Genomic DNA, 58454 nt, shown 5'->3' on the forward strand with positions numbered 1-58454 from the left:
TTTTTTTTATTTGTCTTTACATCAATCCACCTTTGCCCTTTTAAAATTTTTTATTTACTTTTTATCAACTCATTTTCTTTTTTTGTACAGTATTGAAAAACAAAAAACAAATGTGGCGCATTCACATTTTTCCCCCCAAAGGAATTCTCTTCCGAGGTCGAGCTCTACGAGGGTAAAACGGCGAAGAGCTTGCAGCCGGATCCATCCGTGTCAAAATTCGCACAGGGAGTAGTAAAGGCCTGATTTTAAATAATCTAGAACACTTAGTGGATTTTTTTTATTTTTCCTTTTATATTTATTGATTTTTTTTTTTTTTTTTTGCTCTTAGTGGAGGAAAAGTCATCCCAGTATTTATATTTAAAAGGAACTTCCCAGTCCATGCGCAGAACAGTCCAAGAGATTCTTTTTCCTCTCCCTCCCACTTGAACGCACACATTTAGGCTACGTAAGTGTACACTTTGCGATCCTCGGGCGTTCGTGCCAAGTATTCTCTCTCAATGAGTCCTTCAATGCGCTTTTTAATAACCACAGGACTGGGTAGAAACCGCGCCCTCAGCTGCTGGGTTACCTGGGAGACAAAAGGAAAAAAAAATGCATTACTTTAAGCCTAACATGTTTAAAGAGGACAGTCTTTACAACGCTATACCAGCATCGGATGAGCGGCGCAATCAATTACATTTCACGGAGCAACTCTTTCGATCCACCCATCAATCAATCCATCACGCAATCACCTTGTCTGTCATACATAGTTGTAGTGACTGCTGCTCTAACACTGTCAACTGCTGACACAAAAACTCTGCTCACCACTAAGGTCAGTCTTAAAGAGGGAAACATACCAAGAGTCACACTGTAGCTAAATATGACACTGGAAAAATACTCTACAAGAACACTTGCATCACACAAGGCTTGGGTTTGGGGTTGTTTACGGCTGAGGGAGGGTAAGGCTAAGTTTATTACTGTGTATGTCAATGCTGAATTACTTCATTCCCATACACTCCAGCTATGGGAACGGTATGCTTGAGTATAAGTAACAGAATAGTCATTGATTTCCTGGATCAGGTGATGATCACATGGTTCACTTCAGGGGTCATTCAGGGGTAATAATATTACTATCTCCCTGGGTGTAGCTCACTGCCCGCGGAGCTCACCTCTGCTACTAGAACGTTGTGCTGCATCTTCTTCCTGGACTTCATGATGCGGACGATGGCCGCCTCGATCTCGTGCTTCCGGTCATCGTCCACCTTCTGCCGCGTCTCCTTCCGCTCCGGGTCCGACTCCCCCTGTTTAGCAGCGACTGTGGGAGGCGGGTGCAGGGATTAGTGACCAAACGTGGCAGCGACTGACAAATCAAGTCACTGAAGAACCAGACAGCCCCAAACTTTAACGTGCGAGAGAGACTCGTGGGCGCACCGGTTTGAATCTTGACTCTGTGCAGTTTGGAGGTGAACTGGTCGTTGACTGTAAAGACGTGGCCGTTCTCGATCTCCTTGGACTTGGGCTCCTTGGTGAGGACGCGCTGCGTGGTCTTCCCGCAGGCCAGCGACTGCAGGGCTCGCACCAGCTCCCGCTCCGGGATGTCCGTCTCCTGCTGGATCTCCTGCGAGAGGGAGCGGGTCAGAGAGGGGGGGGTCAGGGACAGGGAGTCACAGAGAGGAGGAGTCACGGTAAGAAGGAGGGGGAGTCATAGAGAAAGCCAAAAGAAAGTCAGAGAAAGGGAGAGTCAGACAGATAAGGAGACTGGAAGAAACAGCATTTCAGGTCTGTTCTCCTTCAAACATTTCGTAACATTTCATTAAGAAATAAGATCGCAAATTCTTATGTCCCTGTCTTGGGACCTTAAAAGGGGAAGACTCCACAAGGTTTTTCCTCACTGTGCCTGAGATCTATTTAATTCTAAAACAGGAAGAAAGGTGCCTGTCAGGAGGATACTGCAGATCCCCCTAAATCAGATGTGACGCTAAAAAGCCGCTGGCTAAAACAGTCAGGCGTAGTATCAGGTCCATGCCTTTAGGTGGGGACATACCTCAAAGGTACACTTCTCTCTGTTGTTGAAGAGCATCAGGATTGTCATCTGGAAGGTGGAGACCTGCAGTATGTGCTTCCTAGTATTGGATCCAGTCACCTGGGCACCACCTACACCAACTTCTGAACCATCCTCCTGAAAAAAAGAAAGACAGAGGAGAGAAAGGGAGGAAAACGGAGAGAAAGGAGAAGGAAGAGAGAGACAGGGAGCTGAAACGTAAAATGCCGGTGGCTCAATGTCAAACTGACGTGTAACTGGGACAGACATTCCTCTCTATGGGAAAGAAAGAGTGGAAACTATCCGCAGGCAGACCTCTTCTGCAGCACAGTATTGCCGTCCTGCCTTCCGTGACGGAGCAGAGCTGGTTCTTACCTTTTTGATGGGCCCGTAGAATGTGGCGTTCAGGTCCGCAGAGCCCATGTGGTGCTGGAGCGTCAGCTGTCTGCCGCTGTGTTTGGCCAAGTAGAACCTGGGACGCAGAGACAGAACAGGAGCTCAACCGAAACGCTTCCTCACCACCACGACTGCCATCATATGCACCCAACTACAGAAGACACAACTGCAGCTTTTCCAGGTGAATCTAATGTCAAAATATCCCGCTGTTCTCGGTCTGGCTGTACCTTCGGAAGACCTCGAAAGCGTGCCTAGGGGACGGGGGGATGTTGCATTTGGGCGTGGCCGACTGGGTGGGCCAGTAGCCTGTCGTAAGCACTCTTACTGTGAGGTCAACACCACCTAGAGACAACTGGGAGAGACGGACACAACACTGATGCTTGTACAGAGGACATCAGTACCAGCTGAAACACATCATTATTATTATTGCCAAACTTATGGTAGAAGTAGATTCAACCAACTTTAACGGACTTCAGCTGAACAAGGCACAGATTTTATATAACCATCAGTCTGTCTCATATTTAAACATAACATATGAATGGATAGACGACGTGTAGATGATATTTCTTCCAGCCTCCCCTCCTCTGACATTAGAAAGCTGACAGTTTTTGTGATGGACTGCAATGTTGCTGTCCGAGGTCTCTGAGCGCTTGTGCTTGTGCTTCTTACCCCTGTGGACTGCAGGTGCTGCCGGAACTCGTCCATGGTAGTGTTGGAGATGCTCATGTCCCGGAACATTCCTTCCAGTTTAGAGGTGAACTGACAGCCGCACTCCGTCTGTCCGAAAAATGAGGGAGAGGTATGTTGAAAAGAGCTCCCACATCTTGCTACAGACACACACACAACACATACAGCCCTTCTCCTATACATCATACAGGAAATTAGTGTGGGTATTTTTTTTGAAGATCCTGAGGCACAGTGGGATGGGACATTTAGCTGCTTATTTTATATAGTGGTCTAACGCGCAGCTGGACAACAGAACTAACGAACACGTTTCTAAATTTCTAATTGGCGGATTGCGTGCAAACTCCCCTACCTTCAGCTTTGAGATCATGTTCTTCTCGGAGTCGTCGGACACGCTCTTGTTGGTGAGAAGCCTCCTGGCCAGGTGCTGTTTGTAGTATCTCTCAAACACATCCTTCTCCTGCATGAACCGGAACAGCACCATGGCCTTGTCCAGGATTGACTCCACCTCCTGCTCCGTCAGCTGTTAATGAAAAACACACACACACACACTTCAAATCTGGCTACCTTCAAAATGTTCAAGTTCTACTTGTAACACCCACGATTTTATTGTTATCAAATATCAGTGAAATGTAAGCAAAAAACAAAAGCAAGATATTGAAAGAATGTTCCCACGGTGTCTGTACTCTCCCACTCCCTATTCTCAGAAGCTGTAAAAAATACATCAACGAGCTTCTGTGCATCATGTGCAACTGTGACAAACATTGTGCTTCCCCAAATCAAGGGAGAGGACAGCGAGCCGACTCACTCCTTTCACTCCTTTCTTGAGCTTGTCGTCAATGAAAAGGGAGAGGTACTCCGGCGAGCGCGAGTTGAGGTTGAGGAAGTACTCAAAGTCCCCGGCGATGGTCTGCTTGAAGAGCCGGTCGTTGTTGAAGGAATCCTGCAGGAACCGGTCGAATCTAGTCTTCAGGTCCAGCAAACCCTGAGCGAGAGGAAGGGGAAACGAAGAGCAGAGGCCATTTTTAGTGGAAGTTGTATCAGTCACTTCGAAGGGTCACACAAGAGGGGATCTTTTCATGACATCACTCAGCCAATCACACAACAAATACAGACGAGGAGCACTCAGATAAATACAATAACCCCTCCCTCATTTTCCATGGTAAAGTAAACACACATTCTTCATACACAGTCCAGACAGACAAGCTCAGTATGTGTCACATTGAGAAGTGTTCTGATTTGCCCGCTTGTTATGAACATTCTTGAAGCAGCGTGGTATAAAGCGGAGCATCCATAGTCAACACAGGAATGCAAACGGCTCCGAACCCTCCCAGCTGGAGGACTGAGTGAAGGCTGAAGCTGAACATCCAGCCATAGCAGGACATCTGTGATAAGCTTATATGGTAAGCTGGCCTTCCTCCTTCTGATCCTGTTTGTGACGTCACTTCCTCTTCCCTGTAGAGTGAGTTATCTAAATGCTTGGTACCCTGATTGCTACTTGACTGAGCCATTCACAAGAGTATTAGCCTATCATAATAAACAGCCTACATCCAAGATCCAAGGCCTGTATTAGTACTGGGCCACCGTCCTCTCCGTCAGCCAACCCCAGACTGTGGCATCATGTCCTGTCCCTGTTACCTGTATGTAGTCCACAGGGTTCTTGCCCTCGCCCTCTTCGGACACCAGCGCCTTGCCCTGCTCCCGCAGGTAGGAGCTCATGCACTCGCACATCGTCTTCAGGCCGTTCGGCACCCGGCTGAAGAGCTTGTACATGCAGGCCAGGTCTGGGCACACACGAGGAGGGAGACGCACAAGATCCATGTGAAACGGACACGTATGAAAGCATCCACAGAAATGCCAGCAAACGTCTGTGACCACAGCTGCCAGCAGCGGGCAGAGAGAGAGAGACATCTAACGAAGCTGCGTGAAACAAAATTAATTAATTAAGTTTGCCTAAGTAGCTTGGCTTGCAAGTAAAAAGTGTGAAGTCCACTTCCCAGGCTGGTACCGTTATTCCACCCATGACCAAAGCATGGTCCCTGGTTAAGAGTGGTAAGGAGCAGGGCTCGTAACCAAAAAGCTGCTGGTTCAATTCCCTGCTGAGGCACCACTGCCATACCCTTGGGCAAGGTACTTAACCCAGAATTGCCTCAGTAAATATCCAGCTGTATAAATGGATGACATGTAAAAATAGTAACCTATGTAAGTCACTTTGGATAAGAGCATCTGCTAAATGCCAATAATGTAATGTAATGTAATGTATAATAAATAATGTAGAAGGAAACTAAATTTAAATTAGTCTATTAGCCTCCACCTGGTGCTTTGTACGCAACACATATAAAGAACTAGATAAGTCTGCATATAAAGTGCACACCAGCCTCATGGAGTTGCTTTATGTTCAGCTGATTAAATAATTAGGATGTTGAAAGACTTGACATTAGTGCGTTTGTGGGGGGAAAATAAAAGAATCACTACCTTCTGTCTTTCCGTTCTTCAGCATGTGTACGAGGCCGGAGTTCTCCATCTCCACTATTGTTTTCATGTGCTTGGAGATGAGCTCCCTCTCTACCACTTTAACGATGGGCTCCTCTGTCGATTTGTCCAAGCAATGCATCACTCGCTCAATCTCTTCATTTATTCTGGCCTCTACTTTTTTAATGTACACACTGGCACTGTTTTCCGCCAAGAACTTCTGGCTTTCCATCTGAAATTAAACAAGATTGATGCTACCACGTAAAATTTACAGCCGTTATACAATAGCCTTGTATATAGTTACAATATGTAATACCTTTATTTAACTGCATGACATTACAATACATCACAGCTGGATAAGCAGCGTCAAGTGAAAACAGCTTGTTTTAAACAAACCTGGAAAAATTCTGCAGACATTTCTAAGAAAGGGGCCTCAAAGTCCTCTTCATAAACTGACCTCCCTTCGAGACCCAAAATCATCAACATCTGGCATGCATTCCGAATAGCGCCCCTGAAAGGAAGACGGGGGAATTAGGAGAATTTTTCCTTCTCTTATGAGTCATTCATGTCCATAAAAACTGTAGAGCTATAATGGAGCTGACCCTGTAGCTGAGTGTTGAAACTAATGTACTTCATTCTGTTGCTCCAGTGAAAGCAGCAGTGGTATCTTATATGTTGTCTGTCCTTTCGAAAATAAGATAAGTGTAGCCATTGAAAAATGATTCACAGTCCTTTGCCTAGAACGCAGTACTCCAGTCCAGGTTCTCTGGCTCTTTTGGAAACTTGGAGTAGTGGTTATGCAAGTTCAATTAGGGCATCACTTCAATGCATCAATCGATCACTTTGTCGAATAAAGAACATAAAAATGACTAATCAGCACTGAGGAAGTGAATATGAACTAGAAATCCCTACCACTGCCCTAAATTTAAACACCTGACAGATAAAAAAAGTAAAAGACAATGTGATGAGCTGGCCCATCAGTTTAAAATACGGAAATACTATATTGTAATATATAAAATACAACCTATTTTATATATTACAATATTCAGTACTAACTAGGTAAGAAATGTTGCTCAATTACTTTACAAAGCCAAATATATTCATGATGACCCTATGGCTAAATATTTTTTTGAAAGGTATTAACAGCTTCAGAAATGAGACGTACATAGTACAGTGATGTAATGTAAACTTGTAACATACTTTATAGAATCACTTCACTGCAAAATCAATACAAAGATGAATTCTGAGAGCAGATGAATACGGTCAAAGGCCACAGGCCAATCCCGCCCATGCTGAGACATTCCAGCACAGGAGCGTCAGCTTTCAATGAAGGGGGCTATTATGACTATATGCAACTTTGGTTATGATTCAAACTGACATGCTGCATCTTTGAAATTGTCAGACCACTTAGAATTGAAGCACTGGCAAAACTGGAATCTTAAGGAAGCTGTGCTAATTAGAGCTCATTTAATACCACCACCGATGAGAAAGGACTCCCAAGCAGAGACGGGGGGGGAAAGAGGAGCTATGCTTCTTTTCTCCTACCTGTCCACCACCTCGCCCTTCCTCTCCCGGGCGATCATGTCCAGGAGTGTCTGCCGCAGGTGGTCCCGGATGCAGCCGTAGCGCACCACCTGGTCTCTGAAGATGATGAGGCCCAGGTTGTACACGTTCTCCACGTTGTTCTGCTGCACATACACCCGGTCCTGAGGCCAGCCAGATGGGAGGAAGATGAAGATGAGGATCGGACACGCTCCACAGGATCAGATTATGACACCAAGGCCGTTCTTGTGAAGACCAATTGAAAGTGAAATATTTCATGCTGCAGTGTGCACATACTTGACACCGCAAGCCAAAAAAGGAAGGATTTCTAATCACAGATTGAAGGTGCTGCGCGGGCACACACATACACACACACACACAGCTTAGAGACTGCGAGGTAGGCAGCCCGCAGCAAACACACCAGGGCGGTTATAGACGCAGCCTCAATAGCAGCAGTGTCATTGTTTGGCTGTCAGCCCCTCAGCCTGGGGCCTAATTGAGAGCGTGGGGTTTATTGCTACAGTGAAGCGAGTGGAACGGCCAGTGGCGAACTGAAATGAACAAATGAACAGCAGCTCTTTGTCTGGCTGCCAGCAGGCCCTGCATCTCTGCTGTCAGCCTGCAGTGTGTGTGAACGGAGCTGGAGAAGGTCAGGTCCCTTGCCGCCGAGATCCGCACTGAACCCTGCCTGCCCTCGGCAACACTGACGGCATGACGAGCCTTTCCAGCGTTTCCAAAGCTGGTAAACGTTTTCTTTGATGCTGCTACTACTTTGCGATGCAAAGCCAGAAATTAAGTGCAGTTGAGCAAGAAGCACCGTCCAGGAACTGCTGTCGTTTGTGGTTTATTAACATCACTGAGAATTACATATCCCAAATGTGGTTATGACTAAGCTTATTTATTTTCCGTTGGTGCAGCGAGTGTAAAATCAGATCACAAAGTCACATTAGCACTTATGACCATTTTTTTATGTCATGCTGATGCAACTGGCTTCTAAAGATGAAGTTTATTTGCTGCAGTAAGTCTACAGATAAGGGAAATTTATCTCTGCAGGATATAAAACGAAGGCAAAATTCACACACGCAAGTGACTGAGTGGGGCATGAGTACCATGTTTCTCCAAGACGGCCAATGCAACACAATCTTCACAATCTTCTGGCTGCTAGTGCTAACAGCCAGCCTTATTTAATACTGTACATTATGACATCATCATATCATTTTGAACATGTTTGGGAAAGCTGATCTGCCACATTGTACACTGGACACGGCTAGCATGTGAGTCAAACGCTACATTTACAGTCACCAATGTAATCACGAGGGTTGAAAAACAGCTAAAAACATTACGTATTCACATACCATGTACATCAGGATGTCTCTGATCATGACCATGGCGGTCTGGTGGTCGTTCCAGGCTTGATTCAAGGTTTGTAGAAAGTTATTATTTAAGGAATTGAGGACATCTTCCCGTACCTGTGGGGAGAGCGACAGCAGGGTGATGTCATTGTGCTAGTGCATTAAGGGCCCCACCCACCAGCCAGTCAGAGAACAGCACAACTCTCACCAGGTGGTGCTGCACACACAGTGCTGTTCATTCCAAATCATCCTCTGTTCCTGCACCATATATTCCTTTCAGCACCAGACACATCTACTAACAGCTATTTCATCTGAATAGACATGAGCTGGCCACAGAAGTGAATCATGGGAAATCCACAAGCAGCCACAAAGTAGCACACATGTGAGCTGAACTTTTCTGAGCATTCATGTTCACTGGAATGCTTTGTAGAAACTTCTGATTCAGCTTGTTGATTCCCCACTTAGGGTTTGTAGTACATTAAAGATACTCATTAAAAACAGACCATGTGGGTCTGTTTCGGATCAGAATGATCTGTGCCTGAACCACTTAATTTCAGCCACAAATTCCTCCTCGCAACAGTAAATTGCTTAAATATGACAGCCTAATCATGCTTGCAAAAACAAGGCTATGGATGGATAGTAATCAATCGTTAGACCTTTTCTATTTTATTTGTCCAAATGGTGCGATATGTCACAGAATGAAAAATGTGTTTTGACTTTGCGTTTTGGCAGAGAAGCAGAATGCATTATGAAAGGCTTACATACTTTGTTTATGAGGTGTTCGGTGACGACTTCCCGCAAGCCTGTGTACAGCTTTTCCCCGTGCTTGTGTAGGACCATGGTGTAGGCATTTCTGTAGAGCTCCTCGAAGCTAAGCCCGCTGTTGTTCTTGCGTTGGATCTCCTGGATGGCGTTTTTCAGGAGGTCCCAAATGTTGTTGACATATTTTTCGTCCATCGTCATCTACAAAAGGGGAAGAGACAGCGAATATGAGTTCAACGTAAAGTCCGGTTCTAAAGGCACTGCCAAGCTTTCTGTGTTCAAGCCATCTTGTTCATCTATGCAAGCTTTACTGCTAACAACACAGATAATCCATACACATAAAGCTTTCTGTCTTAGATTCTCATGACACTTTTCAGACTTTCTTCCAATGTCAACAATAAGTGAACAGAACCTCAGGCTTGAGGTTCATAATTCTGACACATCACTGCTGTAAAACACAGTATGCAATATTTCATATCAACAATGCATGCATAACTAAAGTTTTTTTGCAATGTTGTTCACATACATTGGTTATTACAGGATGCATTAAATTTTTAAAAAAATTTTCACCTGTGTAAGCATACTCCCAAATTGTTTATTCCAAGCATTCAAAAAGTCAGCCATGTTTCTTAACTGTTGGTCCTCAGACAGGTGCCGGTTACCGGAAATAGCTTCAGTGGAAAGGAGCCCTCCTCACGAAATATTTTATCTATGGCTATCTGTGTAACTTGCTATTTTGGCAATTAAAGTTACAAAAAAACGCTACTTCAATCCGCCTTGAAGCACGGTCTCATGAAACGGCCGCAAGCTAGCTCGACAGTGGTCGTCATGGCGATGAGAGTGAAATAAGCGGCTGGTAGGTTAGATCAAGAAAATCATAACCTACCTCGTTAATTAGCTTAACCAGTAGCTATGCTTTCATCAATAATACGATTTCGTGTTTTTGGCGAACTGTCATAATTTTCTTTCAAAGAACGCGCGCGAATAGGTAAACATCATTTATGCCAAAATCATCCCAAAATATGACCCAGAACGAAACAAGTAACGTTAAGGTATCGTGTCAAAAGAATTAAAGTCAACCCTTTTCTTGGTCTCTGTGTTCAGTGTATAATAAACCCCAGCGAATGCTTAACCATTCCACGAAAAAACGTCCAGCAATGGAGGGAAAGCTTTCAACTGTTTAAACGAAAACAAGACCGAGGATGATTAGTGAAATAAAACACGCATGCCGCCGTCACGGCAGGGTTTGCTGACATTCTAAAAAGTTTGCTAAAATATTTTAACTTTCTCATCGCCTTTGCTGTGTCACTGTGAATTTACTGCAACATTTAATAAAAGTCTACTCTGACTGTTCAACGGTTCAGGCTAACGTTAGTTATCTGGTTTAGTAACAGTTAGCCAACGTAGCGAGGCAGTGAACCCGTGTCAGCAAAGTACACCCAGTCCACTAATTCTGGCCACTTCTTGTAACGGTGCATTTTTTTATTACTCTTTCGGGACTGATTTAAGTGTGAATATATCATAAAAAATAAGTTGCCATAATTAATATTAATATTCTTTTATAATACTAAACTACACACTTGTTACACGGATATATTTTCGTAGATAAGCGAACATTTTACTAAAAATGTGATTGAATGTCGACATGCCATTATTCCGTCAAAAACTGAGATCACGACCAAAACGACACAGTTGTATTCGTTGACATTACTGAGGTAAACTTATGTTACCATGAAAAGATGGGGAAGACGGGGCCGGCTTGCTTTTTTTCTTTTTTTTTTTTTTGAACGAAAAAATGCCAGATCAGATCCTTATCAAATCCCAGTCACGCTGAGTGATACTTTCACCCCTCCCTCTATCATGAGCTTAAATGAGGTCATCAAGGCCAACGACGCCTGGGTAAAAGGTGTTCAGCAAATGCATTTATGAGTCAACCTCCCCTTAACCATTACAATACATGGTTTATAGGTTTAAATGCTCAATAAACAAATTATCTCTTTGTAACACATCTACAGACTCTCCCATCATTACACAGCATGCAGGCCGGCATAACATTCAATTAGCATTAGCAGGGGCGACGCGTTCTGTGGTAGCTGTGCTGTTATATACAGATTAAAAGAACTGCACTTCCCATAATGCAAGGGGAATTTGGGTGGAACGGACGGGAATCTAAGAGACAAAGGGTTCGAGTAAAGGTACACACAAAAACCCACGCAGACTTGTGAAAGTGTGTCATTTAGAATGCACTACACGGCATAACAGTAGCTTCGGCACAAACGTCGGAAATTTGAGTGGTCTTCATGGCTAAAGTAATCTAAAGAACAAAAACAAAGTGAACACGTATATCCACTGCTGTAGGCTGAAGCTGCTGATAGCATTTGGAAAAATGGGACAGTAGTAGACAGTGGCTGCAGTAGAAACAGCAACACACACCACGGATACATCTGACATACACCGATTCCAGCCCTGTCAACAGAATAAAAATAACAGACATCTGGGTGGTCAGGAAATTGCACAACTTAATAATTATTTTATACAATGTGAGGCAGTGTCATAAAAATATCCAAAAACTGGTAGTACCTAATTGGGGTACACTAGCTGGCTACCTAACTAGAAACTAAATGCCTTGGTAGAGAAGATAACAGCCCGGCTAGGTAGCAACACATTTACTTTATGTATTGATGCACAATGTGCTGAAGTAATGTGAAGCTGGGAGATATAAATCAGACAGACACGCTGCTGTACTCCTTGTGTTTTTCTGTTTGTCTATTTTTCTTCCCCAATTAGACATTTTTCTAGGAAATGTTTGGAGAGACATCGACATGATAGGGAGCTGTTCCCAGGTGTGACAAGGTTGAAGACAGACTGTTATAGGCTGATGCAATATGAAAAAACAACCTTTACAACTTGATGGAACTTGAAGCATATACAAAATTCACAGCTGTCAGGTTGCTGCAGCCTCACCTACACCTTATTAAATCATACTGATAGAGGGAATATTGCCAAAATGAAAAACAAACAAACCATCTATCACTGAAACAAAAAAGACAATCAGGTTACACATTGTTTATGGGCAATGTGGGCTGCATGGGAATGTATCTGGCCAGCTGGAACACAGTCAGTCCTCCTTAAAAATGTGTCCAGAATGACTCAGCAAGTTTAAGTGACAACACATTCAGCACTGTCTCCGTAAATGAGGGTCTAGTGAGTTCACAGCCATTTGAAAGATAACCCTGGTAAGAGGAAAAAAAATCTCGACAAGTATCCTTTTCACATAAACTTTGTGAATTATACTAAAATGTTATATTGACAGCAGTAGGTAATCAAATTTACTTATTCAATTAGGTATGTGTGATATGCTATGTGATTAACACTCATTCTGGTATGTTTGAGATTGCAGGGGCTTGGGGTACTGGTATGTAAAATTCCAGGACTGAGCAGAGGAAAAGAGAGTGTAGGGAAAGGGAAAAAAGCACTTGGAGGTTATACCTACAAAGAGGGCTTGACTCTCACATTATATTAGACAAGTGAAGGTGCAGTGACGTATCTCTGAAGTGGATTAATAACACCAGGGCTAATGCCATTATACTCTGTCAGTAACAAAACGTTCTCAGCTGCAACGGGGGGGGACTAAGCACCACTAACCACCCCTAAGAACCATCTCCCAACAAAAACTCTCACACACCTACACAACACGCACTCAACTCTGAGATGGATTTAACCCTCCTACCCCTACTAGTATGACTGCCCTCGACCACCATTTGCTATCCTCTGATTTTTTTTTATTAAAAATCATATTCTACAATCACAAAGACTGCACTTTCTACAGAGACTCCTCGCTGCCTACGTACGTAGACTCATCCCCTGAACACACCCCATTCTGTCATATAATTAGACAAGGAGGAGGAGGGAAGGGCTGTGTAAACCACATGACACCTTGGCGTGTCCAAAGGAAAGCCATTTCTATTGCCATGCTGCATGGGGGACAGACAATTTCTAAAACCACACTTTTTATATTCAGTCACTTAAAAACAAACCGGAACTGCCATTTTCAAAAGACTTCTATTCAGAACATTGATTGGGGATTTCATAAATAAAGCTGTATAAAAAGGCAATCAATGTAAAATGGAGCTGCATGACTCAGAGGAGGCTCTAACCTTTCAACCTTCATTTCAAGTCTTCATTGATGAATATGGGCCAAGTAACCACAGGGCTATAGGTTTTACAATAAGCTGACCACTGACCACCGCGTTCTGTACACTTCATATGGAAGACACAAAAAATACTTTTTAGAGAGAAGAGAATTGCCAAAAATATCAAACAATTTGGCTTTCTGAAATATACTTAGTCAAATATGAGAAAGGTTATGATAACAAATCAAATAAAATATTGCCGTCTCATCTTAATTGACTGCCATGGATAGATAAAGCTTTGTGTGGCAAAAAATGCATGCCAGCTCATGTGAATTTAAAATATGTATACAAGAAATTATCATGTGTTAACAGTTTTCATCAACAGTATTAATGCCAGGGTACACCTAAAATCAATTCAACAATACAGCCATAAACTGTAGGATGTCTATGATACAACAGGCTTTGAACCATGTCTCTACGGTATTTACTTTTGAAGTTACAAGATTTTATTTAACAGGAGTTACGTTTCTAGACGCGCGCTTTAGTGCCTGTCTGTTCACGTCAAATTGGGTTTAGAAGATAATACAAACTTCACTACAGCCACATTACTGCAGCCTCATTTAAACCAGGTCAAATCAACCTGTTGACTGGGTTCCCTCCTCTCACAGACACACAAAGTGGCCCACTTCCTGCCGCCCCATCTGAAAATTATATTTCAGATCCACCTTTGGCATACGCCATAGCTGCTAAAAGATGTTCATGAACAAGTTGAAACCTTTCTGGGACAGGTGGGGGGTGAGCAACTAGAAAAACATGACTGTCAAGATACTTATGTCATTTGTCCGTAAGGCATATAACCCTTCCAACCCACTGCAATTTGTTTTTTAATAAAGTCTGTGCCAAAAAGCGAGAGAGAGGTGGCGTGAAAACGAAGAGAGGGTCCTACGAGTGCAGACACACTCAGACACACACACACACACACACACACACACACGCATGTTGAAGAAGACCACTGCATGCAGATTGTGCTGTAGTCATCTGAAGCTGAGGGATATAATTCGGAGTCACACGCCACTGCTCACAGATGGAGGACCCTTCAGTTTCCTCTCAAGGTAAAGAGTATCAGAAGGTAGAGCAACGTTCAGCATGTATCCTAAGGCCTTGTCTGTTCTCTACATTAACTGCCATGAAGCGGTAGCTCTAACATACTTCTGAGGTGAGGATGAGGTGAAAAGGTTGGGCCTGTGTGATCTCTTCTGTGAGCCTAGCCTGAGGTGCAAATCGCTTATCTGAACATCGCAACTTTGATTATAACTAATCTGCCTACAAGAAAAAAGTAAAATAAGACCCACAATTTCATACATAAGATGCTTTGTTGGCATTCTGCAAACATTAAAACTTTAACTTTGATCCACAGAAGCTGGATCTTTCATGTCAGCCAAACAAAGCCCAAAGTTAAAATGAGAAAGCGTCAGGTTTGAATCTAATTCTGAGAGTGGGGATGAACTGAGCTCAGTTAGGCACTTACAAGACTGTAAAAAAAGGAGTCTTTCCTTAATCTGAATGGAAAGGTCCCAGATATGTAGATGACGCACTTCTGAAATGGAAGAACAAAGTGTCATTCCCACAGTTCAAGGATCACAGGACAGTAAGGAGGCATGCTGTGAGCATATCCAGAAAAACTGATAAAGTTGCATCCTCTGTCTAATATTAAGCGGGACAGGCCAAATGTGCATCTCTTTAACACAAGACTGACTAAAATTATGTGGCTCACTAGCACTGGAGCACTGTGAATAAGATGGCAGTTAACAGTTACCTCGCTATTTGCGCCAGTATTGTCCATGTTAAAAAGGTATTATTAAACAATGAAACTGCACGTCATACACCGATGCATCATCAAGGTCATATTGCAAGGGAACCATCTCATTAAGCTAGTTATCCAGGCTCACTTTTTGACCAGCTAATGCTCCCACCGTTGAAATGGTGGACATGGGCGAGTTCTGAGTGTCTCGGTTGTCACTGCACTTGTCATAAATTCAGGGTGAGCCCTACGGCCCAAGTCTGAACCCAGCCATGTAAGCAGCAGACAATAAGAGCGGCGGGACAAAATGGCTTCATTTCTGCCAAGGATAAGGGTGGACACGTCAGCCAGGGTTCCTTAGTCACACCGCTGTCTGCACCCTGCAACTTGTCAGGTGCCTGTGAGCTGCTCAGATGACACTAGTGGAGTAGCATCCACCCTCCAATTAGAACCCACTTCGCCGCCACACTGTGGCACTTGCTGTGCAAAAACACGTCAAAATGGCAGGCATGAGGTATGGGACGAGCGCATTCGCTTCCACCTGCACTCCACTGCCGGGGCTGTCACGGTGAGATGAGTCTAAAGCACTACAACCGGCAATTGAAAAACAGTTTACAGGGAGTAAAATGCCAAAAATGTCGGCAATCTCACGTCCATTCAGGTGTGGCAGTGAAGCTGAGACTTCATCTTGTCGTGTAGGATCCAAGGAATCTCCTGTGTCCAACGGTCAACAAATTCTCTCACAATCTGCCTCACATTCGTAATAGGAATTGATTTTTATTCTTTCCAGCGCTTGCTTGGGTTTGGGGGGTTGAAGGCATGACATCTATACTCTCTTTTCTTCCAAACTTAAGTGTTTCAAACTGCTATCCACTGACTTGGCTGTAACTCTTGCAAAATTCAACTGTGATTGCTGTACCGCAAGATGTGCTCAAAGTGAACAGGAGGCTGCAGCAGGTGCTGAGCTCTAAGAAGCACAGAATACAGGATGCACATAGAACACCATGTCAGGAGAACTAGCTCTAGCTATCATTTCCCGTAATCTCTCAAAGTACATGGTCTCAAAGGTGGATAAAGTTGCATGGCTGCACAGTTCTCTCTAATAGAGACTTAGCTAACTTAAACAGGCCGAAGGAGCATCACACCTTCTGCTGCAGTAGGCGGTAGCAGTGAAGGATGAGCCTCTGTACCTCAGCAGGCAAGACAGGCCAGCCAACACCAAAATGTCAGACTGGCAGGTTGACTCTAAAATCCCTTTGTCTTAATAAATGCAGGGGTTGCAGAAAAAGAAAAAAAAAACATTAATGGCAAGACATTTTACCTTTCCTGGCCAATCAGACAAGCAGTACGGTCCAATCCTGAATCAACATCACCACACAGTGTTGGAACACACCACCTGTCTTCATTCATTACTGGATGAAACCATCTCCCTACCTCGCCCTACATGTGAACTCTGTGGCCACAGTCCCTTTATTGGTCTATGCCCAGATGAGAGGCATAGATCAAGGTGCTCCCCCAGCACAGCCGGCGCATGTTCCTGTGCAACTCCTGCAGCCGTTGCGGTATCACCATCCTGCGAGAGCCCACGCCACTGGCATCAGCCCTGGTATGACTGCAGCATCCTCCCTGCACCATCTGAAGGCTGGCATCAGCCAGGAAACCTTCGGGATAAAACAAAGACTGCGCCAAGGCTTCTCCGACTGCTGAGTAAGCCACAACAACACATTCTAACGTCCGAAACAGACCAAACCACGGGGGCCGCGGGTCATTAACAGTTCCTCTGAAATTACAGTCACAAGGACGTCTGCGGCTGAAATCGGTTCATGACACACAAGTCAGGGATATGAATCAACTCAAATCTAAAATGCATTCCCAAAATTCACTACAACCTACACTACCTTACACTACAGACACGTCACTATGTGAATTCAGCTTTCAAGCTTCCAGTGGCACTTCTCAGAGTTGGGCCTTTTACTCCCGGCTCCACTAAATGCATGACAAACATGTACATGTTTATTCTGCCACAGCTAATTCACAGGGAGAACCGTCTTACTTGAACCGTGCTTCCCTTGTTATCACTTATGAATTGGATCAAAACCGTTTATTTCTAGATCAATGCATTAGGCCTACCTTAATTAAGGGAAAAGGGGAAAACTGAAATACTGCGCTTTCCAAACAAATAATAATGCGCATATCTCCAGCATACACTGCATCCTTGGCATATCGCATTTCACTCGATTTCTCGATTTATTGTCCTCACAATTCATCAGCTTTACAGTTTAAAAATCTACAAGTTCATAAGACACAACAACCAATCAATCTCGCTGCTTACGATGTTAATATGCAACGCGTATGATATAAGCGACATTCGTAAAGACTCCAAAAGCATGCAGACGCAACACAAATAGCCACGCTATACATTTTCACTGAGCAGGGGGGGTTACCACTTTCAAGGCAAACAAAAAGCGGATAAAAGTACGGTGATTTTACCAGTCTGTTAGGGCTACCTGGACAATGGGCTAGATAATTAAGATGTTAATGTAGGCATATAATTTACAATTATATTCACACTCATACACGACTGTACACGAGTACTGTCATGTAAAGTCACGGCCAAATCGTGATGTCGTATTGATATTTTATGTGACAAAAACTACCTAAGTTACTAAGTAATCAGTTAGTCAACTAAGTACTACAAGTAATAATTCTTCTTACTGTTATTATAACTACTTACAAGTAATAAACTATCATATGAAATCATGCTAGATACCTGGCCTACCTATCCAGCAAGCAAGCTAACAGAATGAAACGATGCCTACGCATGCACCCACAAGATGGTTAAACAATTCTACTCATACAACCCAGTTACCTTGGTGTACTTTTTTGGAATTTTTTAGGCTACATTGTAAACATGAGCCTAGTTAGGTGGTTAGCACACAAGATTTTACTCCGAATGCGACAACCATTTTGCGGACGTATTCAGGATCTGCTACCTTGATACAAAATTAATGTTTGCAGCCCTGACGTGCAAAATGCAGAACCACACGTCGCTTCAGCTAACTCTCATTTCATTTTTATAGTTAACGTTAACCACCTTATGTTTTTAACTACTTCTCAATGGAAAAACAAAAGTAGGCCAGCAAGCTAGATGGCTACCTATGAATTCGTTTGGCTATTCTCATTTTAAATGAGAACGAAAACATTCTGAATTCGTAGCAACCTAGCTCGCTAATCTTAGCATTTTATCTCAATACGGAAAAACTAGGCAATTATTATGTAAATGAGACTGGCATCTTCCACAAAACTTAAACAGTTAAAAACGGGGTTAATTTAGTATTTCCAACCCCCGTTTATAGGCTGACTGGCCTATTAATAACAAGTGTCAAAAAGGCCACACAGCTAGCTAGCATGCTAGACAACAAAGCTATGACGCCGATATTGTAGTTTGCTAAGTTAGATAGCTAGCGTTAGCAAGCCAGAAAGCTAAGTTGATGCTGGCTAACGCTAACTAGCTAGTGACTAGCAAAAGCGACGAACTTCTTATCACAAGCTAGCTAACCAGCCTAACCAGCTATCATGTTTCTCGCTACACATCACTGAATTAGCGACTGCCCACTCCAAATGCCTTTGTTTACTACACGATCGGCCTCTTCGGCATATCTACACCAAATCCCCGGTGCTCGCGTCTGCTCGCCTGCCCGCTTCGATGCCCTTTCCCCGGCTACAACTTACAGGAAAGGCTCGTATCCTCATCTTGGTGTCCTTCTTGGTGCCGCCTTTGCTGAGGTTGGACATTTTGGGGGAGTTCGTCGGCTGTCTCTGTATTTACATGTAAGATTACTTAGGGTCGCTGCAGGGAAGCGTGCAGGCGGAAAAATGGTACGGGTTCCCCCCCTCGACCTTTCCCCGAGTTCGCGTCCCTCTCTCCGGATTGATATTGTCACTTCGCTGCCACACTCAACTCCTCGGTAGTTGTCTAAAGCACAGTGATGGCGGACTAGCAGTTCTCACTGCGCAGGGCTAACGCACGGCAACTCACGCGAGATGAGGTTAAAGTGGAGAACATTGAAAAGTTACCAATTTTCCAATTACTTGAGCTTTTCCAATTTTGGCTGCTCGTTAACTTGGAAACCCACTCTTTATCAATGAGCTAGGTTTATCGAACGTTTAATTTAATTCAGACATGGATCTGTTCAATCATATGTTGTAAATATTCATTAAATGTCTAAATCCGTGGTGTTGTGTTACATTGTATGTTATGTTGAAAATGAAGAAATTAAGACATCATTATGGTAGCATGGTTCGGTAGTTAAAGAACTTTGTTGTATGTTACTCAGAAGATCCACTTTTTTCCCATAATTCTGTAGCTAATCTCTACACGCCAGTTATTCAAGTGTACACAGCACATAGTGTAAGTATACATATTTGGAAAAGAAAAAAAGATCGTTCTGTCACTCAAAGTATTTATGTCAATATGATGCCAATTTACAACCAACGATTTTGCCCACATTACACTGTGGGTGCAAACTTGTACACAGCCCCCGATGGATGATGGCCAAATTTGTAGTGGCAGAAAATGGTACTGCAAACGTTCCACGATAGAACTAGTGGCAGTTTAAGGTATTGCTTATAACTTTCTTTTCTTTTCTTTTTTTTAAGACACCAAACAGAATTTTATCAAAATTTATCAGAATGCTGTATGTTCAGGTGAGGTTAGGTGTTACAGAAGTAAATGTTTTTGAGGAATCAGCAAGTCAGGGTCCTCCGACAGGTCATTACACCTTGGGAAAAGGCCTAAGTGTCAGTGCTAAATAGGTATGAGGTGTGTTCCATCTGGCATACCTGCTATCCTAGCAGCTTGTTCAATATTCAAAAAACGTGACCAAACATCCATTTGTTGAGGAATGTTAGTGATCAGCTACTGGAGAACAATGCACTTAGCAATGTATAAATGTACATGAAATTGTAATTAAATAGCTTTTTTGCAACTTGAATGACTTGTTTTTTGTTTGCGCGGTTAACTAGATGGTGATAGATTCCTGACATCAGATTTGTCTAGGTGGCTATTCAAGGTGCTCCTCAGCAGTCTTAGAAAGGGTGTGCTTGTGGCTGCCTATATATGCAGGCTGAGACACTCTATTTATTTTCACATCATTCAGAGTAAAGGAGTCAAGAACCCCCTATGCTGTAGTCGATAATCATGATCTTATTTCTCTGTTACCATTTCTTTTTACCATTGGTTACAAAAATCTAAAACAATGTCTTATAACAACAAAAATGTACAGACTGCTTGTTCTGCACAATTTTTAAAGTTGCAAAATAGCTTTGAGTAATATTGCTCAACCAGATAGCTTATTACATTATGCCAGTTGTAGAACACATATCTATACTTTCATCATTTTTGTGGTATTACCATGTGAAAAAAATAGCATTTCCTGTCATTTCAAGTATACTACAAGTGTACAAGTTATAAATTTGTCATGTGCATAGGAAAATAGGCTACATTTTGTTGTTGTGTTTTAATAAGTTGTTAAAAATCAGTTATATTTAAGCAAAACTCCAGCCAACAGTTAGCATTTCAATGTATATCTAAGAAGATTTATTTGCATATGAAATTATTGGTGCAGTTTAATAGGGGTTATGCCGGTCTATCCTGAAACAGTAAATTCCATATGTGACAGTTCATGTTAGGGCTTGAATTCTGTGAGAGCCTCAGTGTAGAATCCTATTGGGGAGTGGTAGGCTGCAGGAGATGGTGTCATAATAGTAGTTTTTCATGATACATAATCTGTACCTAATAAAGAGGTCCGACAGGTCATTACATCTGGTCTGAAAACTACTAATAAAGTGCCACTCAAAAGTGTGGGCACACTTACTCATAGAGAGTTTTTTTGTTTATTTTTACTATTTTCCATATTTTACTGTAGAATAATAGTAAAGACATCAAAACTGTGAAATAACACAAATGGAATTATGCAGTGACCAAAAAGGTGTTAAACAAATCAAAATCATATCTTGTATTTTAGATCTCCAAACCTTTGATTGGTACTGTATAATATAACCAATTTCAGTATGTTTTCTTTGCTTTTGTAGCATTTAGTATGGTTTTTACTCGAGCACTATTATCAGTTTTGCTAGCCATTCATATTCATCAGTAAAGCCCGCCTAGTGTTTCTTCTGAAAAAGATAATGAATTTACCTGACTTCTTTCTCCTCTCAGTTCTGACAGACTGATTCCAGGGTGACTGACTTTCACATGGAACTAAATATGTGTCCCTAGAATCTACCTGTAAATGTACATAGTTAAATGAATATTTATGTTTAGCTGCCAAAAAGTGTCCATCTGGCATGAGGTTTATAGACTCATTTGAAAACTCCCACTTTTGTAAGACAGGGAACGAGAAAGTCAAGCACACTGAAACTTTTCCGATCACCACATCTGCAATACTTCATCTTGACACTAGAGAGACCTATTACACTTCCTTCCATCTAAAGAGGAGTACAATAGTGAATAACACTTGGCTTTCCTAAGCATTTTCCTCATGTACCTCTGAAATGACATACTGACCATTTACAACACCTCCATTGGTCACTTGTCCAGCAGCTTGCTCCCTGTTTCACTTTGCTGCCATTAGAATGAAATAGAGTGTATCTTCCTCAGAAGTATTCATCATAGTTACAATGAAAAATGATCTTACTTTCTTTGTTCCCTCTTTATACATTGAAAACCTGACAGTCTTCAAAGGAAAATAAGCGCATGCAAAATGCAAAACTTGGGTCCAGTGAAATGTGGTGGGTGGATAAGGAGACACATGATTCAATCAAATAAATTTGTCATCTCCTCACACAGGATCTATCAAATCCCTAACATTGTGAGCACATGCCTCCTAATGGCTCAGAGTCTAAGGACAGAGTCACACCAGACACACACTCTAGGCAACAAGGATGAGCTCCAGTGGAATATGCACAGATATCCACTGCTCCGACTGCATGCTGGAAACAAGAGCGGTAACAGGAATCTCTGCAGTGCCGCATGGAGCCCAGACATCATAAAAGTCAGCCACCATGCTAACCCACAAAGCGAATTCTGCCATGGACTGTGTGCACGATCAGCTTTTATCCCTTTCTGAATCCATTTCATTTCATCCATTTATTCTCCCTCACTCTTCAGGCGCCCTTTCCTCCTTCAGAAGCTAGTTTTATCTCGCGCAGCTGGGCTGCATAAGCTCTAGCTTGGTAGAGAGTTAGCAAAGGTCCGCTAGCTGCAGAATGAATCATCCCCATGAATTTGAAAGGTGACAGCTTTGACCTTTACCGTGTCAATGGCAGAGAGAGATGGAGAGAGAATGAGAGTGTTCTAATGTGCAGTCTGTCTGCTGTCCTCTGATTGGATTTCCCATACAGCACGCATTCAGTCCACTGATTCTATAGTCTGTGCAAGAACTTGGCATGTGAATAACATTTTCAAACTGCCAACATTCAGATTTTGGTTGGGATGAATATGATCATAAAGATAAATTACAGCTAAGCAATATATTTTTGGATCTAAAAGAACACAATGATATGTTTTTAATTTGTTGCTCTTTTTTGAAAATCTTGAAGGATTTTTTTCTGTGAGTTCATTTGTATGGTTTACTCTGTCCAGCTGAGAAGGCACATAACTGTAATTGCACATGTTTATATGATTGTTAAAAAATTGAAGAACTGAAAATGTGTTGCATTATGGGAGTTACACACTCCTTTTTCGATAGATGCACGTTTGAAGGACTAGCAGTTGTTCAGTTTCTTTGGTTAAATGGCAACTCTTGTCAAGTTATAGAAGATGATATGCACATTTTCACAAATTCCTTCCCACAGTCTGTTAGAGATACTCGTGCACGCCTCTGTGGACAGCATGGCGTAGATTCCAAATTCTTGTCTGCCATGGTTACATTCTCATTCTTTCAGTAGTGTAGGAAAGTCCCATCATACAATTCTCTTATTTTCCATTTGTTTTCTGTGTTAGGACAGATATTTTATTATGACCAGATAATGAACTCCAACATTTCTTCCATCCTCTGTCTAGGAGGTCATCTGTCTAGGAAGTTCTGCAGTGATCTCACTATCACCTTTAACACTAAATGTACAGACCAGAGACAAATAAGCAGCAAGGAGAAGCTGACGAGACCTTTGACAATGACTCAGTGTCAAGCCCTCTAAAGAGGCAGGCTAGTGCCCCCCTCTGCATAAGCCCAATGGAGCAGTGGTCACAACCTGCTGGAAGAGACAGCCTCTGAGGCAGATTTAAAATGCCTACCACCTGAGGACCAAGAGGTCAGATTCACAGAGGACAGACCTAGATAGACTGGCGCTACAAAACAAGAGCTAGGAGATGAGAAAAGGAAAGCACCTCCAATGAAGCCTCTCTGGCACAGATGAAAGCTGAGCATCACCATTTCCCCCTCCTGAATCATGAAAAACAAGAAACTGCACCTCTTAAGTCCAAACATCTAGACTTACTGCATGAATATGCCTGTTGATAGCCATCACTCCCAGACAGGTGACTGACTACTGCCTTATGGAGCAGCAAGAGAAGAAGCCGTGTTATGAACTCGGCCAAAGCTATGACATTCTCTATATTGAATGAAAGCTGTAAGAGATATTTTCAGGTGTCAGAAAAGAGCATTTCCCTGACTTAGAATCACCTTTCAGGGCTGCTAAAGTCAGCCACACATATCATTTAAAACACAGTCACAAAATGTTTTGTACACGACCAAAAGTTACAATGGGGGAACCACAAGAGTAAAAGTAATCATGCTAACAAGACGTGTTAGCATCCGGGTACAGTCATATTAATTCATATTCCATCATAAATTAGCTTGGGGCAAGTTATATTCTCCTATTGTCAGTGGGAATGCAGTACATGCTGTCTGAGGGCTGAGCAACATATTTTCCCCCCCCCCCCGCAGCTCTCTGTTCTCCCAGCTTCAGTTTCCTGATTCCTTCAGGTCTACGATCACCTGTGCAAGAATCTGGATTCTGTCCATGGTACCATTACAGTAGAACCGCTACAGTAGAAATTCCTAATGGAAAAACCCATGAACCCATTTCACAAAGTGCTTGCTTTACATAATTCTGGTATTGGCAGTGGTCATGAACAGTTGCACTTGAATGTGGTTTAGGAGTGGTGTTGAAGGAACTGACTTTGAGCATAGTTTTCAAATAAGAACAAACATAGCCATGTTTATATGTGACATTCAGCTTTCCAGCATGAGTCTTTCCCCTTCTATCACAAATGTGATCAAACCCTAAATAAGACATAAAAAAACAATTCCACACTATTTCCCTTTAGCTGACCTGTATTTAGTAGATGTGTTTGTTATTCCATTCAAACTATTTTTATCTTACTCTGTGACTTTGATATGAAAAGACATTTAATTGTTTATTTGAAAATAGGAAATAGCCGTACAAAATTTAAAAATGTAAGTAAACACTGCAGTTATGATTCCAGACAGTCAGGTAAAGCAGTGCACTGACACTCAATGCAGTGTTCACCCTCTTGTTTTCTTAGGTTAATATGAGTGAAGCAATAGTATTCAGCTGTATGAACAAGCCCCATCAAAGTCATGGTACCTGCTGCACTCTGAGCTCTCTGAATTAGTTGATGACTTTTTGTACAGAGAATTCAGAGAGAAAAGCAATCATCAACAGCTTGCAAACAAAGCGGTTCAGCTGGAAAAGGCGGTGGTGGCGGTTGGAGTTGGGCTGCTTGTTGTGTCAGTGAGATTTGTGGTCGTTGCTGTGGATCAGTCACTACTGTGTAACCTGAAGGAGCACAACAGTCATTGTGTCTGGGCTGCCATTTGTAGCGCCGTGACACCCTCTGCTGGACACCAGGAGACAAAAATCTTCCAGCAGAATATCTCCTGTTGGAACAGTGATGGCCCATTAGACACTGCAAAATCTTACAAGTACATCCATTACCTAGAGCAGTGTTTCCCAAACCTCTCCTGGACGACCCCTTGTCCTGCATGTTTTAGATCTCTCTCTGCTCCAACACAGCTGAATGAAATGATCAACTTATGAACTCCTGAAGCTGCTTAATAACAAACTGATCATTTAAATCAGCTGTGTTGAAGCAGGGAGAGATCTAAAACCTGCAGGACAAGGGGTCCTCCAGGAGAGGCTTGGGAAGCGCTGACCTAGAGGATAAAACATCATACAAAGAAAATAAATAAAATTCTTTAATTAGAAATTTAATTTTATGTTGTGTGGATAAAACATTTGCATAAGCACTTGCATATTAATCAGTAATCCCATTTTGAGAAAATATCAAGAAGAATAAAGTCAAGTAAAACAAACAGGGGACAATGGACACTCTAGAAGCATTCAAGTATGAATCACCTCCCAGATTTCACTGGTCCCCTGAGGATGTCCAGAATAATGGCTCGAATTTTACAATAAGGATTCACTGACCTCAGACACCCTGTCATGGAGCAGGACGTGGTAGCTGAACAACAGCTGCTCGCCTTCAGACACCTGGGAATCCAAGAGATGAGAGAGATTCAGAAAATCTCCAATGGCTAGAAGTTTGTGCGTCTCTGACCGGGCCTGGACATCCTCGGACATACTGTGCTGTCACCTTTATAATACAGAGTGCGTGGACCCAAGACCTGTTCCGTTACAGTTACAGACTGCAGTATGATGCCAGAATGACAACATTAAGTATTTCTATAGAAGAGAATATTACGGTGTCATTAACCACAATGCTGAGCAGGAGTTATTCAACTGCACAGTCATGTTGTACTGACTAACAGGGTGGTACTGTACCGAGCATTATCATGTGGTGGTGCATGGAGTACGTCGGTCATTGTTCAGAATGCTCACCTGTTGTGTGACGCTGGCCACCTGGGCCATGCTGTAGAGCGTGTTCTCGTTGGACTCTTTCAACATCACAAAGCTGGAGGCCACGCGCCCCAGGTGCCAGAGGGGCTCCATCTCAGGGGCGACGTCGCCGTAGCTGTCTAAACACACACATCAGACGCAGTCACCAACGGCGTCCACGGACACCCTGTTACTCACAGCATCTGGGGCTGGGGTCAATCCCATTTCAATCCAGGAACTGAAATTTCTATTTATTAATTGAAAAAAATCTGCACAGAAAATTATGGACAATTTCATCTCGTGAAATGAATTTCGGTTTATTCCCTGAATTGACTGAATTGAAATGGAACTGCTGCCAATATAAATGCAGCATTCACAGCCATGAAATGCATCCAGACAGTCATTAACAGTATTCACAGACACACTGGCACTATCAGCATTATATTATTGTCATTTAGCGGACGCTCTTATCCAGAGAGACTTACAAAGTGCATCTGTTGAAGTGTCATAAAAAGTTGCATAAACAGAACACTGCTAACCGCATGTAAAAACGTGTCAGCGACAAATATAGTAGTGAAATCGCAAACATGAGCCCAGATCAATATGAAAATACAACACATTATACATGACAGAGGGACTATACCAGCTCACATACAATGCTAACATATATCCTCAGGTAAACCTCCATATAATAATTACACACAAGCAGAATGCAACAGCATGCTTGGCTAGGTGGGCTGAGGTATAGTCTGAAGAGGAGGATCTTCAGCCTGTGATAGAAGATGGCCAGCATCTCTGCTGTTCTGACCCCAAGGGGAAGATTGATCCACCACACAGGGGCTAAGACAGACGGAGAACATATCTAGGATGCAAGGTTAAGGGGGAGGGGTTGTGGATTCATCCAAGAGCTTGGGCACAGACCAGGAGTTGACTTGAATATGTGGTGAGGAAAAATCTGTCCACAGGCGAGCCTGCGTACCTGGGATGTCTTGGGCAGACACGAGGCTGCCGTTATTCTTAAGCTTCAGGTAGAAGGCTTGCTCCTTAGTGCTGGTGTCAATCTTCAGCAGCTCCCCACAAGTGAGCTGTACCTCGGGCGGGGCCTGACTAGCTCCATGTGGGAACAGTACCTCTGCTGAGCACGCACCTGCTGGCTGCTGTGGGTGGGGCAGAAAACCAACACAGATATAGAATCACTAGATCTCCTATTTTAAATCAGGGTCAAAAGCAGAGAAGCAGTACGCCTCAACAGACAGGAACAACGGTCTACTAAAACACAGTGTCCTGTCTTATGGCTTTGCACTCATGCTTCCAATGTGTGTTAGGCAGGACCATGAGGAAAAAAAACAGAAGCATATATCAGCTTAGACATTTCTTTCTAATGAAGTAATGGTGGTGACATCTACAGACAAATAGCACTCCCGGTATTTACAAATAAGAGCATCCAGAGATGTGTCATTCTAGCCCTTGAACTCTCAGTGTCTATATGAAGCTGAACTACCTGTCTTACAGTTACTCCAAATTATATATTGTATGAGTAGCGTTTGTTTCCCCCCTGAAGTCTGAAATGCATCTTGGATATCTTGGACTTACATTACCGACCATCTCCACCACTGTAAACGCAACACGGTACTTCGATCCTCTTTCGGCAATTTCCTGTAAGAGGGTATTAAGAAATAACGGTCAACACGCATCACACAGCCATAATTTATCTTAAAATGACTCGCAAGTATCTTGAGCCAAGAAAAGTCAAACACAGCAAAGAGATGTCAAGACATCTGCTGCCTGAAAGAGGTGTGTGTGTGTGTGTGTCTGTGCTTTCACCTGTACAGTTGCACTCTGAACCTCCTCCACTGCAAACCACTTGTAGGGAGATCCATGCAGTGTGTTGATGTAGTGTTGCACCACAGTGGCCGCACGCTGAGCAGGGTAGTGGTCTGGGTTAAGCTCCTTTTCTGACATGTCCTCTTCCACCTGTAAAACAGACAGCTTGCAGTATGCACTCTTTGAACCCCTCCCACTCTGTGTAATCCAAGTGGAAGTTTCTCAGACCCTCTGCCCCCTCTTCCAGTAGACCCAGTGAAGTGGGGAAGCCCGGCAGTTTTCACCCACAAGCAGGCAGAAATTGAAACAGTCGCAGCTTGTGCTCTCTTGTGCCTTTTCCTTTCACTTCCTGTTTTCCTGAACTAAGTAGCGCTGCTGAAAGACCTCTTTTTTTTTTAAAGAGACAGTCTCTCTTCTCTCCTTTACCTCTCTCCCCTCCTTCTTAGAAATAAAAGCATTTAAAATGAGAATTCATCAGATTCATCAGATTTACTTTCAACATTCCACCATTCCATCCATGACAGAAGGAATTTACACCACAAACAGCCTTCCCTGTGTTTGTGCACACTATCTTATCAATAAAATGTCTTCAAATGTCCTTGGTTTCCTGGGGTAATACCTCTGGCTTGCCTCAGGATAAAGTGAAACAGTGAAAATAGGTATTGCATTGTGATCCAGTTAGTGCTGAAGATGAGGCACAGAATACCTATACTAGCAACAGGGAGGGAAACCGCACAAATGCACCCAGCAATGCATCCACCAGGTTGTTGTACCATTTTTTTACACCATTTTCATAAAATTAGCCCCATCTGGCTCCCCACATGAGACTGTACTATAATCTGACCCATTCAAATGCGTATTGTGTAATAATCTTCCATTTTGTGTAATTGTGAGTATTTCCTGTTCAGGCTCATAATACTAAGTCTGCTGTGTTGTGACACTATTGTGACATTATTGTCAAATAATGAATAAAACACGTCATTTAGATGTAACACAACTGGTCTTTCTTGCCCCTGTATTCAATATATTCAACCGAGAATATATATATTTTTTAAGAATTAACAAGCTATCCGTGTGAACCATGCATATCGCATTCCTAAACCTGCTGAAGAATCCTCGGTCTGTCGTCTACCTGCGGGTCGGTCTGAGTCTGTTTGTTCTGAAGACAGTTCCCGTAGACGACGCCGATCGGCGTGACTGAGGGCAGGGATGTTGACCGAACGCTGTGTGGCAAGGCTGAGACTCCGTAAACCAGCAGGAGATAAACCTGGGTTACGTTAACAGACAAGCTCATGATCAGAGCTCAAATGGTCAGCCAGCCCAGAATGATTTGAAGAACATCAAGACGTTTTCAAAACGGGCGGTTTATAGATTTTTGCGTCTTTCGTCACCACCCACGTGCAAGCCAAATAGAAATCTCACTGGAAGCTAGGGTCCACATTTCTGCCTTTTTCATGTGTTTACAAATCAGTTCAATTAACTCCTTCTGAACTCTCACCCAAATGCGGTGAAACAAATATCGTTTCTGCTCCTTCAAAGCGCATCACCTATCGTGCATGCGATTTTAGAGGATTAACGTGATCGGCTTGAAATAGCAGATTGAATTTCTTTCCGTGGCATTCATTAAAGCACAAAATCCAGGTTAGGGTCTCTCAACCCCTCTTGGAACTCCTCCCCCTCCCCAATCACCAAGATTCTTAGTTACACAGTGGCTGCAGAAACCAATCAATTTTAATGTTCCAGTGGAACAGCAATAGCTACTCATTAAGTTTTCACATGAATTTTAGCTACCTGGCTAGGATCCATCATGAGACTTGTTTTAATAAATCCTTTGACCTTGTTACTCTCTACTATCAGAAACTCAGTAGTCAGGAGAATGCATGCTGGTGTGTACAATGAAGATGTGTCGCTCTAATGTGTGCATAGCTAGATGTACAACACAGTTTAATTATTATTATGACATCACCCTAAAAATATCTGATCAAAGGAATAGGATCTTGTGCCTGTTACCTTTGACAGGGTACCTAGAATGTAATCCTTTGATGTCTGCAGTTTTCTGGTTGTAGCCTATTGTTGAGTCTGTTTTTTGACTTCAGGAAGCCATATTGGAGCAGCCACAGTCTGGAAGCACAGTTGCCAGTCCAATGAAGTGCACAGCATAAACGTCTCAGTGCAGAGTAGGTAACAGTCAAATGTTCCCTTAGGCTGAATTATCTCATTAAGATTTTTGATGAGAATATTGTAATTTAGGAATCAATGTTTTCACTAATTACAGAACCTTTCGATAATTAAACCACAGACAGTTTTCTCTCTCTTGCTCATTCTCTGTAAGCAGTGAAAGTGTATACATGCAGGTTAAGTGAGATTTTCACTAACAAAATGCAACCTTTTTATCCCAGACTGCTCTAACAGGCTTGTTAATCCCCATGAGTCAGGAATGGGAAGAGCTCAGTGTGAATTTCTTTTCCAGATTATTGTTCACACTGTCAGGACCCATCAAGGGCCTGCAGATTGTCGTTATTGCTTAATCCAATTACGCAGGACTGCGGTAATTCTCAAAGCCATGGCTGAATTGAAATCATGTCAAGAACTGTGCAAATGCTTAAATTTAACAAAATGCCCTTTCTGACTGGCAAGAAAATCCTTTTCCGCGTGAAATATATCCTTGCTGAATGTCTACCATTACCAAAAATTAGACTGTAATCCTGTACTAACGATGACTGAACCTTTTCATATAGCATATCTCTCCTGTTGATACAGCACTTTATCTTCCTTTGAGAAATTGAAGGGTTGGGTAGAACATTTTACCATAAAGGCAAAACTAAGAGATGCATTTATTCTCATTCTCTGAGGGTTTTTGTGCATTTGCTTTGATGGAGATCCTGTAAACCTGATTGCTGCAACACAAAGAAACACAAAATCTTAATTGGCAAAACATCCCACGTGTCTGCCTCAGTGGGTTTCTGTCTTTTCAGCCGATTGTTGTAGTTACTTACGTTGGGTAATGAGCTGTTTTACAAGATTATAAACCTCAATGAAAGGTGTTGCCCAAGCTCATGCTTGTATTGTCACAGAAGAACAACACTGACACTTCAATCAGCCAGCAAGTCCATCAGCTTTGAAACCAGTGCCTGCAATTCAGAGCCACAAATCTCAAACTGGAAGCAAAAAAGTGTTTAATCTCTGTCATGTAGTTCGGTGTTGTCAAAGTTTGTTTCTAAAAATGGTTATTCTTCAATGTTTTGAACACCAAAAAAGGAAAAATGAATGGTGACAGACAGGTGTGGTGTATTTGGTTGTACAAATGGTGTGCATGTGTGTCATGCTCTTCAGCTCCAAAATGGCTCACATATTGAATATATTAACACATATAACACACACACACACACACACACACACACACACACACATACAGGCACACATGCTGTGATTCTTCTGGGCCTCTCCCTCTCAAAAAAAGGTGCACAATAGACATGGCATTGGACAGGACCATGTTATTGAACACGAACATAGTACTGAAGACATTTTCAATTTAAAGTACATCGTCTATAAAAGTCCTCTTTAAATCCACTGCTCGTTATGTACAGAGGACTGTGGAGGAGATGAACAAAGCAGCCTGAGTGAGAGAAAAGGAGACATTGCACTTGTCACCTGAACCTTGTACACTACTAATGCATTCTTACTGAATATTACAGCATCTCCCATGAGAGAGTCCTTGGGTTTTCAGGTAACCCCAGTTACATACACTATAATGTGCTTTCAGTTCAGAGGGAGGTGGACTCTGTGTGTGCTCCCTACAACAGTACTACAGGGTACTAGCAGGGAAGGGAGGAAGACTATTCAGTGCACTGTTCAAGGTGGCTTTTGGTGCCTTTTTATGGGCCTCTGTGTTAGCTGCACCCCCAACCCCCATCCACTCTTCTTTCAGCTGGAATTGAGCTGGCGCATGTGCGTGTGTGCAGTAAGGGGTCCAGCAAGGGCTCAGCCCATCGAATGGACAGGTTTCCAGAAATATCCATGGCCGCAGGAAACAGCTGCATGTCTTCCAGGGAGCACCCTCCACATCCCACATCCCACTGAAACTACATCCTTTTGGACAGTTATGACTGACACTACTCTTGAAGACAAAATAAGCTCTTTCTTGTCAGACAATCAGGCCAAAGCAGCCTAGGCTTAAGGCTAAATTATTTTAGGCTCTGCAAAATCAGGCGGTCGCAGGATTCAACCCAAAAAATTTTGGTACAGAGTCCAGTTCTCTAAACCTCAAAGCCATGTTTTCAGTTTTGTGGAGGTCAGGGTGTGAAGGAACATCGTGTTTTAGAACAGTACACCGTCAATTTCCCACTGTGCAAATCTATTACAAAAAGAAATTTTTACAGCTGCTATTTTTAAGCACTCGGTGAAACACATGGCTTGCGGGTCTCTTCAGGGGCTCCTTGTGATTAATGATCGGGCATTCAGAGGGTGATGCTACTGTGTGTGTGTGTGTGTGTGTGTGTGTGTGTGTGTGTATAAAAACGTTCATACTGGCCCACTTTAGAAAGAGAAAAGAGAACAAGAAGAAACAACAATTGTAAAAATGTGATTTACCATCTTTTTGTTACCTTTTTTTGATTATGACCATTATTATTACTTGATCCCATTTACATTAATAAATTACGACTATTATACTGTTATTATTTTTGCAAACATTTTAACCACTTAATTGCTTTGCTAATAACCCTATAAAGTATGGTCATAAAGCATATCTGGACTGGAAAGTGAGAAAGAGAGAGGGAAATGGGTCACTCAGAAGGATGCTCTACAGCTGTTTTGTGTAGTATCTCTGGCCCTAGTGCGCTGTGAAGAATTACACCGGAACCAGGCACTTCTCTGTGCCGTTGGGTCTCTGCCTCCGTCGCCATCTGCTGGCCTGATGGATGACAGGATGACACACCGCCACGTTACTCCCGCTGAGGGAACCGCCAAGCGCCCGGGTGAGTGATGGCTTCATCCGAGGGGGCCGCAGCAACACAGACACGCCCCTGTGGAGTTCCTTTCGTGTCACACAAGACCTCACCCAGAAGTGACTGTGATATAGTGAAAGAGGTTTCATGGATTTTGTACTGAAAAGAGACCACTGGATGCAACTGCATTTCCTTTCAGAGAAAAAAACTTGTAAACAGTTCCCATCAAGCACTGCAAAGTCCCTGACTCAGATGGGAAATGGCAATAATGGTTTCCTTCCTCAGTGTGTGTGTGTGTGGTTGTGTTTGTGCAGGGTGCTTGGGGAGAGGGACTCCTTCCTAAAGCAATACAACACAAGCCATTTTTTATGTCGTTAACAGATGCTACTTTCCCGAGATCCACAAAGCCTACATATCATTATTCCTTCAGCGTTACATCATATATAGGCAATATAGGTTAAATGAAGGGTACTAAAGTGGTATCAAAACAGCCCTCTGCTGTTATGTATCTATAGCTCCGATGCTGGAGTGACCTGCTTCCATTATGGAGTTAATGCGTTATTGTCAAATTGTCTTGCTGCTTTCATAGCATTAATGCTTTAATGCAGAAGCTGGCAAGGAAGAGTGAAGAAGTTAACGCATTATCCTTCCGTTAAGTGGCTAGGTACAAAGTGGGATCGTGAATTCAATAATGTATTCGCATCAGAGGAGCGTTAATGTATTACCGATCCAGGCTGCATAGCTTTCCCATAATGAATTCCTGACAAAAACATTGTCGAGGACTCCTGAATATATAGTCATACAGAAAATTTGCTAAATCGTGTAGAAATCTATAGTACGTGTAGTATTTTGTAAGGTGCAAAACTGGCAGAATTTGTACTTCGACTCTAATATCTGTCATGTTCCAAACTGCCAGTTCGCGATCCCGATTACATACGATTGAAAACGGAACGATAAAGAAACGTGGTGACCTCAGCCTGGGATTCTTTATTATGATAAAGCTTACTTTTGTTTTTAAATATTAATTTATGAATACAAATCCGGTAAATATATGACACAGTTACCAATTTTCGGACAACGGTAATTAATAAAACGTAAAGTAAAATACGTATTTGGTTTATTTGTAGTACTCAGGGCTATTTTGAATTGCCGAACATAGTTAACGCACATGTGGAATTGGTGCGCTCCTTTTACCTCTGTTTCGTTCTTTTTCTCTCTTCAGGCCAGTGAGTGCAAAAGCCAATAGCTTCTTTTCTGCGAAAGAGAGATTGTCGCGCACCCCTCTTGACTGTGAGCGATTTTGGGAGGGCACGCCGAGTGCAGCGCGAAGGGGTTGAGCTCTGTGCGTGTGAGGGTGGAAAGCAAGGAAGTCACCGCGGTCTGTGACAAGGGGATTGGCTTCCGAGGGCGGTTATAAAAAAAAATACCACTGAGCGTCTGTGTTTACGTCTGCGCCTGGGAAGAATAGCGGAAATCTGGACACTGGGAAGGGAAATGCTTTCGGGATTTCTTTAAATTTTTTTAAACCCTGGACCTTTCAAGGGGTGGTATCATGAGCGCGATGAAGATTGCCACGGATATTCGCCACAACTAGCCGCCTTTCTCTTCCAAACCTAGGCAACATCTGGACGAGGATCCAATCACCTTTTCAGTTTATGTATTAATTTGCGTTTTATAGTTGTTTTTTTATGAAAAAAAAATGTCTCAATAGGGGAGAAGATCTTATTTGAAGAGATGACTGTAAGTATTAGACCACGTCGTGCTTTATTTTGACATATTGTAGATATTATATTATCCTGTGCAGTGGATGTACTTGGATAACATATGATTAGAGAGGCATTAGCCTTCTGTGTGATGCTTCAGCTGCTTGAGCTTCGTTTTCCGGCTTTGTCAGAGCTAAGCTGATCAGGAATAATAATAATAATAATAATAATAATAATAATAATAATAACAATAATAATAATAATAACAACAACAACAATAATAATAATAATAACAGGGATGTGGCTGCTGTGTTGCCAGGTGAATATTGAGGGTGTTAGGTTTCACGGTTGACTTCTTTGGACCGTTACATCATTTGTGTATGCAAACAATGACTATGCATTACATGCTCACTAGATGCGTTTTTTTTTTCGCTTCAAGCAATTTGCACACCGGTTAATTCCTTTGATTAGGCACAAGAAGGAGAAAATTTACGAATTCTACAATCTGGGGGAATGCTATGAGAAGGGTGGGGGAACAAACATGGTGAAGTTATTTGTTTGCGCTCAGTTATTTAAAACAAAAGTCATAGATGCGCAAAATATTACATAGTGATATTATTAACAAAATTATATTATAAGGTAAAACGCAAATATCAATGGGGAAACGGAACGCGGATACTTAAAAAATAAACCAGTCCTGGTCCCTCCACACTCTCAGTCCAGAACCTGAGGTCTTTCCAGAGCACGGTAAACAAACACAGTCTTTGACTGAAATTAAATGCTAAGCCGCCGAAGGCAGAATTTATAAGTGAGTGCTTGCAGTATTTCGGTACAGGCATAGACGCAGATAAAATGCCTTGAACAATTCTCCCTCTATCCCAGTGAGTCGTTGCCCTTTTAAGAGCCAAGCAAATGCGCTGTAGGCGATTTAAAACGGATTCCCACAGTTTTCCCAGGGGATGCTGTCTGTGTGCTGTTGTGTGCGGAGACACGGGATGACTACTTTGGCGATGTCCTACTTATTGTTTAATCTTTTAATATTCCCCGATCACGTAATGGTCACACTGTTTTTACATAACAAATAAACGGCTTTCATTCCCAGAAACACTGAAAGGATCCGCTGTTTGGATGAGTATTTCGGTAAGAACCAACATTTTAATAATTAAATGACTACACAGATCTCTGTAGGAGGGCTCGCGAATTGGAGCGAAAGTAGCAGTGCAAGAAAGTGCCAAATACATCTTGCGCCTGCGCACTGACTTTATCTTGATGTGACTGATGTGTTTAGTTGCCAGCTGTGTTAGCCGGTTTATGTTGTAATCTTATGGTACAGTGACTGTACCGTTCGTCGTGCTGAGTACGCCCTGGGTGAGAAAGAGAGCCGGCGGCGCGCTGGTTTAGGCTTTCAAGGGGATATCTGACACTAGATGACAATTCCTGACGTGTCCTCCTCTGAAGGATCATATTTCAGGAGCAAAACAAAATCTAACCAAACACATGAACAACGGCTGCACTCTCACTGAAAGTGATCACACCTTTCAGCTGGGGAAAGCGAAGGCATGTGAAATGTGAAACAGACAGCAGAAGTGAGAGCGCGTCCATAGGTGTGGCGCAGTAAAATCTGGCACCTCATGCTGCAGCAGTTTTTTTTTTCCAGCGGCCGGGCGGAGACGCGGTCCGTCAGTGAGGAACTGGGACTCGTGATGCAGTGTTCCCTTTCCACACGGAATATGTAGGTCATTGCCAGTTCAGTCTTGCAGACGACGATATAGGCGTCTACAAACCAACTGTAAATCCTTGGTAATATTTTAAATCTAGAACTGCTGCACAAGATTCCTTGGGAATTAACAGCTGCTGTATTATAGTCAGCTTCATGTTTTTTATGGATGGTTGTTTCAGATGTGTGGACTTTTAGCTTTGTATTTTTATGTGTAGATATCCTATATCCGTCCTCTGCTTACCCCACCCATAGGACTATGGAGATGATGGAATGGATCTGGGGAGTGACGCTTCGAGCCGGTCCTGCTCGGACACCAGTTCCAGCATGGTGACGCCGTCCTCTCCCAGCATGCACCTGGTCACCCTAGACGACTGCGAGGACGACGAGGACTACCAGGACTACAAGAGGAAGGTGCTGGAGGGGTGGGAGGGGGCCGGATGCGAACCGGTGAACAGCCGAAGCCTGGCGGAGGAGTTCCGGGACGTCCCGAGCCCCCCGCCCTCGCTCCACGGGCCCCTGGCCACCACGGCCGCCGCCGTCCCGGAGGAGCTGAAGCAGAACGGGAACCTCATCTTCGTCCCGAACCGTCAGCCGCTCTCCGCCATCCCGAGGGCAGGGCAGCGGCTGGCGGGCGGGACGGGGACAGCAGGGGCACTGGGGTACCCTCGCTGTGACAGGGGGTCAGGCTGCAGGACCCTCACGTACGAGCACCTCCAGGTGCCCGCCATCGACTGGACCGCTCTGGAGAAGCACCTGGCCGAGCTGCCCAGGGAGAGGGAGGGGGGACGTGGTCAGAACCAAAACCTGCGAAGAACCAGCTCCACCTCAGTGAGTGTTCTCTGGAGGCATGTGGCACTTGCATGGGGGTTAAAAAAAACTCCTGAACAGGAATTTATACCACTTGACTAATGGGGTTCAGTGTAGTTTGGAGTCGGAGTGGGTGTGGTTTGGGTTTGAAGTAGGTGTGGTTTGGGGTTGGAGTGGGTATGGTTTGTGGTGGGGGTGGGGGGTGGTTTGGGGTTGGAGTAGGTGTTGTTTGGTTTTGGAGCAGGTGTGGTTTGGGGTGGGAGTGGGGGTGATGCAGAGTGAGGATGGGTGTGGTTCACACTAAAGTGGCGTATGTTTCAGGTTGGGAGAGGCCATGGTTGTAGAAATGCCGGAGGGCTGGGTACTAGTTATTATGATTATGATGAGTATTGCTGTTCTGGTCATTTTGATAAATGTTCTATTGATATCACTGTTACTACAGTGACCATTAGTATTTGTTTATTTGGACAGGCTACATTACTTGTGAATGAATTTGTTCAGTGAATGAAAATGTGTCTGTGCTGTTTGCAGTTGTGCTCATTTTTGCGATCCTGGAGAATTATGTCATATCATAATCCCCCCACTGGCTGTGTCAGGTGGTCTAGTGTTTCTCTTCAGGCCAAAAGCAGAGATTAAGTGCTGGAGAAATAGATGGAGGCCTTCGGTATGCTCCTGTGTAGAAAAGTGCCGCTGCACTGTTCCAAAGCCTCCTGTTTAGGAACAGCTGTTCCACTTTTAATTCATCGGTTCACTGGCCTAGTGATGCAAACCAAAGGTTTAAAGCCCTGCTAAGGTCGATGCAATTGACCCACAATGCCCTTTGAGTGTGTTTATCATGGGAGAGGGGTCAGGTGATAGGCTGAGAGCATGGGCCTGCTGCAGATAGATGTTTTCAACAATATTAATTAGGAAAGTGTTCAGTCTTTGCTTACAGAGCTGGAGGAGGCGAGTGAGACATTGACAGCTTATCTGCTAATGGTTAACTCTACATATTGATTTTCTGGGTGTTGTCTGCCTAAATGTTGATTGCCTCATTGTCTTATGAGGGTAGTAATGAATGTGAGTGATTAAAACTGTGAACCTTCAAAATGAAACATTATGAAAACTGTACTCTGGCCTTTGTCTCTTGGCTTTATATTGTGAGGATTTGACTAAAAAAAATTTAAGTGCAAATTGGAGGATTCAATAGCTGTCCAGCAGATAGCGCTGTTGTAATGTTTACAAAGTGCAGCTTTTCCAACATATGAATCATTTACTCATTTGGCAGGACTGTGACTGTTTTCCCTTTGAAATCACATGTGAATCTAACGTCAGAAGGTTTAGGGAAGAGCCACATGAGAGAGTCTCTCATGTGTTGTGGGAAAACTGCTTGAACTTTCACTGAATTGTCCCTAATGCTAATTTGTTGTTTTCGTCTGTAGTAGAAATACCGCCTAGAGCCATGCAATCAGCACAAGTCAGAGAGGCTGTGTGTGTGTGTGTGTGTGTGTGTGTCTGTGTGAATGTTTAAATGACTAGGACCTGCTGTTGTAGGACAGTGTTCAGACACAGTGAGGTCTATATCTGGGACAGAGGTGTGTCTTCAGATATGACACTGTAGTGATCAGACACAGTGAGGTGTGCAACTGTGTTGAAGTGCAGTTCAGATACTGTTTGTCTCTATGGCAGGCGCCACAGAATGTCCTGACCACAGAATGTCCTGACCACAGAATGACCGTTGACCCTCAGAACTCCAGAGCACTTAAGATAAATGCTTTTCAGGACTCTGGACACATCTGCGTGAATGGCTTATTCAGATCATACCATCAGTTTGGCTCACTGGCCATTTTTTTTTCTCAGATTATGTCTTTCTTTTTCTTCAGAACTGGATCCATGATAATTAATAAATGTTAGAGGAGGCTGGACATGTTTTTTTCTGCTGAGCATTCCCCTCCCCCCTGATGGAGAATGCTGCCAAACAGAAGAAGTATTGATTAAAGAGCAGGGAGGCGATAGATGGAAATTGATCAGCAAACAGTGATGTGGTAGCAGAGGCTAATGCACTGTAGATGCTGATGTGGGGCCCGCTAGCCATTAGCTGTGAGGTCTTAGGCACAGCTCGGGAATTAGGACCGGCCTCTTTAGATAAGAGTGAGAATTAATGGTGTAATCTTCCACAGAACGAATTAAACTCCTTACAGGGTGGTGTGTTTGGAGATGGAAAAGCTCCTTTCCTTCTGGTAGAAGCTAAGTGCCACCCGGACCTACAGAGTTGGCAAGTAACTATACAACTAATCTTACACATGGTTACAAAAAAATCAATTGCTACAATGGAGAAGGAGAGTTGCATAATTCAGGCTGCAGGTTTCTGCTGAAAGACAAATAGCTGCCGTTTGCATTGACATCACCTTGCAGACTCAGTGCATGCTCTGTGCAGAAACCGGAAAAGGCTTTTAAAAGGTGGTAAAATATTTAGATTTGATGCAAGCAGACGAGCTGCGGCCAGGCTGTTTGAAGTCTTCATACAAAATGGATGACGGTTTGGGCCGCAGCAGATGTAGCAGTGGGAAGCGGGCTCCCTTCCTGTGAGGAGACATCCGCTCAAGCTGAACAGCTGACCTTTCTGCATAAGAGCTAATTTAGAGAGCACAGAGACAGATAGTAGCACAAGGACAGACTGGAATTTAGGGATGGATTGGAACAGAGGGTCATACTGTAATTCAGAAAAAAAAACAGGGAATGCATTTAGAAACCATCTACTTTTTAGGCAACTATATGGGCAGATGAAGTCCTGTCAATCCTGTTAGTTACCATGGCAGTACTTTCTTTGCCACACCCCCATGTGAGACGTAAATCGATGCTCTGTGCATCTCCATGGCAACCATCCCTCTGGATCTTAGACAAGGAGTGGTGATTAATGACACTGAATAAAATAAGGTGCCAAATTTAATCATTCATCCGCTGAAACATAACTTTTTTCAACAGATGAACAGACTTGAATGAAATCTGTGTATGAGAGAGAGAGAGAGTGTGTGTGTGTGTGTGTGTGTGTGTGTCACTGTTTTGCCCTGTGTGGTTTGATCCTTGCGCACACACACACACACACACACACACTAAAGTGGTCCATTACATGATGCAAATGATCACAGACCCCAGCTGGACCCTCAGCCTCAGGAAAAGCTTCGATCCGTTTCTAATTCATGAAAACCGCTGGTGGAAATAATCAGAAAAATGTAAAAAGGTGGAGCCTAGATCAATAACGTGTCTGAGAGCTGTCCGAGGGTTACAAGGGATGAAACTGTGGCCGAATGTCATGTGCTCAAAATTACCCTCCCCTTTCATCAACATTGCACTTTTCAAGAGAAACACCTCTGTCAGTTTGTCTCTTGTCTTCTTGCTGTCCGAAAGAGGTTTAACGAAATGGCTAAAAGCACACTGCCTGTGCCTGGATTTCACCCATCAGACTGCTATGGTCTAGAACATCCATGCATCGGCCATGCTAGGTGAGGCTGATTTCTTAGCCATTAATATTCGACTCAACTAGCACAAATGTGTTTTATTTATTAACACTGCATAACAGTGAGCTCTTTAGAGATCTATATTAATATTACAATATGACTGTTCTTATTAGGTCATAAATATAATGAAATAGCTTAATACCTCCGAGATTGTTAACTAAGAGTTAAGCGAATCGGCCTCAGTCTCAATAATGTAGAGTAAACTTCCGGATCACGACCTCTGAAGTCCACTTCACACATTGGCAACAGATCCCACGCTTCACAGCTGGCAGCGGCATAATACGGTACCTCACCTGCAGCACTACCAGCCCGGGTGGGTGTGCACGCTTTCGTTTGTTTCATTTGTTTTGATTCTGTCCTTTTTGGTCCTTCCTGTGGCGTGGGAGATAGCGAGATAGTGACTCCATTAGATGACGGTACGGGTTTTGTTTTGAGGACCCCCCCCTCCCCGCCTCCCCCCAAATCGCTCGCCCACCCCGTATTTCCATTTCCGCGCTCCCTGTCTGTTAGCCGTGGGGACGCCGCCACCCCCTCGCTCTGCATTCTCTCGCTCACTCGGTCATTCTCTCATGATTGGCTGGTTGTGTCTGTGATGACCGGCCCCCCCTCTCCTTCAGCACCCCCCCCCCCCCCCCCCCCCCCCATCTTTTACCGGAACCAAGACATGATCCGTCTTTCCCTGGCTCTCTGTCATCCCCCCTCCCTCCCTTTCTCTCTCTCTCTCTCCCTCTCCCTCTCTCTCTCTCTCCGCTTGCCGCCCTCGCTCTCTTTCCGGGGCCCCCAGGAGGAGTGCTGCTCCCCTCCAGCACAGAGAGGTATAAAACGCGAGGCAGAGCGAGAGGGGAGCAGAAGGGAAAAAGCGAGAGAGGGAGAGAGAGACATCGCTGCTCAGGCAGGTCGGAGAAGCCGTTTCAGCAGCAGTAGTGGCGGTGACAGTGACACGGTGACGGTCACGGACGCAGACAGCACTGGTAGCGGCAGGTGCCCCGACACAGGCTCTGTTTAAATCGGCGAACGGTCTCTCTCTCTCCGCGCTCCCTCGCTTGCACGCTTACTGGTACCTCTCCCGCTGTTGGCGGACGCGGTAGTCCTTTGCATTCGAACCGCTCAGCAGAGCGCAGCAGAGCGCAGCAAAGCACAGCTCAGCACAGCACAGCATAGCACAGCACAGGGTAGGCTGTCCCTGGACCGCACTGAAACATGGTTCACAAGGAGAAGTGGATTTACCAGGTAAGACCGGACCCTCACAGACCAACCGCAGGGCTATCTAATCACTCTCTGCTGTCTGTGTTTGTCTGTGTACGTGCACCCATTTGTGTGTGTGTCTGCTTGGGTTTGTATGTACGGGTTCTGTGTGTTTATATACATATATGTATGTGTGTGTGTTTTATGTAACGTGGAGGTCGGATGAAAGTGCATGTGAATGTGTTTGTGTTCCGGTGTGCATGTGGGTTAACTGATGTGACTGAGATGGGATGTGTTCGTGTGTGTCTGTGTGTGTATTTGTCGGTCTGTGTATTTGTGTATGCTTGTGTTTGTGTATTGATATATGCATGTGTGTATTTGTATTTAAGGTGGAGATGGTGTGTGTGTGTTTGTGTGTTTTTTGTGGTTCTCTGTATGTATGTATATATTTTTGTGTATGTCTATGTTGATGCATCAATGTATGCATGTGTATGTGTGTTAGTATTTAAGGGTGAGATGGGGTGTGTGTCTGCATGTGTGTGTTTGTGTGTGGTTATTTGCATGCATGTGTGTATTTCTGTATTTGTGTGTTTGTATTTATGTATGCATGTGTGTTCCTGTTTAAGGTGGAGGTGTGTGTGTGTGTGTGTGTGTGTGTGTGTGTGTGTGTGTGTGTTTGCTGGAGACGGGATGTGGGACCGTGTGCACTTGTCCTTCCCCTTGATCTGCCTGGCCACCGCCAGCCTGTTTTGCCTTGGAGACGTCCGGTGCGGTTGCTAAGAGTGCGCTTGACATTTGGGAATAATGTGCTCCTCTGACACACTCAGAGAGCGCACCACCAGAGCCTCATCGGGGGGCGTCTGGGGGGGGGGGGTGGTGAGCAAGGACTGAGGGGGGCTTCACTGCTCAGTGGGAGAGGCGCCTGATTGTGAGAAAAAAAACACCTTTAAAATTTCACAGAGAGAGAGAGCGAGACAGAGAGGGAGAGAGGAGCCTTTGTGTAATGACGTCTGCTCCCGCCCCTCATTGCTACGCTGCTGGCATCACACCGATATGTAACGGCAAACCTTGTGGTCTCATGACAGCGCTGCATCGCAGTGCGTGTGCGGCGGTGCTGCGGGAGAGTGACGGGCATGCTAATGACGAGAACTGAAAGAATTCGGGGGGAGAGACCCACCTCGCTTTCCGTTTCTGTGCTGTGGGGAAGCGGGGCTGCCTTTGGGGGGGTTTAGATTCTGGAGCTGCAGCTATTATTAGGCAAATGGATCTCTGTAGTTTGCCTTTAGGGTTACAGAAGGAGACAGGTATGATATTCCCTGTGCATCAGGTATCTTGTGTGAAGGATGCAAATGATGTTTCAGACCAACAAACACATAGGCAAAGTTATTTCTCTTAGTTTTTAGGGCTGAGGAGAGTTTTGCTATTGACAACTTGGAACTGAGTGCCTCGGAAAGAACAAAATGCAGGAAAAGGGGGGGTAGGCAGGAAAAGAAAAGAAAAAGGAAGAAAAAGGGGGAGGGAGGTGTTTAGCGAGAAAATGATGCAGAGAGAAAGAGACGGAGAGAGACAGAATGCACCATTGGGATGGAGGCATTAGAGAGCTCTTAGAGGCAGAGATGGAGAGAAAGCGGACCTCTTGCTAAAATGTGGGTCTCAGATCTGAGAACAGTACCCCTCTGGGGGGCCTCTGGATTGGTCCTCCAACATGTCAATCAGCAGCATCTCTGTCTGCTCCCATCCACAGCAGGCGGGATGTAGGCGGATCTTCTCTTCCCCTCTTGTCCGACTTACCCCCCCCCCCGCTTCTTTGGGGTGGGGTCACTATTGTCATCAATATTACAGAAACATCTTCATCATGGTCTCTGTTCATTATTATGGTGTCATTGTTCGTTTATCGTTAAATACTGGTTGACCCAGGTGCCAGTGCAGGAGAGACAGTCTGACCAACAGGTAGCCAGTAATGTGTCCCGTTACACACCTGCCAACTCTGCAGACCAGGGCAAGAGAGAGAGAGACACAGCTAACAACCTCTCCTCTGCCATGCTCTGCCGGCCTTTTCTCCTTTTCTCCTCTGACTCTCTCACTTTCTCTCATAGACGGACATCCGTGCTCAAGTAATTACCCCGGCCTTAATTATTTAAAAGTAGTAGACTATTTTTCCTCTCATTGAGAAGCATGGAAGTGCTGTCTGTGTCCTGCTCCCCTCTCCCGGGAGAAAGCAGTAGCTGAGCAAACGCCCTGGGGGTGGGGAGGGAGGGAGGTCAGAGATTTATGTGGTCCTTTCACTATCGACAACCTGCAAACCAGAGCTAACCGGAATATGCCCTGTCTGTGCTGGGTGTTCCCTGCCCAACTCAGAGTGCTCTTTCTAGTTACATTGCTCAGACACAGGAGTGTCAAAATCTACTGCATTGCCTGTATTTCTAAGAGGAACGATGGAGAGCTAATATGAGACAGCTTCTATGGAACAGTTTGGTGCTGTGGTTAGAGAACTAGAAACTACTTCTGGATTGGAGGACTGCTAGCTCATATCTACAGGTGGTACAATGCAGTGTCTTAATGTGTGTATGGCATGCTGTGAGGACCTCACAGTGTCAAAGAGTGTGTCGGGCATGCTGTAATGACCTCACAGTCTCCATATATGTAGGGCTTGCTTTGACGACCTCACAGTGTCCATGCTTATAAGGACGTGGCAGGACGTCTTCCCTGCTAAAATTCAGCAGAGAGACTTGCTGCCCTGTCCTCAGTGACCCAGTCACTCAGTCTGTTTATCTTCTTGCCTGCCTGTCTCTTTATTTGTCAGTCTATACTTAGTGGTACACCTAAGATTTGTAGTGTACCTCAACTGTGTAAGTAAAAATACAGCTGTGTGCGTCGGTGGCTTCTTCCTGTCTATTGACATCTTGACCCCTTGAGCTGAACCACATCCCAGCATCCCGGTGCGAGATGTTTTCTCAGATCAGGTAGACCTGTGACATTCCGCCTGGCTTAGATTTAAGACCTCTGTATCTCCAAGGATGCTGGAAAGAAAGAGTTCTTCTTTCCATTGGCAGAGAGTTTTGGTGAAGTCATTCTGCTATATTTTTGGCAGCTCCTAGGCACCGCTTGTGCGGTGTTTTTTAAGTGGGAAGAGAGAAGGAAGAACAACGGCTATTCTTGATCAGCGGTGACGCAGTGTTTGACGGCAGCACGGTCTCCCTTGCGCGTAGATATGTGCGTGTGTGCTTTGCATTTAAAGCCATGATTTTGACCCAGGTTGCAGTGCTTCTTCATCATCCTCCTCCCACTCGTCTGTGCGTTGAGTCAGTGATGATTTCACCTGCAGTATGAAGTCAGACTCCATAATAGTCGCTTCCTTCCTGTTCTCCCTCCTCCCTCTCTCTCTCTCTCCCTCTCCCTCTCCCTCCCTCCTGTCTCTCTGCTGGGATGTAATGTTTTCTGTCAGTAGAGCAGTACACCTGTAGCTCCTGTATATGAGTGGGGAGCTGGGGAGTATCCTGTACTTCAGAGACGCTTATAGACTATGGGAGATAAAGTGGAGCCTTGTTTTACTGTGTGTGTGTGTGTGTGTGTGTTCCTGTATGTGTTTGTGTGTGTGTGTGTGTGCGTGTGTCCTTGCTTATTTGCCGCACAGAGCAAATAAGAGGCAGCGGGGTTCTCTTTGGGAAACTGACAGCGATCTTGGACGATTCGCAGCGATTCGCCTTTATCTATTTAATTTCCTCCACCCCGTCATGCTTTACCTGTGCTTTCATCCCCCGTCTCCTTCACCCCCATCACAGACTGACTGCTGACTACAGAGCTGACCAAACTACAGAGTGGGACCCCTACAGAGGAGCTACTTCACCTCGGTTCAGTTCAGTGCAGGCAGGGATCTAAGTCAAAGACTGAAAAGAACAGTTGTGTGTTCTACCGCATTTTTACACTGAATTGTTGATAGCTCAGGGCTGGAGCTCTTTGATTCATCGCCTCCAGTGCTATAGGAACTGGAACAGACATGGGAAATGGTGTTTGTAATGGGTCTCACTCCTACTTCCATTCACATTTTCCTAGGTGAGCGATGAACAGGGGAAGATACATTGTAGATTTCTTTCACGTAGTCTTTTAATTGACTATATGAAATTAATTTAATTAATTTTGATTGAGTCAATACACATGCCCCACAGGATCTTACAGGTCTTTATTCTAGCATCTGTTTGATCTCGGTCAGACCCTCTACATCCTCCTGTCTGTGTTCCCCCTCCCGGAGGGGTTTCTGCAATGAGTGGCAGCCCTTTCAGAGCTGACGGACGGGATGACTCAGTATGTGGAGTTCCGATTTGGCTGAAAGGAGATGGCATCTCTCAGAGAGGAGTTATAATTAAATGCAGAGGGCAGGCGGGGAAACTTAACAGATGTACGCGCAAAGCTCTCACGCTGTCTGAGTGGGAGCGTAGGCGTCACAGTGACGCAGGTTTGATTCCTGCGCCGAGCTGAGAATGAAAAGAATGAAAAGATGGAAAGGGAATATTTTTGATAGCCGATGCCACAAATATGGATGTATCTCGGAAACGTGTGCATGGCCCACAGCTGGGTGCATAGGATCCTCTTCAAGAAGAGGTCCGTGGTAGTAGTTTGTGCTCCACCGTTCATATGCGCACAGTCATAGCAGCTGAGCAGCAGTGAGCCTCACATCTCCTCTGGTAGATTTTGCACTGCACCCCTAACATCCATGTTACCTGCCCTCCTCCTCCTGGACAGAGAGTGTTGCTGCATGCACACTCTCTCAACGACACACACACATACACACACAGACACACACTGACAGAGACGTAAACACACACAGACACACAGACACATAATGACACACACACACACTGAGACATGTACTGACGGAGACATATACACGCACAGAGACACACTGAGACACATACTGAGACATATATACACACACACAGAAACACAGACACATAATCACACACACACACACATACTGACAGAGATGTAAACACACACACAGACACAGAGACACATAGTGACGGAGACATATACACACACAGAGACACACTGAGACACATACTGAGACATATATACACACACACAGAAACACAGACACATAATGACACACACACACACACACACACACACACACAGACACATACTGACAGAGACACACACACATACACATTCCGACACACACATTCACACAAAGGCACACACATATACCAAACACACACACACACACACTCTTTTCTCTCTCCTCTTCTCTCTTTTACTGCTTCACTCCATTTTTGCTGTCTCTTCCACCGTCTCTCCTCTCCTCCTCCGCTCCTTTCGCTCAGTGCTAACTCGTGCTTGTATCAGACAAGGCACGCAGGGCCCCGATGCGATGTCACCGATGGTAACCAGTCCACAGCGTCGCTGAAAGGGCCTCTTTGTCTCCAAGGAGAGACTGTTCTGCTGGAGAGACAAAGGAGAGGAAAGGGAGTCAGAGAGAAAAGAGCTGTCTGTCAGAGCCAGGCTTTAGCGCAGGGCTTCTTACCATTCGAGAAAAACACCACAGCACTTCACAGCTCTGCAGCATATTCTCAGTTTTCAGGCCTCTCTCCCTCACTCTCTCCTTCCCCCCATCCCACTCCTGCTCCCTCTTGTCTCCATCTGCCCCCTCTGCTCTCGCTCTCCATCCCTCCTACGTGAGTGTGTGAGAGAGACAGAACACCAAAAGAGTTCAGAGTGTATGTGTGAGAGACAGAAATAGAACGCTAAAAGACTATGTATGAGTATGCACGTGTAATGGAGAGAGAGAGAACACTAAGAGTCTGCTGTACATTATATTGATGAGAGAGAAACAGAATGCACAAAGGGTTTGGTGTGTATGTGTGAGGAAGAGATGGAATGCCAGAGAAAACTAGTGTGTATGTGCGCGAGAGAAATATTAAGCTAAAAGAGATTGGTGTGTATGTGTGTGTGACGAGAGAGATAGAACACTAAGAGAGATTGGCGTGTGCATGTGTGTGTGTGTGTGTGTGTGTGTGAATGTGTGTGTGTGTGTGTGTGAGAGAGAGAGAGCAAGAGAGAGATTGGTGTATGTGTTTGTGGTTGTCTGTGTGTGTGTGTGTGTGTGAGAGAGAGAGAGAGAGAGATTGGTGTGTGTATGAGAGAGAGTGAGATAGATAGAATGCTAAGAGAGACTGGTGTGTGTGTTTGAGAGAGCGTTAGAATGCCAAGAGAGATCAGTGTGTGTATGAGAGAGAGTGAGATAGAATGCCAGGAGAGCTTGGTGTGTGTGCGAGAGAGGGAAAGAAAGAGAGACAGCACACTAAGAGAAACTGGCATGTTTGTGTGAGCAAGAAATAGAATGTTTAGAGAGACTGGTGTGTGTTCGAGAGAAAGCCAGAGCGCTAAGAGAGATCGGTGTGTGCGCAGGTTAGGTGCCTCGGCGGTCCTCACACGGTGCAGAGCATGTGACTGAGGCAGTGTGCGTTCTTGGCACCGAGGACAGCATCGCTCGGCGCCGTGTCCCCTCCGTGTGCCAAGCGTCTGTTCCCGCGGTGCCCCCCTCCGCTGGCTCCGGCAGCAGAAATCAGCAGAGCGAAATGCACCGTGCGAACCGTCTGTGGGCAGGGATTATGGCGGTGTAGCTCTGAGAACAGGCTTGTCTCACCTTCTGGAACCCAGAAATAAATCCAGAGTTTTTGTGTTCTTTTTGTTTTTGTTTTGAAACAAGAGAAATCAAGGTAAAATCCTTTCATCGGGAGGGAGGTGCCCCTGTTAGTGCTGGGTGAGGACACAATGGCACCATCTAGTGGAGATAAATCTGTCTCCTGCCTATCTGCATGGTAATAGGACATTTGCTATCAAGAGGTTTTTTTCTCCAGAGTGCAGAAAGCATAGTAACAGCAGGATGCAAACCATTTTTAGCTTAAGAAATGGGAGAAGATCATACAAGCTGCTTCTGCTATGTTTATGGATGTGGTTGCTGGTAAATTTATGACTATCAATCAGGTCATAGCTTATAGGAATTGTAAATCAGAAAAAAGTATTTCTGTACTGACTCCATGCATCGTGGCTATACCTAGTCTCCATACTGGCTCTGTTATGAGCCTGTGACTTTACACTGACAATGTGCTCCCCTACCGCCCCTCTGTTATTGCCACATTGCTGACACCGTTTCTTATGCCCATGCACCGATCCACTTCTCCTTTCCTCCCCACAGGCCCAGAAGAACGAGAGAGAGTGCATCCGCCAGAAGCTGGCGCTGGGCAGTTTCTTCGATGAAGACCCGGATCTCTACACTAACTGCGGCAAGAACACCAAGCCTAATGTGTCCTCACGGTCAGTCTATGTGTGTGTGAGTGTGTACGTACATGCGCTCATTTCCACATAAACGCGGGCTGTGTTGTTCATACTGAAGTCTCCAGACCTGTTCAGCTGAGTTGTAGCCATGCTGCAATAAACCGCGGCTTATTGTTGGAGCACTGAAGGGCACGTGTCCAATAGGGGGCGCAACAACTTAAAGCTACACCTGGTCGGTGAGGCTGTCGGTGAACGTTCCCCAGTTCCTGGAGTCCCGGGCTCTCTCTTGGTTTTACTTTCGTTCGTTTCTCTCTCGTAGTTTTCGAGGAACAGGGTTGTGGCAGTCACAGTGTTTACAATAAAGGGCAGTGATCACAATAAGGCAGTTACATACTTTCTGTTGCGAATGGGGCTGACATTAGAACTTTGTTGGCTGTGGATCTCTCCTCTCACATTTGTACTGTTGTGCAGAGTTCATATCCTGTTTTAAATTGTTTGATGTCCTATTTTAAATACCCGATGTACTCACATATACATGTTAACACACTGGGAGTGTGGCCAATATTTACATATACTGTTATTTTATTTTAGAAATCCAATATGTCAGTTTGTACATCTTGTTATGAAAGTGTAATATGTCTAGTATTCAAAACATTTGATTTGTATTGTTACTGAACTGAGAAAAATGTGCAGAATTAAAAATTCCTGCCTTAAACAAAGGTCTAAATACTCTAACACTATCAATCATATCTCTCTGAAAGCATTTGTTTGGATGGAGAGCATTGATTTCTATCAAAAATATGCACTGATTGGAAATGTGATTCCAAGCATATGGGGCTGCAAGATTATAATCAGAGATTTTAAGGTAAACCCTCAAACTCACTTCACTGGGAATGTGAAAGCTGTATTCCTGGATGTGTCTAAACGCTCTGTGCTGGTGGTTTTAAATGTCTTAAGCGCTCTGAGAAATGATTACGAGCAGGCCCAGCACAAAATACAGAGGGGTGCAATTGCAATCCAGAGGGGGGCACAAAAAGTCGTATCTTAAAAAAAACGAAATGTAGACATCGGGATATAAGGACACAACTGGGGGTCCACTGGGGTCTGTCTGGGGGTGCAAGGCACCCCTAAACACCCCCTTAGCACCGGGTCTGCGAGTATGGCAGAGACCTCAGAGAGGCAGGGGATGTATTACAGTGCAGGAGGTTTGTATTCTCACAGTGGCCTGTTTGGACATCGCTCATTTCCTCTAAACTGCCATACTGCAGGAATTCACCTCTGGCAATGAGTTTACACAGTGTCAAATTTCCTCACGGGACTCAGAATGGTCAGGGTATTTCTGTTGTTATTTCTTAAAGCAACCATGCGTTACTGTTGTGCGGGGAAGAGTACGAAATGAATAAAGTTAGAAAAACTCCAATGGGAAGGGGAGGGGGGAGTGAAAAAGAGAGGAAGAGAGAGGGAGAAAGACAGCTAGGTAGAGAGGAAGAGAGAGTTGGGGGGAGTGAAAAAGAGTGGAAGAGAGAGGGAGAAAGACAGCTAGGTAGAGAGGAAGAGAGAGTTGGGTGGGGGGGTAGGAGAGGGAGAGTGAGGTAAGGGAGCCAGAGGAGAGAGAGCAGGGCTTACAGTAATAGCAGTCCAGAGCCTCACCCTCTCTGGACTCTAATCCGGGGTTCTTTCCTAAAAGAGCTCAGAGATAACAGGCCTGTGCACTTGGGAGAAAGAGCAGCGCAGTGAACCGGCCTTTGGAGAAACGGGGACGGTTCCTCTAAACAGGGGCCCTCCCGCTGGGGCCTGTGGTCCACGCTCCCGGAAAGGGGAACTAGGACTCCTGCAAGTGGAAGCGGTCTCTTCAATTCAGGACAGAGGGTGGCCACATCAGACGCTACCCCTGACCACCGCAGTTTATGAGTGGAAATTCCACGCGATTTTATACTGAAATAACTCAGACAAAGAGGCTGCTGGTCATGAAACAATTGCAATCACGTCATCTTAAATTAACCTCCATTGTTTTCAACCACAAGTAAACATTCCAGGTACAGCACTACTACTGTAATCCTGGATAAGGCTCTCATTACATAACATTACACATTCATTTAGCAGACTCTTCTATCCAGAGCAACTTCGAGCACAATATGTGCATCGGTGTATTCATTCAAGTTAAATGAGCAACAGTGTCAGGACCCCCCCCCCCCCCATTTTATATGTGGATCACATGTAAAACACACCATCCAAGTTGTTCTCGATAAGGATCATTAAACAAATAACATAATAATATTTTATAATTATGTCAATTATGTTTTTGAAGCTCTTAGTCTAAAGACAGGTTATTAGTGTATGGAGATGGCCCATTTGAAGTGAATGAAATGGTTCAGAATGTTACTTGTTGGGATTGGGACTCGTTAATTACATACATATTTCATGAGAAGTAGACTGATTTACCCCCCATCCGTATGCACTCTCATTGTAATGAGCACATTTTGTACATTGCGTATTGCATTTATAAATTGCCAGTGCAACGGGCAACACTCGAGTGAGCACTTCTTTTTTTAAAATGTTCTTTTATACCCCGCCTCTCTAAATGATCTCTTTTCATCTGCATTGGCAGTGATGACCCCTCTGTCACTCTCCTCTCCTCTTTTCTCATGTTTTACACCTTTTATCTCCCTTCTCTTATCTCATTCCACGTCACATTCTCTCTCTCTCTCTCCCTCTGTCTATCTATCTCTCTCCCTCTGGCTCTCTGACTCCCTCTCATCTCCCTGTCCCTCTGTCTGTCCCCAGGCTCCCGAACGGAATGAACCTGCAGATCTGTTTCGTCAACGACAGCAGCAGTGACAAGGAGAGCGACGCGGACGACAGCAGGACAGAGACCAGCCTGGACACGCCCCTGTCCCCCCTGGTAAGGGCTACAGACGTCAGCCGGACACGCCGTCCGGAAGTGATAACCGATAATGACACGAGGGTAACGGAGAAGATGAGAGAGAACTGAGCACTACTGTTCCCTCCCGCAACGATTAACCTCTTTCCTCTTCCCTTTTCGCTGCTGTGTGCCTGCCTGTTCCGTCTTTCCGCCGGGTGCCCCGCGCAGAGCAAGCAGAGCTCGTCTTGCTCGGACCGGGACATGACCGAGGACGACTCGGAGCCCCTGGACGACTCGGACTTCCTGAGCCGACAGAGGAAGCTGCAGGCGGAGGCCAAGCTGGCGCTGGCGATGGTCAAGCCCATGGCCCGGATGCAGGTGGAGGTGGAGAGGCAGATCCGCAAGAAGTCGCCCGTGGCCGACCTGGTCAGTGGCCCGAGCTCAGAGTCCACCTTCCTTAAAGATCCCGAGACGCTTTGGAGTTCAGTGTAAATTCTAATACAAAAGGTTATAAATAATGTGTTTGCCCAAAGCTTTTATAATCAGTCAGTTTTTTGCATTCCCCACAAAAATAGTACAGAGGTACATTGAGCAGCCATGGAGGTGTTAACATTGCCATCGATGCATCAGTTTTATACCAGTTTAAAAGGAGAGGTCAGATGTTAAGGGCACATCTTTTTGACAACATTCACAGTTCTGGTTGCATCTACTTCCGAGGCCCCTCCCACCTCTCCTCCCTGTACGGGAGACACAGGGGTCTGCATACCTGACTCGTGAGGGTTTGATGACTGTGCTGGTGAGAGGGACCTTTCACAAGGAGTGCTGTTTAAGACTTCCCTTCCTGCTCCTGGGAGAAGCTGGGGGCAGACTTTGACTGCAGAACTTCACAATATGAGCACTGTCCTTCTGACACAATTAGTCACATTCAGACAGTAGACCTTTCTCCTCTGGTTTCCCTTTGGGTTTCAGCAGTAACTAAACATGTCATGACTTCAGGTTTTATTTTCCATTTAATCATTCTCATTTGACTTTGAAAGATATTGTTATATCCATGCTGTGGCAGTTGGCACATGGTGTGCTTTGCTGTTCTGTTCTACTATGGGTTTTAAGAGGCATTAATATTTTTTTACATTCAGAACAGCCTTAATCCCACTATCAAAAATCATTCTAGTTCTTCCAGTATTGTCATTTCCAACAAAGATTGCCATAAGATACACAGTACCTAAAGGGTACCACTGAAGGTTAAGCAGTTACCTTTTTAATGCCTTACTAATGCTTAACCATATCAAATGAACAAAATGCTATAATCTGAAATGCATTTTAATACATTGTTTAATACATAGTTTATCTTTTTTTTGGAAAACACAGAACCAAAATTGTAGAGAGATTATTCATGATTATATTAAAATAATAACACAGGTCTGGCTTGCATAAATGAGTCTGACATTTGCAACAAAGTGGTGGTGACACTAACTCCAACACAGTGACAGTGAGCCTGATGTTAGTGGTCATTTTTGACCAGGAAGAGCAAAAAATACAATCGCCACTGTGTTGTAACTGCAGGCAATCAGAGAACTTAAGACATATCTCAGCCTGAGAGAAAACCAGGTGATGAAATGTAATATGGCATCAGTTGTTTGCACCTCACACCAGGTGACCAGGAATAAAATACTCCATATTTATGTGTCAACCACCTGAGCATTCAGGGTCTCTAAACCCTCTCTATCCCTCTTTCTCTTGTTGTATTTCTCCCTCTCTTCCCCCTCTCATATTCTTCATCTGTCCTCCGTCTCTCTCCATTTCTGTCCATCTGTTTCTCTCCCCCCACCCCTCTTTCTCCTGCTCTCTCACCCGTTCTCATCCTTTTACTCTTGGTTCCACCTCAGTCTCCTCCTTTCCACCTCAATCCCCGCCCCCTAAACACCTGCTTTAGGATTTGATGTTTATTGTACGTGTAGTATGGTGATGTATTGCAGTGTTTCTCAATCCTTGCTCTACCTACCTGACTGAACTCATCAGTGGCACTTTTGATTAGCTGAGCACACCTGATTTAGTCAAGCAGCAAGGATAGACAGAAGATACGCAGGACAGTGGGCCTCCAGGAGTAGGACTGAGAAACACTGATGTAGTGTGCTTGGCTCCCGTTGCCTTGTCAGGTTCCACAAGTTAACTTGTGGTAGGGCTTGAATGGTGTTACGCTCACACTCACTGGTCTGGGAGTGTTGTTAGCCTGGTCTGAAACTGTTGCTCATCTAACTTGAACAGATACACTTATGTTCTGTTGTGCTGGATGTTGCTCTGGATAAGAGCGTCTGCTAAATGAATGTAATGTAATGTAATATAATCTGGCCCTCCCTCTACTGTGTAAAAGAGGAAGTTGTGGCAGGCTCTGCTCAGGGCACAGTCTCTTACATCTCCCTTTTCAGACTGGTGAGCATCTGAAAGTGAAAGTTAGACGGGCGCAGCATGGGTGTTGGGAGACGCCCCTGCAGACAGAGTGCAGAAGTAAACACCTGGTCCACGGGGGGGGAGGGAGTTTTAGGGAAGGGCCAGCAAGAGGATGAGTGATGCCAAATTCACCTTGAGCGAGGGAGAAACCTGGGGCCCCATGAGTCATCCCGGCCCTTTGTGTGCACCACTGTGGGCACTGCCCAGAGACCTGAGCATTTGCTCATGCCTGAGGTGGTGAAAGGAAGAAAGGAAGGCAGGAAGAGACTGACTCTCAAAAGCTCCCTTTGTTTAACAAGAGAGAGCAAAGCTAGTGCAAAAAGCACCAAAATACAGATTTCAGAACCAAAAAAAGATAAACATTGGCATAAAAAAGAAAGACAAAAGCAAAAAGAAAGAGAGAGAGAGAAGAAGGGAGAGCTGTAAAGAGTACTAGCAGTCTTCAAGAAGGAACAACACACATGCACCTTCATACAAATCCGATCAAGTGGAAAAATTAGTCTGACACCGGATTTTAATTGAGGCAGGACAGTTTTCTGTAGTGCAGTAAATGATTGTGTGCTAGTTGTTCTGTAAAACCCCAGCCTTAATGGTGACTGACAGTGAATATTATATTGTCATTTACAATGTCTGGAAAAAGGGATTTTATTTGCTTCATGTGAGCTAGTTGGCCATTCCTTCTGTATGTTTCAGCGTTGTCACTTGTAGTTCTGAATGTACTGTTCCTCAGGAACTTGGACAACACCTATATGTCTAACAGTTAACTGCCATGACTCAGGCCTGACCTCTACTGGAGAGATGTCATAATGCGCCATCAAGACGCTGGCTTGCATGTAAACTGGATGCTTTCCAGAAAACGGCAATATTCCATCTGGGACACATAGGGATTTTTTTTTTATGTACCCTTTCATTTTCTCTTTATGAACAAACTGACAGTGTGATGAATATGAAATTGCTGATGCATTAGAGCATGGAACTGCTCTGAGGAGACATGGAGGGAATTTACACACACGCACACACATACACACACACACTTCGACTCTGACTTGCTCTTTTTTAATAATCTCTTCCACCTTCTCTCCTTTCCCTCTTCTCTTTCCTTCACTAAATTTGAGTATATATGTAAATGCATACACGTATGTATATATGTATATGTACACACATGTAAATATACACTGGTATGTATGCGTGTGTGTGTGTGTGTGTTAAAGGTTGTTTTTTTCTACCTGTGCAGATGGTTCACTTGCCCCACATCAGTGAGTGTTTGATGAAGAGGAGTTTGAGACGGATTGATCTAAGGGACATGACTCTTGGTCAGCTACAGGTCATCGTCAATGACCTACACTCACAGATCGAGAGTGAGTAAAACAAACTCTCACAGTCACATTATAAAACACAATCACAGTCAATCATAAGGTCAGTAAAATGCATGTTTTTCCATTGTAATCATATGCTCAGTAAACAGCAATGTTCAGTTATGCCCTGTCACTGTCTATCTAAGAAATTTGTCCTGACACATGAGGGTACATGGAATTACACCATTGCCAGAGTTTCTTGCCATTACCAGATCCTTCACATGAATATCTCCATTGATGCTGTTTAATTTTTACACTGTGCTGTGCCATGGTGACGTTAATGTCAAGCTGTTGGGATGTCGCAGGTCTCAATGACGAGCTGGTTGAAATGCTGCTGGTGAGAGATGAGCTCCAGGTGGAGCAGGACGCCATGCTTGTAGACATCGAGGACCTGACCAGGTGGGGGTGTTTTCTCTTTCAGCACCAAACAAATGGGGTCTCTGACCCTTCCTCAACAAACTGTCCAGAACCATGGCCCTTTACATTCAGGAAACATTTTCTTTTTGGTTCACAAATATTTCCTTGCTTCTGGAAGCATGGGTTTTGTATTTCTATAATTTTTCACTCATTCTAAACCTAAGATGTTTTTAGTTCTTGAATTTCGTGTGGGTTCAAGAACAACATTGCTCTGTAGCCTTACATGTGTAGATAATACCATTACTCCCACAAACAACTGCGCGAACCCCCAGGAATATTTTCCACTTCGTGTCAGATTAACTTGCCTCTCTTAAATGAAATACCATCCCATAATCAGGCTGTGAACCTCCTCAATGTGAACAGTCTCCTTTTAATTTCACAGGCACGCAGAGACCCAGCAGAAGCACGTGACAGAGAAACTGATCACCAAATAAGGCCCCGCCCCGCCTCACCTTTCCCGCCCCACCCCTGCCGCCCCGTCTAGGTGGTCGTCGTGGAAGAGGGTCGTGCTTCCATTCGGCCCCCCCCTCCCCCGCTTCCCTGCGGTCGTGCCATCACCGTCGAGGGCATTCTTCCAGGAGGAGGAAAACAAGACGAAAAGGACTTTACAGACCGCGCTGGCTGCGCCACACACACACACACACAGTGTGTGTTACTGCCCCACGTGTGACAGCCCTGCACCTTACGCACAGAGACTGTGGTCACTGTAAAACACTGCTCGATCGGGTCTGGTTTGATGGTTCGACGGACGTAGCATCGGTATCAGTTATTGATACCGTCCAGGGCTGTCTTAGCAGTGACCGGCTGCACTTCCTCATAGTACCTGTGTGACATTCTTACATTTTCCACTAAATTAGAAAGGCCAATTTAATAAATGAGTTGGTGTAAAGAATAAATAAAACAAAGAGTCAATCAAGCAAAATTGATGAAATAGAAATGTAAGTAAGAACTAAAAAAAAAAAAAAACTAACCTTCGAAAATTTAATTTGGAAAGTATTTTTAAGTTCAGATCAGTCCAATGGTGGTTTTCAGAGCTGGGAGCAGAGCTTTTATCAGAAGGTGCTAAATGAGAGAGAGTATGTTCCTGCCAGGTAGGGAAATGTCTACCATTTGGTAATGGGTTCAGTGTAATCAGTCTTCAGCGTTCTGTGAAGGTTGATTTTCTGACATGAATCATTTTATGTGAATGTGTTGTCAGTTTCACACTATTCTATTCAGAGTATTACAGAGAAAAAAGTTTTATGTACAGAAATGTAAAATAATTAATAAAATGTTCTTTCATAGCTATGTCTTGGAGTCTCCTTTGTAAGCGTTGGGATTTTGTAGTGACTTAGAATGAGAGATGCGAAGTGATTTATTTCATTGGCCGATGCAGAAGGCTAACGACACTTTGGTCCCACACTCAACCACTTCGAATTGCATGAATAGCGGGGAAGCGTGGGAGAATTACCATAGAAGTGAAACCAGCCCAACCCCCCCCCCCCCCCCCCCCCTTTTTTTAATGAGTTCATTACTGCTGTGAAAGATTAGTTTTTCATCGGAAGCATTCTCACTGTGTTCTAAATTACACACACTTGTGTGATTGGGGATTCTAAATATGAATTACTACATTGCAGTTCGCTCTTCTCTTTTTTTTTTGAGAAATAAATATGCCAACACCGCCCACCACCGTCCTCATCAACAGCACCGCCCACCACCGAGCTGCTTCAGTTTATTTTGCGGAATAGAATAAGTGAATCCGTGGTTCAAGCTCCCACAACCCAACACAATTTCTTGAGGGTTTAAGACAAATAAATAAAGAAATGAATAAATAAATGAAATGAAATTTGGGTTTTGTAGAAATATTACCTGACATTATTCCCCATGATCGATTGGAGTAGCCGGGGTTACTTGGTGATAGGAATTTATATATTTCCATAACGCATTCCTCGACACAAATTACATCACATTCTTTTGGATGTGTTGGATGTACAGACAGCCAGTGCCGAAAACACGAGGTAAAACACATGGAAATACTTATGTACATACCTACATATGTGATACATGAAAATATATATATTAAAATATAAGGAAATTGTTTCATTCGTAAGGCTCGTTACGTATTATCATAATCCGTAGTTTGCATTTTCTAACACATTTTCTAACACACATATAGTGCATGCACTAAATACCTTAAATGTGCAAGTATTCATTTACTCACTTACACATGTGTAAGCGCACCGTGTACTTTTTGCCAGGAGTGGGCTGAACATTAATTAATCAGACGGGGAAAGCTCAAAATTATGCTTAATGAACATGCTCACCGGCACCACGACTGCGGGGAACAGCGATCCTGGATTTACCTCGCGAGTGTGATTATTGTAAAACCGCAGTTTCTTTCAAAGAAAAT

The 58454-nt window shown here is 44.1% G+C and overlaps 3 protein-coding genes across 4 annotated transcripts; 1 reads left to right on the forward strand and 2 right to left on the reverse strand.

Moving 5' to 3' along the window:
* Nucleotides 1-302: 302 nt before the first annotated feature.
* Nucleotides 303-19173, reverse strand: LOC118795473 (cullin-3-like). Its single transcript, XM_036553960.1, has 16 exons — nucleotides 18895-19173; nucleotides 9232-9429; nucleotides 8470-8583; nucleotides 7118-7278; nucleotides 5969-6083; nucleotides 5576-5804; nucleotides 4739-4884; nucleotides 3909-4085; nucleotides 3453-3623; nucleotides 3086-3193; nucleotides 2644-2768; nucleotides 2396-2492; nucleotides 2024-2158; nucleotides 1411-1597; nucleotides 1149-1294; nucleotides 303-568 (listed from the first exon to the last, which is right to left on the reverse strand). Exons 1-16 carry the CDS (start codon nucleotides 18955-18957, stop codon nucleotides 437-439), a joined length of 2304 nt encoding a protein of 767 aa, XP_036409853.1. The 5' UTR covers nucleotides 18958-19173; the 3' UTR covers nucleotides 303-436.
* A 5706-nt stretch (nucleotides 19174-24879) lies between these two features.
* On the reverse strand, nucleotides 24880-28166 carry LOC118796145 (latexin-like). The gene is made up of 6 exons (XM_036554994.1): nucleotides 27850-28166; nucleotides 27619-27681; nucleotides 27005-27182; nucleotides 26029-26165; nucleotides 25618-25680; nucleotides 24880-25067 (listed from the first exon to the last, which is right to left on the reverse strand). The coding sequence occupies exons 1-6, from the start codon at nucleotides 27985-27987 to the stop codon at nucleotides 24984-24986; spliced, it is 663 nt and encodes a 220-aa protein (XP_036410887.1). The 5' UTR covers nucleotides 27988-28166; the 3' UTR covers nucleotides 24880-24983.
* Nucleotides 28167-34472: 6306 nt separating this feature from the next.
* On the forward strand, nucleotides 34473-57290 carry LOC118795483 (schwannomin-interacting protein 1-like). Of its 2 annotated transcripts, XM_036553978.1 has the most exons (8): nucleotides 34473-34535; nucleotides 36471-37046; nucleotides 48903-49021; nucleotides 51767-51884; nucleotides 52074-52271; nucleotides 55528-55651; nucleotides 55954-56047; nucleotides 56448-57290. In XM_036553978.1, the coding sequence occupies exons 1-8, from the start codon at nucleotides 34530-34532 to the stop codon at nucleotides 56497-56499; spliced, it is 1287 nt and encodes a 428-aa protein (XP_036409871.1). In that variant the 5' UTR covers nucleotides 34473-34529; the 3' UTR covers nucleotides 56500-57290. The 2 variants fall into 2 exon arrangements, with proteins under 2 accessions (XP_036409871.1, XP_036409873.1); XM_036553980.1 differs by lacking the exons at nucleotides 34473-34535; nucleotides 36471-37046 and adding an exon at nucleotides 41458-41752.
* Nucleotides 57291-58454: the final 1164 nt, after the last annotated feature.

This window comes from Megalops cyprinoides, chromosome 20 (genome assembly GCF_013368585.1).
Source record: "Megalops cyprinoides isolate fMegCyp1 chromosome 20, fMegCyp1.pri, whole genome shotgun sequence".
Lineage (NCBI taxonomy): Eukaryota > Metazoa > Chordata > Actinopteri > Elopiformes > Megalopidae > Megalops > Megalops cyprinoides.

Bases quoted from the DNA above. Each gene is read 5' to 3' on its own strand.
- LOC118795473 (XM_036553960.1), bottom strand. From the start codon at position 18,957: ATGTCCAACCTCAGCAAAGGCGGCACCAAGAAGGACACCAAGATGAGG. The intron at 4,086-4,738 runs GTAACAGGGACA...CCTCTCGCTCAG, and splicing joins ACCCTGTGGACTACATACAG to GGTTTGCTGGACCTGAAGAC. The intron at 3,624-3,908 runs GTGAGTCGGCTC...TTTCATTAACAG, and splicing joins TCAAGAAAGGAGTGAAAGGA to CTGACGGAGCAGGAGGTGGA.
- LOC118796145 (XM_036554994.1), bottom strand. From the start codon at position 27,987: ATGTCAGAAAAGGAGCTTAACCCAGACCACTACCCTGCTCAGCGTGCG. The intron at 27,183-27,618 runs GTAAGTCCAAGA...CCCCACCCACAG, and splicing joins TGGTGGAGATGGTCGGTAAT to CAGCCAGCAGGTGCGTGCTC. The intron at 25,068-25,617 runs GTCAGTGAATCC...CTGTTCCAACAG, and splicing joins TCCATGACAGGGTGTCTGAG to GAGATATTCTGCTGGAAGAT.
- LOC118795483 (XM_036553978.1), top strand. The intron at 37,047-48,902 runs GTGAGTGTTCTC...TCCTCCCCACAG, and splicing joins GAAGAACCAGCTCCACCTCA to GCCCAGAAGAACGAGAGAGA. The intron at 49,022-51,766 runs GTCAGTCTATGT...GTCTGTCCCCAG, and splicing joins AAGCCTAATGTGTCCTCACG to GCTCCCGAACGGAATGAACC.